General features: G+C 52.5%; 1 protein-coding gene across 2 annotated transcripts; it reads left to right on the top strand.

The window, feature by feature from the left end:
• Positions 1-14232: 14232 nt before the first annotated feature.
• On the top strand, positions 14233-68173 carry znf384b (zinc finger protein 384 b). 2 transcript variants are annotated; one of them, XM_034904194.2, is made up of 11 exons: positions 14233-14611; positions 20676-20737; positions 21172-21430; positions 21786-21872; positions 22835-22996; positions 24121-24350; positions 30053-30132; positions 36138-36362; positions 36641-36719; positions 36816-36974; positions 65217-68173. In XM_034904194.2, exons 2-11 carry the CDS (start codon positions 20681-20683, stop codon positions 65532-65534), a joined length of 1656 nt encoding a protein of 551 aa, XP_034760085.2. In that variant the 5' UTR covers positions 14233-14611; positions 20676-20680; the 3' UTR covers positions 65535-68173. The 2 variants fall into 2 exon arrangements, with proteins under 2 accessions (XP_034760085.2, XP_034760086.2); XM_034904195.2 differs by lacking the exon at positions 21786-21872 and having other exon boundaries at positions 14237-14611.
• The last annotated feature ends 3011 nt before the right edge of the window (positions 68174-71184 follow it).

Here is a 71184-nt window from a genome sequence, read left to right as displayed (position 1 = left end):
TGAAGGGGTCACGTGTACCAATTGGTATCAAAAGAATTGGGACAAACTAACGGACCAGTTAGTACAATCTGTGTATAACTTAACTGTGGGGCGGTGGGGCTGTAATTTGGGGAACACCAGTGGGCGGAAATGTGTAAATATTACAAGCAAAAGGGTAATTACTGCATGCAGTCGCACGTAGGAAACCCATGGGTACATAGGGGGCATGAAGTTACAGCTCCACACTACTCAATGTCCTCCCTTATCCCCTCTCCACCAGGCGGATTGGTGCCAGTAGGCAGGGTGAAACCTCTCTTTACTGGGATTAACTGGCTCCAAACATTAGTTAGAGTAAGTATCAGCAGTGTAGTAAAACAATATGTTGATAGATTTTGATAGGAATTTAACCCATTAGTTGAAATATTGAATAAAACCATAACACAGGAGAGAAAGAATTATCAGCGCAATGCCGGTAGGAAACAGAAGAGGGAGTTCTTTGATGACATAATGGGGTGGTTCAGAGCTATAAATTCAGGTTTGAACTCTGTAAATAGTATTGAACAGCAATGGGAGAACCATGGGCAGTTTTTGAAGATGGGAGATGCCATTCAAAAGCTGGCCATGGTGGAGCAGATGACAGGGGAAGCTGTTGATATTACTGTCAATGTGTTACGTGTTATAATACACGCTATATCTGAAGATTTGAATCTAACAAGTGAAGAGCGATGTTATAGAATGCAAGCAGCACTAACCAGAGATATTATAATAGCTATTAGAGATTTGCACAATGGGATGTTAGGGGGAGCATGGAAACGGGAGATGATACAGAAATTGGCACAAATGGAATACCCTGTACGTCGCCAATTCCAAGATAATATGGTTATTTGGACAGAACGTTGTAATAATGATATATGTTTTATTTTAGTTGTTCCATACACCGCCAGTCAGAACCAGCACAGCACCGGTATGAGAGTAAGTAGTATTGGGGTAGTAATTGGAGCGCGGGTTATTGTCACGTAAATTACCTGGGTGGGCCAGACTGCCGCTAACGCCACGCTGTATCTGAGGTCAGCTGAATGTATTGAATTCGGGGACGCCATATTATGTGACCATGCCGTTAGCACAGACCTGTCAGCACAGATGATGGATGCCACGGTACACCTGAAGCTGGGGTACGAGCATGGTGCACAGATGCAGAATGGAGTGTCACAACCTCAGTGGCATGTATGACAGTGGGCAGTGGCGGCCAGGTATGCCCGATGCCCCCTACCGTGTGTTTTGACCCACGTGGGGTGGTCACTGTGGGCCACCTGAGCCTGCACCCGACCCCTCCGATAAATATCTCTGCAACTCTACAGGAGATAGAAGACTATATGAAGACGATCAACCATACAGGTGTGCTGCTGGCATTGGGGCGCGTTGAGGCTCAGTTGGCAGATATTAGCTCCTGAGTGATTGTGGCCAGGATCAAGTTTACAAACGAGAGGAGGCCATTCACGTACCACACCGTTGTAACGGTCACCCTGCACAACAGAAAGGCAGTTACGAACATAAGAAAGTTTACAAACGAGAGGAGGCCATTCAGCCCATCTTGCTCGTTTGGTTGTTAGTAGCTTATTGATCCCAGAATCTCATCAAGCAGCTTCTTGAAGGATCCCAGGGTGTCAGCTTCAACAACATTACTGGGGAGTTGGTTCCAGACCCTCACAATTCTCTATGTAAAAAAGTGCCTCCTATTTTCTGTTCTGAATGCCCCTTTATCTAATCTCCATTTGTGACCCCTGGTCCTTGTTTCTTTTTTCAGGTCAAAGAAGTCCCCTGGGTCGACATTGTCTATACCTTTTAGGATTTTGAATGTTTGAATCAGATCGCCGCGTAGTCTTCTTTGTTCAAGACTGAATAGATTCAATTCTTTTAGCCTGTCTGCATATGACATGCCTTTTAAACCCGGGATAATTCTGGTTGCTCTTCTTTGCACTCTTTCTAGAGCAGCAATATCCTTTTTGTAACGAGGTGACCAGAACTGAACACAATATTCTAGGTGAGGTCTTACTACTGCATTGTAGAGTTTTAACATTACTTCCCTTGATTTAAATTCAACACTTCTCACAATATATCCAAACATCTTGTTAGCCTTTTTTATAGCTTTCCCACATTGTCTAGATGAAGACATTTCTGAGTCAACATAAACTCCTAGGTCTTTTTCATAGTTCCCTTCTTCAATTTCACTATCTCCCATATAATATTTATAATGCACATTTTTAATGCCTGCATGCAATACTTTACACTTTTCTCTATTAAATTTAATTTGCCATGTGTCTGCCCAATTCTGAATGCTGTCTAGATCATTTTGAATGACCTTTGCTGCTTCAACAGTGTTTGCCACTCCTCCTATTTTTGTGTCGTCTGCAAATTTAACGAGTTTGCTTACTATACCAGAATCTAAATCATTAATGTAGATTAGGAATAGCAAAGGACTTGTCCACAACTGTACTTCTCCCACGATGTTGCTTCCACACGCTGTCGCTTCCAGATAGGCAGAAGCAGGGAAAAAAAGAAACTTCGTCAAACACAACCACCAGAAATCCAGACATCCAACAAATTTGAGCCACTTCAACATTTAGATGACCAAAACCAACATCAAGAGAATGAAAGAAACAACACCCCAGACCCTATAAACAGTGCTGACCAGGCAGCAAAAAGAAGGGAGGTCATGATTGTTGGGGACACCATATTGAGAAACACAGCAAGTTCAGTTTGCAGTTTGGACCCCCTTACTACAACAGTGTGCTGCCTTCCAGGAGCCTCAGTCAAGCACATCACTGAGAATGTGGACAGGCTCCTAGAACGAACAGGAGACGATCCGGTAGTAGTCGTCCACATGGGTACAAACAACATTGGAAGAGACAGGCCAAGATCCCTGCAAAACAAATTCAGAGAGCTAGGAAGGAAATTAAAAGACAAGACCAAAACTGTGGTATTTTCTGGGATACTGCCGGCGCCTTGCAAAGGACCATATGGACAGCTGGAAATACAAAATCAAAATGCATGGCTGAAATCGTGGTGCACACAGGAAGGCTTCACCTTTCTTGAACATTGGAGCACATTCTACAACAAGGACTATCTATACAGGTGGGACGGACTGCACTTAAACAGAAAGGGAACCAATCTACTCGGAGAAAGGATCCTTCAGGAGGTCCAGAAGCATTTAAACTAGAAAGGAAGGGGGGAAAAAACAAAAAAACAGAAGGGAGACGACATCAAAACAAGGGCAACAACTCAGGTAAGAACACTATTAATTGTATTTATCTTAATGCTAGAAGTCTCAGAAACAAAATGTTAGAACTTGAAGCTGCTGCACTAACAAGTAACTACGATGTGATAGGTGTTACAGAAACTTGGTTGTCTGAGAGTGATGGAGACGAATATAATATTAGTGGGTACACACTATATAGGAAAGACAGGCAGGACAGAAGAGGCGGAGGGGTAGCGCTATACATAAGAAATAGTCTTGAAGCCCAGGTGTTAAATCTGGACAAAGAAAACAACGCTGAATCAATATGGGTCAGAATAATGGACAAAAATTCAAAGGGCATAATAATAGGAGCATGCTATAGACCGCCAAATTCAGACGATGAGCAAAATAATCTTTTATACAATGACATTCGAAATGTGTGTAGAAAAGGAGAAGCCATACTAATGGGGGATTTCAACTTCCCCTGTATAAAATGGGAAAACCCGATGGGGGGCACGACGGATGAAATTGCAATGGTGGAAATGACAAATGACTGCTTCCTAACGCAATTTGTCAAGGCACCGACTAGAGGGGAGGCATGCCTTAATTTAGTCTTTTCAAATAATGAAGACAGAATAACTAAAACAGAGGTCAGAGAGCCATTGGCAAACTCAGACCACAACATGGTCTCATTTGAAATATTTTTAAAAACCCCAAAAGTAATGACTAAAGCTAAGGTTTACAATTTTAGAAAAGCAAACTATGAAGGTATGAAACAGAGACTAATAGAAGTAGATTGGAGTAAAATAGAGAAAACATCCACAGAAAAAGGGTGGCTGTTTTTTAAAAATGTAGTACTAGAGGCGCAAAACAATTACATCCCAAAAGTAGACAAATCTAAATCTAAAACAAAATGGCTAAAATGGTTTAATAGATCAATTTAAAAAAATATTCAGCGAAAAAAGGCACTTACAGAGCGTTTAAAAGGGACCAAAAACAAAGTACACAGAAAGAGTACTTGGAACTGCAAACACAAGTCAAAAAGGAAGTTAGAAAGGCCGAGAGAGATAGAAATCAATATTGCAAGACAACATTCAAAGGAGGTTAAATGTCTAAGAGACACAAATGGCAAAATCATAGACGAAGAAACTTTTCACAAGTTTTTACAAAGGAGGACACGGACAACATGCCCCACATGTCGACCTGTTCCTATTCAGTTTTAAATAACTTTAGCATAACAGAGGCAGAAGTGTTAAAGGGACTAGGAGCTCTTAAAATAAACAAATCACCTGGGCCAGATGAGATCCTCCCAATAGTACTCAAAGAAATGAAAGAAGTTATTTACAAACCGCTAACCAAGATCATGCAACAGTCTCTTGACACAGGGGTTGTACAGACAGACTGGAGAATTGCAAACGTAATACCGATCCACAAAAAGGGAGACAAAACCAAACCAGGTAACTACAGACCAATAAGCCTGACTTCTATTATATGTGAACTTATGGAAACTATAATAAGATCCAAAATGGAAAATTACCTATATGGTAACAATATCCTGGGAGACAGTCAGCATGGTTTTAGGAAAGGGAGATTGTGTCTAACTAACCTACTTGACTTTTTTGAGGATGCAACATTGAAAATGGATAACTGCAAAGCATACGACATGGTCTATTTATATTTCCAGAAAGCTTCTGACAAAGTCCTGCATAAAAGATTAATTCTCAAACTGAACGCAGTAGGGATTCAAGAAAATGCATGCACATGGATTAGGGAGTGGTTAACAGGTAGAAAACAGAAAGTACTGATTAGAGGAGAAACCTCAAAATGGAGTGAGGTAACCAGTGGTGTACCACAGGGATCAGTATTAGGTTCTCTGCTATTCCTAATCTACATTAATGATTTAAATTCTGGTATAGTAAGCAAACTCGTTAAATTTGCAGATGACACAAAAATAGGAGTGGCAAACACTGTTGAAGCAGCAAAGGTCATTCAAAATGATCTAGACAGCATTCAAAATTGGGCAGACACATGGCAAATTAAATTTAATAGAGAAAAGTGTAAAGTATTGCATGCGGGCAATAAAAATGTGCATTATAAATATTATATGGGAGATAGTGAAATTGAAGAAGGGAACTATGAAAAAGACCTAGGAGTTTATGTTGACTCAGAAATGTCTTCATCTAGACAATGTGGGGAAGCTATAAAAAAGGCTAACAAGATGCTTGGATATATTGTGAGAAGTGTTGAATTTAAATCAAGGGAAGTAATGTTAAAACTCTACAATGCATTAGTAAGACCTCACCTAGAATATTGTGTTCAGTTCTGGTCACCTCGTTACAAAAACGATATTGCTGCTCTAGAAAGAGTGCAAAGAAGAGCAACCAGAATTATCCCGGGTTTAAAAGGCATGTCATATGCAGACAGGCTAAAAGAATTGAATCTATTCAGTCTTGAACAAAGAAGACTACGCGGCGATCTGATTCAAACATTCAAAATCCTAAAAGGTATAGACAATGTCAACCCAGGGGACTTCTTTGACCTGAAAAAAGAAACAAGGACCAGGGGTCATAAATGGAGATTAGATAAAGGGGCATTCAGAACAGAAAATAGGAAGCACTTTTTTACACAGAGAATTGTGAGGGTCTGGAACCAACTCCCCAGTAATGTTGTTGAAGCTGACACCCTGGGATCCTTCAAGAAGCTGCTTGATGAGATTCTGGGATCAATAAGCTACTAACAACCAAACGAGCAAGATGGGCTGAATGGCCTCCTCTCGTTTGTAAACTTTCTTATCTTCTTATGTTCTTAGGACTGTGTGTCGCTCCCACCTCCACCAGCAGAGGTAGAGTACCTGCTGGTTCCGCCTCCATTGCCACCACCAGCAGAGGGAGCATGTCTGCTGGTTCCCTCACTGCAGCCAGAAGGGGAGGAGCCCCTGCCGCCTTCGCAGCCAGAAGGGGAGGAGCCCCTGCCGCCTTCGCAGCCAGAAGGGGAGGAGCCCCTGCCACCTCGCAGCCAGAAGGGGAGGAGCCCCTGCCGCCTTCGCAGCCAGAAGGGGAGGAGCCCCTGCCGCCTTTGCAGCCAGAAGGGGAGGAGTTCCTGCCGCCTTCGCAGCCAGAAGGGGAGGAGCAGGAGCTGCCTCTGCCTCCACCACCACCACCTGAGGGAGAGGAGCAGGAGATGCCTCTCCCTTCACGACAGGATGGACCGGAACAGAAGGCTGACGGTCCGCAGCTGCCCTTGCATAGGCTGCTGCGCAGAGCAAGGGGGAAAACTGCTGGGTAACCACAGCTGAGAAGAGGGCCAATCCCAGCACCACCGCTGGTCCTGGCTCCCCTCCTGCAATCGCCTCCCGAGGGTCCGCTGCCGCCGTCGCCTCCTGAGGGACCGCTGCATGACAGGGCAGCATCGCCCGGGGATGCCAGCCTCGCACTGCCCAAGGATGCCTGCCTCGCACCGCCCAAGGATGTCACATCCGCATCGCCTGGGGCTGCCTGCTGCTCCGCATCGCCTGGGGCTGCCTGCTGCTCTGCATCGCCTGGGGCTGCCTGCTGTTCTGCCCCAGTTACAGGGTACGAGGGAGAAGTGGCGCTCCCGCTGCTGCCTCCATGGCCAGGGGCTCCCCTCCCGAGTTCGCCTCCCGAGGGTCCACCGCTGCTGCCGTCGCCTCCCGAGGGTCCACCGCTGCTGCCGTCGCCTGGGGTCGTCGCCAGCTCTGCTGCTTCTAGGGTTGCTGCCTGTCCTGCTTTGCCTGGGGTCGCCGGGGGTCCTGCTTCGCCTGGGGTCGTCGCCGGGGGCTCTGCTTCGCCTGGGGTCGCTGCCGGTCCTGCCATGCAGCAGGAGAAACTGTGGTCGGAGCCCAGCAAAGGGGAGCTGCCGGCCACGAAGAAGGGGGGGAGGTCAGGAGACCAGCTTCCCCAGCCGCACTTTCGCGGCCGGAGATCGTGTGGTCGGAGCCCCACGGAGGGGAGCTGCCGGCCACGGAGAAGGGGTGGGAGGTCAGGAGACCAGCTCCCCTCACAGCAGTTTCGCTGCTGGAAATTGGGTGGCCGGAGCCCCATGGAAGGGAACTGCTGGCCATGAAGAAGGGGGGAGGTCAGGAGACCAGCTCCCCCAGCTGCACTTTCGCGGCAGGAGATAGTGTGGCTGAAGCCCCGGAAGAGGGAGCTCTTAGCCACAAATAAGTGGGGGGTGAAGGACATTCCACCATGGCCACCCCCTGAAACACCTTGCTTCCCACTCTTCCGGGACTTTGAGACTGAGGGGGGAGGTGGCCGTGGGGGCCATGTGTGCGATGCACAAGGGGGTGGTAGAGAGCCCTGTACATAGATTTATTTGTTTATTTTAGAACGGGGTTTCCCCCTCCGTCCCTGTGTTATTTTGTATTTGTTTTATTATTATTGTCGTTATGATGTGTGTAAATGACGGCGAGCGCCGTGTGTGTGTTATTGTTTTTGTATTTATTATTATTATTATTATGTATAGATGACGCCGTAGTCGATTTGTTATTATTTAGTAGCGTGGATGGGAAGCCCCATCCACACAGTAATTTAGAAAACTCGTGCAGATTGTGGCCGAGGGGTAATAGAATAATTGCTAGCTAGTTAAACCCCTCGGCCACGGTATAAAAAGTCTGCAGCTCTCCAGCTCGAGGTGGGGAGTTCAGAGGAGCGAGAGTAGAGAGTGAAGAGAGAAGAGAGAAAAACGAAACTTAAAAATATATATATATACACAGGAACAGTGACAGCGACTGCCCAGCCTGACCTGTATATTTTGTGTTCGAGATTTGTTTTGTTTACACCTTTTATTTTGCTCTGTGAGCAGTATTTTTGTTAAAACGTTTTATTTATTTTTGTATTTAAATAAACGGCAAACGCCGCCTTTAACTGCAGTACTTGGTGTGTGTTTACCTTCCTGCTTCTGTCTGACGTCACCGCCCAGCCATCCTGTCACAAAAACACATTAAGGAAGAGTGATAAGTGTCCAGAGGGAAAAGAGGAGTTCTACAGGTGCTGTCTGAAGAGGTGAGTCTTGAGGAAGCGCCGGAAGATGGTCAGGGACTGGGCAGTCCTGACATCTGTAGGAAGGTCATTCCACCACTGCGGGGCGAGGGTGGAGAAGGAGCGGGCTCGGGAGGCAGGGGAGCGTAGCGGAGGTAGAGCTAGTCTTCTAGTGCAGGAGGAGTGGAGAGGTCGAGTGGGGGTGTAGGGAGAGATTCTGGAGGTAGCTGGGTGCAGTCTGGTCAAGGCATCTGTAGGCGAGTACAAGAGTCTTGAACTGGATGCGAGCAGTGATCGGGAGCCAGTGGAGTGAGCGGAGCAGTGGTGTTGCGTCGGAGAAGCGAGGCAGAGAGAACACCAGGCGAGCAGCGGAGTTCTGGATGAGCTGGAGTGGACGGGTGGCGGATGCAGGGAGGCCAGCCAGGAGGGAGTTGCAGTAGTCTAGGCGGGAGAGTACCAAGGCCTGGACCAGGAGCTGGGTAGCATAGTTGGTGAGGAAGGGTCGGATTCTTCGGATGTTGCTCAGGAAGAATCGGCAATGTGTGCCAGAGTGGAGATGCTGGGAATAAGACAGCCAGGGGTCCAGGGTGACTCCAAGGTTCTTAGCTGAGGAGGAGGGAGAGAGTGTGGTAGATTCCAGAGGAATGGAGATAGAGAGATCAGAGGAGGGGGAGGAGGAGGAGGGAAAGAAAATGAAGTCAGATTTAGAGAGGTTGAGTTTGAGGTGATGCGAGTGCATCCAGGAGGAGATAGCAAAGAGACAGGTAGAGATACGGGAGGGGATGGTGGAGTCAGAGGTAGGGAAGGAGAGGAAAATCTGAGCATCATCAGCATAGAAATTGTATGAGAAACCATAGGATGCGATGAGGGGGCCCGGGGAGCGGGTGTAGAGAGAGAACAGGAGAGGACCCAAGACTGACCCTTGGGGGACTCCTGTTGAGATAGGGCAAGGTGTGGCGGTTGCTCCACGCCAGGTTACCTGGTAAGTGCGGTTGGAGAGGTAGGAGGAGAACCAGGTCAGAGCAGTGCCAGAGATTCCCAGGTCAGCGAGACAGGATAGTAGAATAGAGTGATCAACAGTGTCAAAGGCAGCAGAGAGGTCGAGGAGAATTAGGACAGAGGAGAGAGAGGCAGCTCGGGCACACTTAAGTGAGTTGGTGACAGACAGGAGGGCGGTTTCGGTGGAGTGAGCAGAGCCGAAGCCAGATTGGAGAGGGTCAAGCAGAGAGTGGTTGGACAGGAAAGCAGTGAGCTGGCGGTGTACAGTCCGCTCGAGGGTTTTGGAGAGGAAGGGTAGGAGGGAGACAGGACGGTAGCTCTGGAGGGAGGTGGGGTCGAGGGTAGGTTTTTTGAGGAGGGGAGTGATAGAGGCTTTTTTGAAGGCAGAGGGAAAGATGCCAGAAAGTACAGAGGTGTTGAGGAGTGAGGAGATGAAGGGGAGTAGAGCAGGAGCAGCAGCTTGAAAGAAGTGAGTGGGGAGGGGGTCCAAGGCACACGTGGTGGGTTTGTGACCCTGGAGCAGGGAGGAGAGGTCAGAGTCTGAGAGGGGCAAGAAGGTGGGGAAGGAGGGCGAGTTAGTAGGGGATGTAGTGGGTGTAGGGGTTGGAGCAGGAGAGGGTGCGGGGGAGGGAGAGGTGTTAAAGAGTTTGCGGATATCTGAGATTTTAGAAGAGAAGAAGGAGGCAAAGTCGTCAGGGGAGATAGAGGAGGGAGGACGAGGGGGGGAGGGTTTAGGAGGGAGGAGAAGGTAGAGAATAGTTTACGTGGGTTGTTAGTGGAGGCTTCAATTACAGATTGGAAATAAGCACATTTAGCAGAGGAGAGAGTAGAGGAGAAGGAGGAGAGGAGAGTGCGGTAAAGGTCTAGGGCAGCAGGGAGTTTGGTTCTCTTCCATTTCTTTTCAGCAGATCGCAGTGTGATTCTTGCCGAGCGGAGCGCAGAGGAGAGCTGGGGATGGGGAGGGGAGGGGCGAGCAGGTCGGGAGGTGAGGGGACAGAGGGAGTCGAGGGAGGAGGTGAGGGAGGAGAAGAGGGTGGAGGTAGCAGAGTCTACGGAGAGTTGTGAAAAGGAGTCGATAGGAGGGAGGTGACAGAGAGCAGTCGAGGCAAGGACAGAGGGGGAGAGAGAGCGGAGGTTACGGCGAGAGGTGACAGTGGGGGTACGAGGAGCAGGAAGAGGGGGGAGAGACAGAGAAAAAGAGATGAAATAGTGATCAGAGAGGTCCAGGGGGGTGACTGAGAGGGTGGAGGGGCAGCAGGCCCTGGAGAAGGTGAGGTCCAGTTGACGGCCAGCTTTGTGGGTAGGAGGGGACGGAGAGAGACAGAAGTCGAGGGAGTGAAGGAGAGGGAGGAATCCAGCAGAGTGGCTCGGGTTGGAGAGATGGATGTTGAAGTCACCCAACAGGACAGTCAGGGTAGACAGAGAGGGGAGGGAGGAGAGTAGATAGTCGAGTTCATCCAGAAAGTGAGTGAGAGGCCCAGGGGGGCGGTACAGAACAATGAGCAGGAGTTGACAGGGAGAGGTTAGTTGGACTGCATGAAATTCAAAGGTACTGACAGAGAGGGAGGTGAGATCGGAGGGGACAGAAAAGAGTAAGGAGGGAGAGAGGAGAAGACCCGTCCCACCTCCACGTCCAGTGAGACGCGGGGTATGGGACAGGACGTAGAGAGAGGACAGGGCAGCAGGAGTAACAGTGTTATCAGGGGACAGCCAGGTTTCAGTAAGAGCAAGGAAATCGAGCGAGAGGTGGGAGGCAAAGGCAGAGATGAAATCAGCTTTGTTAGCAGAAGAGTGACAGTTCCAGAGTGCACCAGAGAGTGTGCGGGAGGGGGGGAGAGGCAGAGAAATGAGGTTAGAGGGGTTGGAGGAGCAGCAGCGGAGGGAGGGCAGAGGACGAGGACGGGGGGACAGAACAGGGATGTGAGAGACAGTCATAGCAGGACAAGCAAGACAAAAGGCACAGTAGGAGCAGTGGGGTGGAGGATACAGACCTGACTAGTAGATAGCTTCTTCCAGAGCGCTGTTAGGTTCGGATCTATTCGACCAGTGTCTTAGCGCAGGCCTCCTCTTGCTGGACTCCCACAGCTAGACTCCCGGCTCTTTTGTTGAGGCTCTTCGGTTTGCTGGCGCTTCTTGCTGGCGCTAAAATAGCTGCTTGAATAAATGTTACACCTGCTTGGCAAAAGAACCAACTAAACTGTGTGGAAACCAATCAAATAGCAAAATCAACTGCTAATCAATTTAGCCACTCACCTGGTACTAATCACACACTAACTCAGCCAATTCAGCACCACCTTACAATGTCACCAAATGTAGTTAGTTACAATTACTAAAAGCAGGAACTTATCTATATGCCTCTGTCCCTGGTTACCTGTAGACTGTACCATGTACCATTTACATGTATATGTACCATGATTACACACAACATCACATGTATACCATCACAGGTGTACATGATTACAAACACCATCACAGGTGTACATGATTACACACACCATCACAGGTGTACATGACTACACACAACATCACAGGTGTACCATGATTACAAACACCATCACAGGTGTACATGATTACACACACCATCACAGGTGTACCATGATTACACACACCATCACAGGTGTACATGACTACACACAACATCACAGGTGTACCATCACAGGTGTACCATGATTACACACAACATCACATGTATACCATCACAGGTGTACATGATTACACACACCACACAGGTGTACCATGATTACACACACCATCACAGGTGTACCATGATTACACACACCATCACAGGTGTACATGATTACACACACCATCACAGGTGTACATGATTACACACACCATCACAGGTGTACCATCATAAGAACATAAGAAGACTGAGAAAGTTTACAAACGAGAGGAGGCCATTCAGCCCATCTTGCTCGTTTGGTTGTTAGTAGCTTATTGATCCCAGAATCTCATCAAGCAGCTTCTTGAAGGATCCCAGGGTGTCAGCTTCAACAACATTACTGGGGAGTTGGTTCCAGACCCTCACAATTCTCTGTGTAAAAAGTGCCTCCTATTTTCTGTTCTGAATGCCCCTTTATCTAATCTCCATTTGTGACCCCTGGTCCTTGTTTCTTTTTTCAGGTCAAAGAAGTCCCCTGGGTTGACATTGTCTATACCTTTTAGGATTTTGAATGTTTGAATCAGATCGGGACAATTCTGGTTGCTCTTCTTTGCACTCTTTCTAGAGCAGCAATATCCATTTTGTAACAAGGTGACCAGAACTGAACACAATAGTCTAGGTGAGGTCTTACTAATGCATTGTAGAGTTTTAACATTACTTCCCTTGATTTAAATTCAACACTTCTCACAATATATCCGAGCATCTTGTTGGCCTTTTTTATAGCTTCCCCACATTGTCTAGATGAAGACATTTCTGAGTCAACATAAACTCCTAGGTCTTTTTCATAGTTCCCTTCTTCAATTTCACTATCTCCCATATGATATTTATAATGCACATTTTTATTGCCCGCATGCAGTACCTTACACTTTTCTCTATTAAATTTCATTTGCCATGTGTCTGCCCAGTTCTGAATGCTGTCTAGATCATTTTGAATGACCTTTGCTGCTTCAACAGTGTCTGCCACTCCTCCTATTTTTGTGTCGTCTGCAAATTTAACGAGTTTGCTTACTATACCAGAATCTAAATCATTAATGTAGATTAGGAATAGCAGACATGTACAATATCATTGTAGATGTTACACACACCATCACAGGTGTACATGATTACACACACCATCACAGGTGTACCATCATTGTACATGTTACACAAACATCACAGCAGCTATATGGCATATTTACTGTGCACAATAAATAGCACTTTTTTCCCCGAATTCAATGTGTTTATATTTGGATAGTTATTATAAATCTGCCAGACGCATACATATTATAACAATCCCTCTGTTCCCGCAGGCAGGCCCATCACACAGAGCAAGGCAACCCACACACAGGCGGAGGGCGGGCACGAACCCGGGACCTCTCGCACTAAAGCATAGCGCCAATATCGCTGTACAAAACAGCCAGCTCCTTTGCGAGGAGCGTATATCGGGCTCATGTCTTCGTGTGTGATTAGGTCACCTACCAGCCCTGTTGCTGCCTTCCCCCGTGCATGCTACACTACATTCAGATCCTCGATATTGGATATAATAGGACAGATGGCACACAACAACATTATGAATAAATGCATTGCCATTTTTTCTTGTTTATGACGATATAATTGTTTTCTCCTGACCATTCATAAGCTAACCCCTCCTTCGCAGCACAAACTGATTCCCTCTGCGCAGCACAAACTGATTCCCTCTGCGCAGCACAAACTGCTTCCCTCTGCGCAGCACGAACTGATTCCCTCTGCGCAGCACAAACTGATTCCCTCTGCGGAGCACGAACTGCTTCCCTCTGCGCAGCACGAACTGATTCCCTCTGCGCAGCACGAACTGATTCCCTCTGCGCAGCACAAACTGCTTCCCTCTGCGCAGCACAAACTGCTTCCCTCTGCGCAGCACAAACTGCTTCCCTCTGCGCAGCACGAACTGATTCCCTCTGCGCAGCCCTCAGCGCTGTATGTGACAGACTTTTGTCCGAAACGCGCCTCACGGTGTACAGGAGGGTGCAGCTTTGTTATCGCTCGTTTTTTGTTATACTGATGTCATTATGGGGGCAAAAGTATTTTTAACCCCATGTATCTCTGCACCATTAAAAACATACTAGCACAGCATGCATTTTAAAACGAATTGGACGTACACTTCCGTTTTACATGAGCCTCACCTCCCGGAAATAGTGGCTGGTTAAGGAATTTTGACCTCATCTACCGGAAATGTGTTAGATAAATGTTGGTTCTATAATAACAATATGACACATTTACAAATATATAATCAAACAAATGTTTTCTGCAGGATACTATGGATTGTCTTTATTTAAATTCACGAATTGGTTATGTTATCAAAGGAATTTGGCCTCATGGCCGGAGGTGGAATTGCGCCCATACCATCCATACCAGTGTTGGGGAATGTTGACCTCACCTTCCGGAAGTGTGGCAGAAAACCCTCCAATTTGCATTTCCATGTTGACAATTTGACCCTCTTTTGGATTGTTTAAACTACTGTTTTTCTTTTTTATTGATTATTGATTAAATCTTTATTTCCTTATTTTATTATTTCAATCTTATTTTTTGACCCACGGTTGTCTCCCGGATCCGGAAGGGACCTCTTCTAGCTGGCCGAGTGACTCGCTCTATTCGGTGTTTGGAATTTTTTTTTTTCAGAGCTGAATTTTTTTCACTTTTTTTCTTTTTTTTTTTTTTTTTTTTATTTCAGAGAGAAGATATAAACCCGGAAGTTTTCCTCGGTCGTTTGCAAACGGGGTGAGTAAGTGAACGCGTGAGGTTTACTGGGCGAACGCAGTTGGTATTTTCACAGGATAAATAATGTCGATAATAACATATTCACAACTAAAGCGGGTATTTACTGAACACGATTTACGGGCGAGCTTGGTGATTGATTTACATTTTCATTACAGAATATGAATTCAGGCACCGATTAATAACAATACACAGCCGTTAACACTTTGTTTTTAAAGATATTGACGCTGTTGTATTTTAATAACCCTGATGGTGCTTTTCTTACAATAATGTACTCATAAAATCCACTCCTGGCGCCTTTGTCCATGTATGTATGTATGTATGTATGTATGTATGTATGTATGTATGTATGTGTGTGTGGCAATTATAGCATACGCCACAAATGTATTGAAATATGCAGCGAAATATCGGTACACTTACCGATAGATAAAGACAATGTAACACAATAATGTGAACATGTGAAGATACTGACGCACGTCTGGTACAGAAAATAATATTCATCTAGCCATAATAAAATCTCCTCGCGATGCGGATGAGTGAAACATACTCGATTCCCGCCAGGTAATACATTACTTTGTAACCGTTCAAACCTTTTGTGTACATACAAACAACACAATATATATATATATATATATATATATATATATATATATATATATATATATATATATATATGAAATCTATTATATCCGGTTGTTTTGGATTAAGGACTTGTAGTCCAAAACGTCCTGATATAATTACTTTTTTTTTTATTAATTATTCACTTTTTTGTGTGCCTTTATTAGCTTTTTCTTTTTGATGTTGCTCCTTTTGATACACAGCACTTTTACTTTATAGAATTATATATATATATATATATATAAAATATACAATTACACACTTTTCTTTTTTAAACAGCTGAAGGGCTTTTGTCGGAAACGTCCTGAAAATAAAATATTTTTTAATCTTTTAAACTTTTTGTGTACGTTTTTTAAAAACCTTTTCTTTCATATGCCTTCAAAAAAAACAAACTTTGGAAATTCAGTAACAAAACCTTTGTTAAAATAACGTTAAGCTTGCAGTTCAAAATCAAAAGTCAGGAAATGGGACGTTAAGGCTGCACGCAACCCCTATCAGCCTATGCATCGCATTGGTGGAGCATTTGTCATGTGATTAGTCATTCGTGATGACATTGCTTATATCATGTATAACGTCATATCTGATGCAATGCATAGGCTAATAGGGGTGAGTTAAGGTTGCGTGCAGCCTTAACGGCCCAGTTCCTGACTTTTGATTTTTAACTGCAACCGTAACGTTATTTTAACAAAGGTTTTGTTACTGAATTTCCAAAGTTTTCTTTTTTTTTTTTTTTTTTTAACTTGAGTCTACTACAGTATCAATTTCTAAAGTCCTACACACTTGGAAGGAAATATGTTGTACAGCAACCCATGAAGTGGAGAGCACATAAATAAAGGCAGCCAGTCTGGTATAATGCAGGTGAAACAGGACATTTCTAAGAGATCCAAGTAAAACACTGCCTCCCAACACATTGTTTTGTTTTACACCCAGGATTAGGGTCATAAAAATGTGAGCTCAGCTACTGAAATGTGTCAACTGACTTATTACTGTCTTTATGAATACATTTGTCCCCACGCACATGACTTTATCATACACCACAGCAATCCAGTAAGGAGATCAGCTTTGTTTTTGTATACAAAATTTTCTAACTGCAAAAACATGCTAGTTATTATCTATTAGTGAAACGTATGTAATGCTTCATACAGCATACCGTGTACACAGTATCATGAACATGAGACATAAATGTAGCCTATAGTATAAATATTACAACTGAGTGCAAATGTTAACTTGTTTAAGCATTTGAACCCAAAGGATCGCCATTAGAATATGGATCTGTTAAAAAATAATAATATCATGATTTTATGAAGAACTAGTTTGTGTTGCTAAGCGTTTACCTCAGTATTCCATGAGTAATGCGGTTTTCTCAGAAAGCATCTGTGGTGTGTTCAGGTTCTTTCTACTTCCAGTTGTGTGTAAATAGCAACTTCATATAGTACCATATTTAATTAAAATATTCTATTGACATGCAGCGGTTCTTACCTGTTTTGTGAAGGCTTTGTTATCGGTAACTTTTTTTTTAAATAGGGTTGAGTGCATATTTGTGCAGCCAGCTAAATTTCAGTGTTAGGCTACTTTAACCCAATGCAATTCCATATTTCTGTTTTTGTAGAAGGGACGCTATTTATTCTTTTCAATGGGTGAACTCAGTGTTGATAGGCATTGTATAAGTGTGTTTAATGTATCAAATTATGAATTAAAAACTCTTTACAGATGTTATAGAAAATGCTAAACTTACTCACACACCCAGAAAAAAGTTTTAGAAAGGCCTCCCGTGCTTTCCAATTGCATGAACAGTCCTAAACATTATTTGCAGCTTTTAAAAATTAGCTGCTTTGAGCGAAGCTAAAGCCTTCTGTGCTTGTAGAGGCTATGTGCAGGGCGCGAAATAACTGGCGGCAATTACCGCAATGCCACTTGCCGCAATGCCTCTCAAATTAAAAATAACTTAAGGCAAAAGTTTCTTGTATGCCTGCCCGTCATTGCTGCCAGTGTCTGTCAGCACCAGCACATCCCATCTACAACCCATTCACAAACCTGCTCAGCGTCAGCTGGCCCGTTCTGTCACAATTCAGTTGAATTCTGTCTAATCTCGTCCTGCGAGAAAATAACTCATTATCAATGTATTATTGATGCCATTCTTTTTACTGTGCACCTCCCAACACTAAGCCCTGAGAGAGACATAGTGTAGCATTGGTTAAACAGAGGGAGGGACACTGTTAGACGGAGCGTCACTGTGCAATTTTTCCGTATGTGAGCTCCATGCTAACTCAAAGAAGTTTAAAAAGAAAGAAGGAAGAATAGCTGTCTAAACAGCAAAGTGTTGTAGGATTAAGAACATAAGAAGAGCATAAGAGCATAAGAAAGTTTACAAACGAGAGGAGGCCATTCAGCCCATCTTGCTCGTTTGGTTGTTAGTAGCTTATTGATCCCAGAATCTCATCAAGCAGCTTCTTGAATGATCTCAGGGTGTCAGCTTCAACAACATTACTGGGGAGTTGGTTCTAGACCCTCACAATTCTCTGGGTAAAAAAAGTGCCTCCTATTTTCTGTTCTGAATGCCCCTTTATCTAATCTCCATTTGTGACCCCTGGTCCTTGTTTCTTTTTTCAGATCAAAGAAGTCCCCTGGGTCGACATTGTCTATACCTTTTAGGATTTTGAATGCTTGAATCAGATCACCGAGTAGTCTTCTTTGTTCAAGACTGAACAGATTCAGTTCTTTTAGCCTGTCTGCATACGACATGCCTTTTAAACCCGGGATAATTCTGGTCGCTCTTCTTTGCACTCTTTCTAGAGCAGCAATATCCTTTTTGTAACGAGGTGACCAGAACTGAACACAATATTCTAGATGAGGTCTTATTGATGCATTGTGAAGTTTTAACATTATTTCCCTTGATATAAATTCAACACTTTTCACAATATATCCTAGCATCGCGAATGCAATACATTCAGCTAGATCACCCTTTTTCTCTAACCTTGTTAAGAACAGTTCCACCAACCCCAGGCACCTTTCTTCTACAATAAACTGCATGCGGCAACCAATTGCGTGTCTACACCCTCTGGTTCCAAAGAGCAATATGATACATTTCTAACTAAAATTGAAACCATTAGGCATCAGTTGTTATCTTCTGCTTCAAACAGTGTTCTGCCACCTGTTCCATCTGGATTTCTAGGAACCTACTTGTTTGACTTTGCTAAGGTTACTCCGCCTAGCCTGGCTGAAATGGTTACTAAAATGAAGTTCCTTAGATCCGGTGCCTACATCACTCATTGTGTCAAACGTTTTAGTCCTTAGTCCTTTAATGACTAGTATTATTAATGAATCTCTGAGCTCCAGAGTAGTTCCCTCTGCATTTAAATATGCTGTTGTGACTCCCCTGTTAAAAAACAACCTTAGATCCAGATGCTCTTTGTAATTATAGGCCTATTTCAAATCTGCCATTTTTGGCAGAAATCGTGGAACGTGTGGTGGCTCATCAATCACAGAACTATCTCTGAATGTGGCATCTGTGAACCATGTGAGTCAGGATTTAGACCGCTGCACAGTGCTGAAACAGCCCTTGTTAAGGTTGTAACGATGTGTTTATGGCAGCTGACTCAGGTGTGCTTTCCATTGTGGTTCTGACCTCGGTGCTGCATGTGACTCTGTTAATCACACTATTCCTGTTTGGAATCGTGTGTGCATCTCTGGCACTGCTCTCCAGTGGTTTAGATGTTGTCCAAGGAACAAAAGGCTAGAAAAATCTACTTGCCTCCTCCCCGTCACACACAACACACACAAAAAAGTCAAATATAACTTGTAGTATTTTGATTTTATTTAGTGAACACAATCAATCAATTAGTGAGTAACAGGAGCGGGTCTAGCCTTGTAGCTGGACTGGTTCACTAAATTCTTCAAGATACACAAAAGGTTCCCTGTGACCCCACCTCACCTCAACAAAAGTATAACATACTTTAAGGAAATGTTCCTTTCAGTGCAGTTTGGAACACATTAGTAAATTTAAGTAACATATTAAGAGTACAGCTATAATAAGCAATACTTGGGAGTTATTCAGATATAAAAATAGCTTCTGCCTGTTTTTTTTCCACTTTCTCTATAAGCTGAATCCAGCTCCTTACGTACAGGTGTTTTAGTTTGTTGCATCACAGATATGAAATCATTGCCAACTATTACTGCTGCTTTGTGGAATTCAGATTTTTCTTGACGTTCTTTCAGTTTTGTATCTGCTGAACCCCAGCTTTTTAAAGGACTTGTTTATAACCTGTCAAGTTTCTCTGCATTTTTTTACTGTTTTTCTACCAAAGTGGACGCAATATTTACAGTAGGCTCCATCAAATTCTGCAAAGACAATATCGTTTTTTTTCTTTTGTTTATTTCTAGGATATATAAATGTCTGCTAGTACTGTACTGTGTGACAGCTCATCTCTGTTTATAATTCACCTGTCTGCTAGTACTGTCCTGTGTTAAACACTCATCTCTGTTTCCTGCGCATGCGCCATCTCTGGTCCTGCGTTCAAAGGGAGTTTTTCATAGATTACGGTATGTCATCATTACCATAGGTTATGTTTTTTGTAGAGTCATCCTGGGTAAGAGTAAAATAGGAAAGGGTATATTGCAACAGTATCAGTCTTGTACTGGTGTTAAAAAAAGTGAGTGAGGACAGAAAGTGTTATCGTATCGGTATATTCTAAATCTAAACTATTTTTTACCAGTATCGTTCTGATGCTAGTGTGAACAGGGCGCTAGCTTTTTTTTGTCAACTTGTCCTTTCCTAGCATACACTTTTACACTTCATTGAGTGCAAAGTTAGGCTGTTTCCCCTCCATAGACCCTAATGTTAAAGCCAGGCTGTTTCCCTCATAGACCCCAACGTTAAAGCCAGACTGTTTCCCCTCATAGACCCCAATGTTAAAGCCAGGCTGTTTTCCCCTCATAGACCCCAATGTTAAAGCCAGGCTGCCCAATAAGCACGTTTCAAATACAATTCCACAGGAAAGACCCGCAAACAAGTATCAGATGATTACATTTTAATCTGAAAGACATGTCTTTAAAGCTGTAATTCTACTGTATTAAACCCTGTACAGAACTACAGCAGCTGCCCAACATGGTGTCTGTATAAAGTTGTAATCTAGTGTGTTGGCATTGCATGCTGTGTGCTGGGCAGAGCCTCGCTGTGCTGTACTGTACATAGGGCAATGCTGGCAGGACCACACTAAATAACACTGATATAAAAGCCTGTACAGAACTACAGCAGCTACCCCACACCTCTATAGGTTGTCTTCACCAGTGATATTGAGGAAATTATAAGTCCAGTACAATCAGTAAAGCAAACACAAGCACTTGTACAGCTTCATGCTGTGCACAGAACACAGTGAAAATGTAGCGGACAGTTGAGTGTGATTGTTCGTGTTTGTGCTGGAGGGTTTGATTTCTCTCTCTCTTTTTTCAGGAGCGATGGAAGACTCTCATTTTAATTCTTCGTATTTCTGGTCTCCGGTCTCCACGGGGCAGGTAGGACACAGTCGTCGTCTCCGATGCTCTGAAATGTTTCTCACGCTTGTTCACATGAGGAGAGTCTAATGAGAAGTCCCCAGATTCTGTATTTTAAAACTCTTAATATATTATTATTATTATTATTATTATTTGTTTATTTAGCAGACACCTTTATCCAAGGCGACTAACAGAGACTAGGGTGTGTGAACTGTGCATCAGCTGCAGAGTCACTTACAATTACGTCTCACCTGAAAGACGGAGCACAAGGAGGTTAAATGACTTGCTCAGGGTCACACAATGAGTCAGTGGCTGAGGTGGGATTTGAACCGGGGACCTCCTGGTTATAAGCCTGTTTCTTTAACCACTGGACCACACTGCCTCCTTTAAATATAAACTTATAGAACCATTCAGTCACCTCAGCGACTGTCTTTAACAGCGTTGTTTCCCCTCAGATTGAGAACACCATGTTTATCAATAAGATGAAGGACCAGCTTGTCTCGGTAGACAAGGCTGGCAGCTTCGCTCCCCCTGGCAGCACCTCTCACTACCCCACAGCCGTGCTCACCATGCCAGGCGCCGCGGTTACTATGGAGACGGGCCGAGGAGGGGGGAAGCCTCAGGAGGCGGGGGGGCACCTCCACCCCCCCCACACCTCCCAGCAGAACATCACTGTGGTCCCAGTACCATCCACTGGGATCATGACTGCTGCTGGTGAGTTTTATAGTTCGGTGACACACACTAGTTTTGAAGCCAATAATATAAAACCAGAACTGCTGCTTGTATCCTGCAGCAAAGGGGATTATTTTGAAAATGTGGTTTTATTGTCAGTTTACTAACTTCTCTTTCTCCATAGTCCAAACCTGCTGTGCTTTTGTACTTCAGCTGTGTTGCTAAGTGCAGTTGTGCACTCGATGTGATTCCCCTTGTAGCTCCACAGTGCCAGGGTTTGTTACCAGGCTTTGAGGCGCCCCTGGCACTGTGACCCTGTGTTTGATTGACTGCTCTGTTACCTCTTTGATAACTTCCTGTTTTATGAAAAGGCTCCATTGTGTCTCCCACTCGCTAGATTACCCAGAATACATCACTTCCCCTGCCGTGCAGTGCCTGTCCGCACGAGTACACAATACAACTGTACAATACTACACAACCACAGGTACAACTACACAGTACAACACACAACTACTTAATACCACTGCACAACACATACAGACACACTCTGCAGAGCTGCAGTACTGACAAGCTGGTGCTGTGTCTCTGTGTTGCTGTGAGAGTCTGTCAGCATGGATCTCGTCTCTCTGTGTTGCTTTGTCTCTGTTGCTGTGAGTGTCTGTCTGCAGGGAGCTTGTCTCTCTGTGTTGCTGTGAGTGTCTGGCTGCATGGAGCTCGTCTCTCTGTGTTTCTGTGAGTGTCTGTCTGCAGGGAGCTCGTCTCTCTGTGTCGCTGTGAGTGTCTGTCTGCAGGAAGCTTGTCTCTGTGTTGCTGAGAGTGTCTGTCTGCAGGGAGCTTGTCTCTCTGTGTCGAGTGGCTGCAGGGAGCTCGTCTCTCTGTGTCTCTGAGTGTCTGTCTGCAGGGAGCTTGTCGCTGTGTTTCTGTGAGTGTGTCTGCAGGGAGCTCGTCTCTGTGTCTCTGTGTCGCTGTGAGTGTCTGTCTGCAGGGAGCTCATCTCACTGTGTTTTTGTGTCTCTGTTGCTGTGAGTGTCTGGCTGCAGGGAGCTTGTCTCTCTGTCTGCGAGTGTCTGGCTGCAGGGAGCTTGTCTCACTGTGTTTCTGTGTCTCTGTGTTGCTGTGAGAGTCTGTCAGCATGGATCTCGTCTCTCTGTGTTGCTTTGTCTCTGTTGCTGTGAGTGTGTCTGCAGGGAGCTTGTCTCTCTGTGTCGCTGTGAGTGTCTGTCTGCAGGGAACTCGTCTCTCTGTGTTTCTGTATCTCTGTGTTTCTGCGAGTGTCTGTCTCCAGGGAGCTCGTCTCTCTGTGTTTCTGTGAGTGTCTTCCTGCAGGGAGCTCGTCTCTCTGTGTTGCTGTGAGTGTCTGGCTGCAGGGAGCTCGTCTCTCTGTGTTTCTGTGAGTGTCTGTCTGCAGGGAGCTCGTCTCAGTGTTTCTGTGTCTCTGTGTTGCAGGTCTGGTGATCACCACTCCCCAGGGAGCGCTCGTCTCCTCTGCCCCGCCAGGCTCAGTAGCCGGTCAGTCCTTCTCAGTGGCCGGAGTCACTGGTCATCCTTCAGCTGCCACCATGATAGTGTCCACGCTGCACCCCTCCCCTGGCACAGCGCCACCTGCAGGTGAAAGGGATATCGGCACAGCATCACGGAATTACCAGTGCTATAACTAGACTTGATGGAATTAGCCGTGCTATAGCTAGACTTGATGGAATTAGCCGTGCTATAACTAGACTTGATGGAATTAGCAGTGCTATAACTAGGCTTGCTACTATTTGATTTTAATTTTTTTTGCCAAATCGACAATTAATATCAACGTTTATTTTAGAAATAATTTTAAGTTTTTATTTTTCAGTTCAAGTAGAAAATGTGTGAAATCGACCATTTTGCTTTTAAAAAAAAAAAACATACTTTTTGTGGCATTGAGAAATGTCTCATGTAGAGAAACCCCTGTATCATATTCAACATGCAACAAAACCATGGTATACCAACATTCTAATTGAAATAACGTTTTGTCACAGCGGAGCTATACCTTGTAAAGATAAAGATCCTACACAAACCGCAGAAAATAATATGCACAGAACAAAACCTTAGATAGTTGAACAGAACTAACTTGCACTTATTATTTGGAGTCTGAGCTCCACCCATCTCCTGCTTCAGCATTGGAGGCAAGGCAGACGGGCCCACTTCCTGCCGCGGAGACTTCAGCTCTTGGTCAGGGTATTGTGCACAATATTCATTAAGTGTAAGCAAAAGCTTAACCCGTGCTTAGAATGACAGGCTCTGTAGCTGGCAAATGAAAGTGCACAGTTGGTGCAGGTCTTGATGATTGACAGTCATTTAAACGAATAAGAGCATTCTAGCATTGCTTCAGTCAGCAAGATCTGTCAGGACAGGATGAAGTGACTGACAGTGAAACTACACTAGCCTATTAAGGGACCACTGAGATGACTGACAGCGACCCCTGGCCATTCAGAGCGGAACGGAGATGGGACAGACAGCAAGTATAAAAACTACACAAACTAGAGATGATTTCAAATTGATTATATTTGGTAAGAATATAAAAAACAGTGAGTGGTTTTGCCGACGCTTATCCGATATAAATTTATTTCAGTCGAGCTCATATTTTTGGGGAATTTGACGTTTACCGATTACAATTGAAAAGCAGCAAGCCTAACTATAATACACTGATATATACTTGTCATAATTAGGGTTTTTATTGTAATAATCCCGTTTCCTCTCCCCAGGTGAGAAGCCCAAACCCCCCCCATCCTCCTCGGAGCCCCCCCCTCACCCCTCTCCCTCCTCCTCTCACACCCACCCAGCGCCCCCACCTCTCCACACCCCGGGCAAGCGCGGGCGCAAGAAGAAGCAGCCAGGAGGGGGCGGAATCAACAGAGCCATCATGACAGCACACTCCGCCATCACTGGCGGCAACCAGGCCATGATACTGGCACACCTAGCAGCAGGGGGGCAGGTGAGAGAGAGAGACTTTTGACTTTTAAACACTCCTTTATTAACAAATCACTTCTAACAAGTCACAAGTTTAAAAATAAAAAACACAAAAAAAGAGAGACTCCTTTTACAGCCTTAGCCTCCCCAGCGTGTCAGCACTAAAACCCTAAAAAACAAACAATTTAAACAATTAAATCATTATCATCATTTAGTTCACACAAAGCATTATCCACACACCATAAAACTTCAAATATTATTCATCATTTTATAGAAACCGTGTTCCAATTTTATCCATGTGGCCAATAGTATATTAAAAATAGTGAGCAGATTGATGTTTTCGTTACCAGCCATTTCCCACTTTCTGCTCTTTAAAATTGATAATTTAGTCCCAGAACACAATTTGCCACCTGACATCTAAGTCTCCTGTTCTTTTTATATTGAACTCCCATAATAAAAACGTATTTACTAAAAATCAAAGAGAGTCTTTGGAATAAAAAGCTCAGATGTCTAGAAAGATTGCAGTCGGGTGCAGGTCATGAAAGCGTGAAACACAGTTTCCCTCTCGGCACAAAAAGGACAACAATCTGTAGTTTCTGGATTAATTACAGAAATGAATAAATTGACGACAATGATGGTGTGTATAATTCTCCATTGCAAATCTCCAGATCTCTTAAGAATAGGGGGCTATCCAGTAAAAAGCACTCGCTAGAGTGCAGGATGCGCTCTATAGCCTGGACGTCGCCGGTTCGAGTCCAGGCTATTCCACAGCCGACCGTGGACGGGAGCTTCCAGGGGGCGGCGCTCAATTGGCTGAGCGTCGTCCGGGGGGAGGGAGGGTTAGGTCGGCCAGGGTGTCCTCGGCTCACCGCGCACCAGCGACCCCTGTAGTCTGGCCGGGTGCCTGCGGGCTTGCCTGTAAGCTGCCCAGAGCTGCGTTGTCCTCCGACGCTGTAGCTCTGAGGCGGCTGCACGGTGAGTCTGCAGAGTGTAAAGAAGCGGGCGGGTGACGGCACACGCTTCGGAGGACAGCGTGTGTTCATCTTCGCCCCTCCCGAGTCAGCGCAGGGGTGGTAGCGGTGAGCTGAGCCTAAAAATAATTAGGCATTTCAAATTGGGGAGAAAATAATAATAAAAAAAAAACACAACTAATTGGCAACAACTAAATTAAAAAAAAAAAAAAAAAAAGAATAGGGGGCTTGTACAGAGCCCTCCATGCCAGCCGCACATTCTCCCCCACCCCAAGCTGCTCCCTCCAGTGTGTATCCAGGATCCCCTGCAGGGCCGGAACACGCCTTTTCACAGGATTTTCTTCGCAGCCATAGAGAAGGAGAATCTGCTGAGCCTGGCAGGGTCCAGAAGCACCCCTGGTCTGGGCTGAGTATCTAATGTGGGAGTCGCCATCAGCGAGGGAAAAGGTTCCTCTGAATCAGTGAAGCACAAGACCCTGTCCAGAGTACGCACAGCTTAGGCTGACAGTGCTGAGCTGAGGTGATACAGGAACACTCTCACCGAGCGCAGCCCCAGCCGAGCCGCTGCGTTCTCAGTGCAGCCCCAGCCGAGCCGCTGCGTTCTCAGTGCAGCCCCAGCCGAGCCGCTGCGTTCTCAGTGCAGCCCCAGCCGAGCCGCCGCGTTCCCAGGGCTGCTCCAGCCGAGCCGCCGCGTTCTCGGTGCAGCCCCAGCCGAGCCGCCGCGTTCCCAGGGCTGCTCCAGCCGAGCCGCCGCGTTCTCAGGGCTGCTCCAGCCGAGCTGCCGCGTTTTCAGTGCAGCCCCAGCCGAGCCGCCGCGTTCTCAGGGCTGCTCCAGCCGAGCCGCCGCGTTCTCAGTGCAGCCCCAGCCGAGCCGTCGCGTTCTCAGTGCAGCCCCAGCCGAGCCGCCGCGTTCTCAGGGCTGCTCCAGCCGAGCCGTCGCGTTCTCAGGGCTGCTCCAGCCGAGCCGCCGCGTTCTCAGGGCTGCTCCAGCCGAGCCGTCGCGTTCTCAGGGCTGCTCTAGCCGAGCCGCCGCGTTCTCAGGGCTGCTCCAGCCGAGCCGCCGCGTTCTCAGTGCAGCCCCAGCCGAGCCGTCGCGTTCTCAGGGCTGCTCCAGCCGAGCCGCCGCGTTCTCAGGGCTGCTCCAGCCGAGCCGCCGCGTTTTCAGTGCAGCCCCAGCCGAGCCGCCGCGTTCTCAGGGCTGCTCCAGCCGAGCCGCCGCGTTTTCAGTGCAGCCCCAGCCGAGCCGCCGCGTTTTCAGTGCAGCCCCAGCCGAGCCGTCGCGTTCTCAGGGCTGCTCCAGCCGAGCCGCCGCGTTCTCAGGGCTGCTCCAGCCGAGCCGCCGCGTTCTCAGGGCTGCTCCAGCCGAGCCGCCGCGTTTTCAGTGCAGCCCCAGCCGAGCCGCCGCGTTCTCAGGGCTGCTCCAGCCGAGCCGCCGCGTTCTCAGTGCAGCCCCAGCCGAGCCGTCGCGTTCTCAGTGCAGCCCCAGCCGAGCCGCCGCGTTCTCAGGGCTGCTCCAGCCGAGCCGTTGCGTTCTCAGGGCTGCTCCAGCCGAGCCGCCGCGTTCTCAGGGCTGCTCCAGCCGAGCCGTCGCGTTCTCAGGGCTGCTCTAGCCGAGCCGCCGCGTTCTCAGGGCTGCTCCAGCCGAGCCGCCGCGTTCTCAGTGCAGCCCCAGCCGAGCCGCCACGTTCTCGCTAAGGGACAGATCCCCCTCTAACACTGTCCTCCAGCACCTGCAGGAGATCTTCACACAACTCTCCAAGAAGCTTTGAAGAATTCCATAGGCAGGCCGGCAATGCCTGGAGCTTTCCGATGTGACGGGACGGCTGAGGGCCCTCTTGTCCCGCTCAGGGACCTGCGGGACCCCCTGGAAGAGCAGCTGTTCCTCCCTGTCCTGTGAGATGGCCTCTGCAGTGTACAGTCCAGAATAAAAGTCCAAAGTACAGCGCTGAATAGCTGCCGGCTGCCACAGTTCTTCCCCTGAATTCATCCTTAAACAGTGAATTTGCTTGCGCTCTGCTGCCCTCTTCTCCAGGCTGAAGAAGTACTGTGAGGGGGCAGAGAGCTCCCCATATCCAGACCCTACAGTGCGTCTATGACAGCGAACCCATCACCGCGTGACCCAGTACAGCGCAACCCCACCACCGCGTGACCCAATACAATACATCGCAACCCCATCAACGCGTGACCCAGTACAGCACAACCCCATCAACGCGTGTCCCAGTACATCGCAACCCCATCAACGCGTGACCCAGTACATCACAACCCCATCACCGCATGACCCAGTACATCGTAGCCCTATCCCTGTGTGACCCATTACAGCACAACCCCATCACCGCTTGACCCAGTACAGCACAACCCCATCACCGCGGGACCCAATACATTGCAACCCCATCACCGCTTGACCCAGTACAGCACAACCCCATCACCGCGGGACCCAATACATCGCAACCCCATCACCGCGGGACCCAGTACAGCACAACCCCATCACCGCCGGACACATTTATAGCAACAGACCACCCGCGAGCCCTGTTACAGCGCATCACCGTGCACAACTTTGTAGCTATACTGCTGCCTGCCCGAGATGCATTCAGGGTCTGAAGTTATTGTGAAGTAGCTGTATGGTTTGTTTACTATCTTTAAATCGCTCTCAAACGTAATTATTTACTATATATATATATTTTTATTTCTCTTATTTGAATTTGCTCTTATTTACTACTGACGTTAGTATTTTATAACTGCTCTTATCTGTAATGTGATATTTTGTAATGTGGATAAGGGTGTCTGCTAAATAGATAATAATAATAATAGAGGGAAAGTTTCTGTTCCGGGAAATATGATGTAATATTTAGCTGCCTCTTACCTTTAGTTTTGTCAAGAAACTTGCTGATCTCCTGAACAGTGTAAAGTTTTGTTTTGGTTTGGCTGACCTGGGATGTCAAGCTCCTCCTCTCCTCGTACACAGGCATGTCCCCCTAATACACAGGCATGTCCTCCTCATACACAGACATGTCCTCCTCTCCTTGTACACACATGTCCCCCTAATACACAGGCATGTCCTCCTCTCCTTGTACACAGGCATGTCCCCCTCATACACAGACATGTCCTCCTCTCCTCGTACACAGGCATGTCCCCCTAATACATAGGCATGTCCTCCTCATACACAGACATGTCCTCCTCTCCTTGTACACAGACATATCCCCCTAATACACAGGCATGTCCTCCTCTCCTTGTACACAGGCATGTCCCTCTCATACACAGACATGTCCTCCTCTCCTCGGCAACAGGCATGTCCCCCTCATACACAGACATGTCCCTCTCATACACAGACATGTCCTCTCCTTGTACACAGACATGTCCCCCTAATACATAGACATGTCCTCCTCTCCTCGTACACAGGCATGCCCCCCTAATACACAGGCATGTCCTCCTCTCCTCGTACACAGGCATGTCCTCTTCTCCTCGTACACAGCCCTGTCCCCCTCATACACAGACATATCCTCCTCTCCTCGTACACAGGCATGTCCCCCTCATACACAGGCATGTCCTCCTCTCCTCGTACACAGGCATGTCCTCCTCTCCTCGTACACAGACATGTCCCCCTCATACACAGGCATGTCCTCCCCTCCTCGTTCACAGACATGTCCACCTCTCCTCGTACACAGATATGTCTCCCTCATACACAGGCATGTCCTCCTCTCCTCGTACACAGACATGTCCCCCTCTTGATTGATGGAGAGGGTATTGATTTGCTCTTGATTGATGGAGAGGGTATTGATTTGCTCTTGATTGATGGAGAGGGTATTGATTTGCTCTTGATTGATGGAGAAGGTATTGATTTGTTTTCTTGATTGATGGAGAAGGTATTGATTTGTTTTCTTGATTGATGGAGAGGGTATTGATTTGTTTTCTTGATTGATGGAGAGGGTATTGATTTGCTCTTGATTGATGGAGAGGGTATTGGTTTGCTCTTGATTGATGGAGAGGGTATTGGTTTGCTCTTGATTGATGGAGAGGGTATTGATTTGTTTTCTTGATTGATGGAGAAGGTATTGATTTGCTCTTGATTGATGGAGAGGGTATTGATTTGCTCTTGATTGATGGAGAGGGTATTGATTTGCTCTTGATTGATGGAGAAGGTATTGATTTGTTTTCTTGATTGATGGAGAGGGTATTGATTTGCTCTTGATTGATGGAGAGGGTATTGATTTGCTCTTGATTGATGGAGAGGGTATTGATTTGCTGTTGATTGATGGAGAAGGTATTGATTTGTTTTCTTGATTGATGGAGAGGGTATTGATTTGCTCTTGATTGATGGAGAGGGTATTGATTTGCTCTTGATTGATGGAGAGGGTATTGATTTGCACTTGATTGATGGAGAGGGTATTGATTTGCTCTTGATTGATGGAGAAGGTATTGATTTGTTTTCTTGATTGATGGAGAGGGTATTGATTTGCTCTTGATTGATGGAGAAGGTATTGATTTGTTTTCTTGATTGATGGAGAGGGTATTGATTTGCTCTTGATTGATGGAGAGGGTATTGATTTGCTCTTGATTGATGGAGAGGGTATTGATTTGCTCTTGATTGATGGAGAAGGTATTGATTTGTTTTCTTGATTGATGGAGAGGGTATTGATTTGCTCTTGATTGATGGAGAGGGTATTGATTTGCTCTTGATTGATGGAGAGGGTATTGATTTGCTCTTGATTGATGGAGAGGGTATTGATTTGCTCTTGATTTGTTTTCTTGGTTTTTCCAGCACCACAGCTCTGACCCCTATGACCTTGGCAATGAAGATGAAGAGACAATCACAGCGAAGGACGGCAGCAGGTCCTATCGGTGAGATCTCTCATTCATATAATTTTATTTGTATTTTTAGTTTAACCCTGTTTTGATGCTCAATTCGAATGTCGTCTCACCGCTCCAACCCACACTGATCAGGGGTCTGAAGATGTAAAGCCAGTCTCCACTCACGCCCTGTCTGTCTGCCTGACACAGCTGGAAAGTCTCTTCCATTATTAGTGTCATTGTTATTCCTATTTCTTATGTGTTGCACATGCTTCGGTGCACCGTGTAATGCTTACCCCCCCAGTCAGCCCCGAGCTGTTCCTCAGAAGTAAATATTTAACGTACATTGCACTGAAACATGCCTTGATTTAGTCAGAGAACCATTGGCAAACTCAGACCACAACGTTATCACATTTGAAGTGCTAGTTAAAACCCTAAACAATTACATCCCAAAAGTACACAAATCTAAATCTAAAACAAAATGGACAAAATGGTTTAATAGATCAATTAAAAAAATATTCAGAGAAAAAAAGCACTTTACAGAGCGTTTAAAAGGGACCAAAAACAAAGTACACAGAAAGAGTGCTTGGAACTGCAAACGCAAGTCAAAAAGGAAGTTAGAAATCAATATTGCTAAGGGGGCTAAAACCAATTCCAAAAAGTTATTCCAATATTATAACAGTAAGAGAACATTCAAAGAGGAGGTTAAATGTCTAAGAGACACAAATGGCAAAATCATAGATGAACAGAAAAAAATAGCAAATATACTAAATGATTACTTTTCACAAGTTTTTACAAAGGAGAATACGGACAACATGCCCGACATGTCGACCTGTTCCTATCCAATTTTAAATAACTTTAGCATAACAGAGGCAGAAGTGTTAAAGGGACTAGGAGCTCTTAAAATAAACAAATCCCCTGGGCCGGATGAGATCCTCCCAATAGTACTCAAAGAAATGAAAAGTTATTTACAAACCGCTACCCAAGATCATGCAACAGTCTCTTGACACAGGGGTTGTACCGGCAGACTGGAAAATTGCAAATGTAATACCGATCCACAAAAAGGGAGACAAAACCGAACCAGGTAACTACAGACCAATAAGCCTGACTTCTATTATATGGAAACTTATGGAAATTCTAGTAAGATCCAAAATGGAAAATTACCTATATAGTACCAATATCCTGGGAGACAGTCAGCATTGTTTTAGGGAAGGCAGATCGTGTCTAACTAACCTGCTTGATTTTTTTGAGGATGCAACACCGACAGTGGATAATTGCAAAGCATATGGCATGGTTTATTTAGATTTCCAGAAAGCTTTTGACAAAGTCCCGCATAAAAGATTAAATCCTCAAACTGAACGCAGTAGGGATTCAAGGAAATGCATGCACATGGATTAGGGAGTGGTTAACATGTAGAAAACAGAAAGTACTGATTAGAGGAGAAACCTCAAAATGGAGCGAGGTAACCAGTGGAGTACCACAGGGATCAGTATTAGGTCCTCTGCTATTCCTCTACATTAGTGACTTAGATTCTGGTATAGTTAGCAAGCGTGTTAAATTTGCAGTCAAAAATAGGAGGCGTGGCAAACACTGTTGCAGCAGCAAAGGTCATTCATAATGATCTAGACAGCATTCAGAACTGGGCAGACACATGGCAAATGACATTTAATATAGAAAAGTGTAAGGTACTGCACGCAGGTAATAAAAATGTGCATTATAAATACCATATGGGAGATACAGAAATTGAAGAAGGAACCTGTGAGAAATAGCTAGGCGTTCATGTTGACTCAGAAATGTCTTCATCTAGACAATGTGGGGAAGCTATAAAAAAGGCCAACAAAATGCTCGGATATATTGTGAAAAGTGTTGAATTTAAATCAAGGGTAGTGATGTTAAAACTTTACAATGTATTAGTAAGACCTCATCTAGAATATTGTGTTCATTTCTGGTCACTTTGTTACAAAAGGATATTGCTGCTCTAGAAAGAGTGCAAAGAAGAGCAACCAGAATTATCCCGGGTTTAAAAGGCATGTCTTATGCAGACAGGCAAAAAGAATTGAATCTGTTCAGTCTTGAACAAAGAAGACTACGCGGCGATCTGATTCAAATATTCAAAATCCTAAAAGGTATAGACAATGTTGACCCAGGGGACTTTTTTGACCTGAAAAAAAGAAACAAGGACCAGGGGACACAAATGGAGATTAGATAAAGGGGCTGTGACAGGATTGACCGAGGTTTGAGACTCAGAGACAGTTTTAAGTTCAAAAATAAAGTTTTTAATAAACAAAAATACAAAATAAACCGGCACAAAGGCCAAACAAAAAGGTTTCAAACACAAAATAAACACAACAAAACTTACAAATAAAGCTTCCAGGCTGGGCGTTGCCTTCACTGGATTAAAACAGAAAAACACAGCACAAACAAAACACTCCTTCTCTTCTATAACTCTCCTCCTTAGCCAGGGCCTCTCCCCTGGCTTTTATCCCCTGTGGCTGGAGCCCAATTAATCAATAATTGCTAAGTATTCAATTAGGGCTCCAGCCACATTCTCACATGTTTTCCTGGCAGGGAGGAATTTTAACCCCCTCCCTGCCAGTCCCAACCATGTTCATAAAGACGGGGCAGTCCCCCGTCACATATCCCCCACCTTGTGCCAAGCACAACATGGCCTAAATGGCCACCTCCCCCCTCAGTCTCAGTCCCGGAAGAGGGGGAAGCACAGTGTCCATGGGGGTGGCCATGGTGGGACGTCCGGCACCACCCAATTCTTCATGGCCGGCAGCTCCCTCTTCCGGGGCTCCGGCCACACACTATCTTGCCGCGAAAGTGCCGCTGGGGGAGCTGGTCTCCTGACCTCCCTCCCCCTCTTCATGGCCGGCAACTCCCCTCCGTGGGGCTCCGGCCATAGTGTAGCGACCCCAGGCGAAGCAGGATCCCTTGCAACCACAGGCGAAGCAGGATTCCCGAAGACCCCAAGCGACGGCAGCAGCAGCGGACCCTCGGGAGGCGACGGCAGCAGCAGCGGACCCTCAGGAGGCGACGGCAGCAGCAGCAGCAGACCCTCGGGAGGCGACGGCAGCAGCAGCGGACCCTCAGGAGGCGACGGCAGCAGCAGCAGCAGACCCTCGGGAGGCGACGGCAGCAGCAGCGGACCCTCGGGAGGCGACGGCAGCAGCAGCGGACCCTCAGGAGGCGACGGCAGCAGCAGCAGCGGACCCTCGGGAGGCGACGGCAGCAGCAGCAGCGGACCCTCGGGAGGCGACGGCAGCAGCAGCAGCGGACCCTCGGGAGGCGACGGCAGCAGCAGCAGCGGACACTCGGGAGGCGGAGACGGGAACGGCGGCCCGGCTCCCTCTGGTGGCGGAGACGGGAACGGCGGCCCGGCTCCCTCTGGTGGCGGAGACGGGAACGGCGGCCCGGCTCCCTCTGGTGGCGGAGGCGGGAACGGCGGCCCGGCTCCCTCTGGTGGCGGAGGCGGGAACAACGGCTCGGCTCCCTCTGCTGCCGGAGGCGGGAACAGCAACTCGTCTCCCTCTGCTGCCGGAGGCGGGAACAGCAGCTCGTCTCCCTCTGCTGGCGGAGGCGGGAACAGCAGCTCGTCTCCCTCTGCTGGCGGAGGCGGGAACAGCAGCTCGTCTCCCTCTGCTGGCGGAGGCGGGAACAGCAGCTCGTCTCCCTCTGCTGGCGGAGGCGGGAACAGCAGCTCGTCTCCCTCTGCTGGCGGAGGCGAGAACAGCAGCTCGTCTCCCTCTGCTGGCGGAGGCGGGAACAGCAGCTCGTCTCCCTCTGGGACAACAGGTGGAGACGATGGACCCTCAGGAACAACAGGCGGAGACAACGGCCACTCCGGCAACGGCAGTTCCAGCTCCTCCAGCGGCAACGGTTCCAGACACTCTGGCATTGGCGGTGGTGGCTGTGGCCATTCTAGCGGCCTCTGAAGTCGGGCCGGCACCTCCTGCCGTCGCAGTCTGGTGCGCCTCCCCTGAACTCCACTCAGCAGCATGTGTAAAGGCAGATGAGGGGCTTCAGCCTTCTCCCCTTCTGGCTCTCGGGTCCGTGGCTCCTCCCCTTCTGGCTCTCGGGTCTGTGGCTCTACCCCCTCTGGCTCTCGGGACAGCAGCTCCACCCCCTCTGGCTCTCGGGACGGCAGCTCCACCCCCTCTGGCTCTCGGGACGGCAGCTCCACCCCCTCTGGCTCTCGGGACGGCAGCTCCACCCCCTCTGGCTCTCGGGACGGCAGCTCCACCTCTTCTGGCTCTCGGGACGGCAGCAGCAGGGGAACCAGCAGGCATGCTCCTTCTGCTGGTGACGGTGATGGAGGCAAAACCAGCAGGAATTCTCCCTCTGCTGGTGGACACCTGGACTGTGGACGTTGGGCCTTCCCCCTCTTGGGCTCTGGACGCACCGACTCCCCCCTCTTGGGCTCTGGACGCACCGACTCCCCCCTCTTGGGCGCTGGACGTTCGGGCTCCTCCCACTCCAGGTCTGTGTCCAGTAACACCTCCGGGCAGTGGTGCTCCTCATGCCCGTACTGCATGCACTGGGTGCACCACTCCTCTTCCTCCCATGTCTTCCTTCCTCTCTGCCTCCTTCTTCTCCCCTCTGTTTGCGTGGGGCAGATGGCCACTGTGTGCCCATATGCCCCACAGCCAGTGCACAACTCTGCCGCGAGACTTTTTAAAAACAACTCTCCGTCGTCATCTGCCTCCTCCTGGGCCAGGGCGTAGGGGCATCCTGCCCAGTTGTGGCCGTAGACTTCACAGCGCCCACACCAGTCCGCTGGTGGCACTTCTGGGCAGGATCTCCATCGATGGTCCAGCATCCCGCACCATGAGCACCAGGGGAAAAGGCTGGCTGGGTCCTCCAGCTGGGGTGGCTGTTGTTGCAGCAGCCTACATTTCTTCGGCTGCATCTCCTGCCTTTGCCGCTGTCTGCTCTTCTTCCCCATTTAAATAAAGTTTCCAAAAAAAAAAAAAACTCCCAAAAAAGAAAAAAAAAAAAGAAATTACTGCTCTGAGCCTCCAGGTGGCGCTATCCCACTTCTGAGCACCAGCTGTGACAGGATTGACCGAGGTTTGAGACTCAGAGACAGTTTTAAGTTCAAAAATAAAGTTTTTAATAAACAAAAATACAAAATAAACCGGCACAAGGGCCAAACAAAAAGGTTTCAAACACAAAATAAACACAACAAAACTTACAAATAAAGCTTCCAGGCTGGGCGTTGCCTTCACTGGATTAAAACAGAAAAACACAGCACAAACAAAACACTCCTTCTCTTCTATAACTCTCCTCCTTAGCCAGGGCCTCTCCCCTGGCTTTTATCCCCTGTGGCTGGAGCCCAATTAATCAATAATTGCTAAGTATTCAATTAGGGCTCCAGCCACATTCTCACATGTTTTCCTGGCAGGGAGGAATTTTAACCCTCTCCCTGCCAGTCCCAACCATGTTCATAAAGACGGGGCAGTCCCCCGTCACAGGGGCATTCAGAACAGAAAATAGAAGGCACTTTTTTACACAGAGAATTGTGAGGGTCTGGAACCAACTCCCCAGTAATGTTGTTGAAGCCGACACCCTGGGATCCTTCAAGAAGCTGCTTGATGAGATTCTGGGATCAATAAGCTACTAACAACCAAACGAGCAAGATGGGCTGAATGGCCTCCTCTCGTTTGTAAACTTTCTTATGTTCTTTCTTAAGTCTGCAAAGTAGAAGTTGCTGTGATCAATTTTACTACCAAATGGCTGAAAATTTGCCAAAACGCGCCCCAAACATCAAACTGATTCTGTTCTCAAACCGTGTAAACGACTAACTCTTAACTTGGTAGGCATCATCTTGGGGAATTCAAATGTGGCAAAATGGTGTTCTTTTGTAAAACAAGATGGTCGCCAGACCTACATTTTCTTCTTCAATTTAAAACCGCTACAGTTGAAAAACAGAAAAATTCAGAAAATGTAAACTTAGTTATGTTCTTAAATGTAGATGGTGTAAATAATCCCTTTCATACTGAAATATATTAAAATGGAAGCTTCTGTTTTATCTGTTGTTTTTCGCCCCCTAGCTGTCGTATGTGTGCCGTGACTTTCTTCTCCAAGTCTGAGATGCAGCTCCATTCTAAAACTCACACTGAGAACAAGCCCCACAAATGCCCGCACTGCTCCAAGACCTTCGCCAACTCCAGCTACCTGGCGCAGCACATCCGCATCCACTCAGGGGCCAAGCCCTACACCTGCTCCTACTGCCAGAAGGCATTCAGGCAGCTGTCCCATCTGCAGCAGCACACCAGGTAGCAACGTGGGAAGCCCCATGAAGCCAGGAGGGATGGGGCGAGTGCTCCATTACTCTTTTAAGTATTTGTGAATTCTTTCATTTAGTTAAGCTGACAAGAATGTCTAATTATAATAATTATAGCTAAGAAATCTTGGGAAAAAAACTAAAACCTGGTGGTACCTCGTGAGAGATAGAACCTTGTATTGAAACATGAGGTATCTTTCATTTAGTGTCATTGTTATTCATTATCTCCTAATTATTTCTTTTTGTGTTGCTGTGTTGTTTTTTATTCAGAATCCACACTGGAGATAGACCCTATAAATGTGCACATCCCGGTTGTGAGAAAGCCTTCACCCAGCTCTCGAACCTGCAGGTAAGACTCTTCTCAGTCTGCTCACAAACTCCGACAGAAACTATAGGGTGACTGGAGCCGAGATGGCTCATACTTTCTCTTGTGCTTTTTCTGCAGTCCCACAGAAGGCAGCACAATAAAGACAAGCCCTACAAGTGCCATCACTGCCACCGCGCGTACACGGACTCTGCCTCGCTGGAGGTGCATCTCAGCACTCACACGGTTAAACATGCCAAGGTGTACTCCTGCGGTATGTGCAACCGCGCCTACACCTCGGTGAGTCTGTGTGTGCATCAGGCAGCCTTTATCAACCCAGGGCAAAGAGCTCTTATTAATACGGTGATGCTGTAAGCCTCACTTGGGAGCTCATATAGTAATGCTTCAGCAGTCTGAAGGTCTGCAATCGGTTCCTTTGAGGAGCAGCTCAGGCAGCAGTAAGGGGCAGAGACAGGGGTGAGAGACTGGGGCAGAGACAGGGGTGAGAGACGGGTTAGAGATGGGTGAGAGACTGCTGAGAGACAGGGGTGAGACTGGGGCAGAGACGGGTGAGAGACGGGTTAGAGATGGGTGAGAGACTGTGCTGAGAGACAGGGGTGAGAGACGGGTGAGAGACTGGGTTGAGAGACAGGGGTGAGAGACTGGGTTGAGAGACAGGGGTGAGAGACAGGGGTGAGAGACTGGGGCAGAGACGGGTGAGAGACTGCGGTGAGAGACTGGGGTGAGAGACAGGGGTGAGAGACGGGTGAGAGACTGGGACAGAGACAGGGGTGAGAGACTGGGGCAGAGACGGGTGAGAGACTGGGGCAGAGACAGGGGTGAGAGACTGGGGCAGAGACGGGTGAGAGACTGGGTCAGAGACAGGGGTGACAGACGGGTTAGACGGGTGAGAGACTGGGGCAGAGACTGGGGTGAGAGACTGGGGCAGAGACTGGGGCAGAGACTGGGGTGAGAGACTGGGGTGAGAGACTGGGGCAGAGACTGGGGTGAGAGACGGGGGTGAGAGACTGGGGCAGAGACAGGGGTGAGAGACAGGGGCAGAGACGGGTGAGAGACTGGGGCAGAGACTGGGGCAGAGACAGGGGAGAGAGACTGGGGCAGAGACAGGGGTGAGAGACTGGGGTGAGAGACTGGGGCAGAGACTGGGGCAGAGACTGGGGTGAGAGACTGGGGCAGAGACTGGGGCAGAGACAGGGGCAGAGACAGGGGTGAGAGACGGGTGAGACGGGTGAGAGACAGGGGCAGAGACAGGGGTGAGAGACAGGGGCAGAGACAGGGGTGAGAGACGGGTGAGACGGGTGAGAGACAGGGGCAGAGACAGGGGTGAGAGACAGGGGCAGAGACAGGGGTGAGAGACGGGTGAGACGGGTGAGAGACAGGGGCAGAGACGGGTGAGAGACAGGGGCAGAGACGGGTGAGAGACTGGGGCAGAGACTGGGGCAGAGACTGGGGCAGAGACAGGGGTGAGAGACTGGGGCAGAGACAGGGGTGAGAGACTGGGGCAGAGACGGGTGAGAGACTGGGGCAGAGACTGGGGCAGAGACAGGGGTGAGAGACGGGTGAGACGGGTGAGAGACAGGGGCAGAGACGGGTGAGAGACAGGGGCAGAGACAGGGGTGAGAGACGGGTGAGACGGGTGAGAGACAGGGGCAGAGACGGGTGAGAGACAGGGGCAGAGACGGGTGAGAGACTGGGGCAGAGACTGGGGCAGAGACAGGGGTGAGAGACTGGGGCAGAGACAGGGGTGAGAGACTGGGGCAGAGACGGGTGAGAGACTGGGGCAGAGACTGGGGCAGAGACAGGGGTGAGAGACTGGGGCAGAGACAGGGGTGAGAGACTGGGGCAGAGACGGGTGAGAGACTGGGGCAGAGACTGGGGCAGAGACAGGGGTGAGAGACTGGGGCAGAGACAGGGGTGAGAGTTTGGGGCAGAGACAGGGGTTAGAGACTGGGGCAGAGACTGGGGCAGAGACAGGGGTGAGAGACTGGGGCAGAGACTGGGGCAGAGACAGGGGTGAGAGACTGGGGCAGAGACAGGGGTGAGAGACTGGGGCAGAGACAGGGGTGAGAGACTGGGGCAGAGACAGGGGTGAGAGACTGGGGCAGAGACTGGGGCAGAGACAGGGGTGAGAGACTGGGGCAGAGACAGGGGTGAGAGACTGGGGCAGAGACAGGGGTGAGAGACTGGGGCAGAGACAGGGGCAGAGACAGGGGTGAGACAGGGGCAGAGACAGGGGTGAGAGACAGGGGCAGAGACAGGGGTGAGAGACGGGTGAGACGGGTGAGAGACAGGGGCAGAGACGGGTGAGAGACTGGGGCAGAGACGGGTGAGAGACTGGGGCAGAGACTGGGGCAGAGACAGGGGTGAGAGACTGGGGCAGAGACTGGGGCAGAGACTGGGGTGAGAGACTGGGGCAGAGACAGGGGTTAGAGACTGGGGCAGAGACTGGGGCAGAGACTGGGGCAGAGACAGGGGCAGAGACTGGGGCAGAGACTGGGGCAGAGACAGGGGCAGAGACTGGGGCGAGAGACTGGGGCAGAGACAGGGGCAGAGACTGGGGTGAGAGACTGGGGCAGAGACAGGGGTTAGAGACTGGGGCAGAGACTGGGGCAGAGACTGGGGCAGAGACAGGGGCAGAGACTGGGGCAGAGACTGGGGCAGAGACAGGGGCAGAGACTGGGGCAGAGACAGGGGCAGAGACTGGGGCAGAGACTGGGGCGAGAGACTGGGGCAGAGACAGGGGCAGAGACTGGGGTGAGAGACTGGGGCAGAGACAGGGGTTAGAGACTGGGGCAGAGACTGGGGCAGAGACTGGGGCAGAGACAGGGGCAGAGACAGGGGTGAGAGACTGGGGCAGAGACAGGGGCAGAGACAGGGGCAGAGACTGGGGCAGAGACAGGGGTGAGAGACTGGGGCAGAGACTGGGGCAGAGACTGGGGTGAGAGACTGGGGCAGAGACAGGGGTTAGAGACTGGGGCAGAGACTGGGGCAGAGACTGGGGCAGAGACAGGGGCAGAGACTGGGGCAGAGACAGGGGCAGAGACTGGGGCAGAGACAGGGGTGAGAGACTGGGGCAGAGACAGGGGCAGAGACAGGGGCAGAGACTGGGGCAGAGACAGGGGTGAGAGACTGGGGCAGAGACAGGGGTGAGAGACTGGGGCAGAGACAGGGGTTAGAGACTGGGGCAGAGACAGGGGTGAGAGACAGGGGTGAGAGACAGGGGTGAGAGACAGGGGCAGAGACAGGGGTGAGAGACTGGGGCAGAGACAGGGGTGAGAGACTGGGGTGAGAGACAGGGGTGAGAGACTGGGGCGAGAGACTGGGGCAGAGACAGGGGTTAGAGACTGGGGCAGAGACAGGGGTTAGAGACTGGGGCAGAGACAGGGGTGAGAGACGGGTGAGAGACTTGGGCAGAGACAGGGGTGAGAGACTGGGGCAGAGACAGGGGTGAGAGACTGGGGCAGAGACAGGGGTTAGAGACTGGGGCAGAGACAGGGGTGAGAGACAGGGGCAGAGACTGGGGCAGAGACAGGGGCAGAGACTGGGGCAGAGACAGGGGTGAGAGACTGGGGCAGAGACAGGGGCAGAGACAGGGGCAGAGACAGGGGCAGAGACTGGGGCAGAGACTGGGGCAGAGACAGGGGTGAGAGACTGGGGCAGAGACAGGGGTTAGAGACTGGGGCAGAGACAGGGGTGAGAGACAGGGGCAGAGACTGGGGCAGAGACAGGGGCAGAGACTGGGGCAGAGACAGGGGTGAGAGACTGGGGCAGAGACAGGGGCAGAGACAGGGGCAGAGACAGGGGCAGAGACTGGGGCAGAGACTGGGGCAGAGACTGGGGCAGAGACAGGGGTGAGAGACAGGGGCAGAGACTGGGGCAGAGACAGGGGCAGAGACTGGGGCAGAGACAGGGGTGAGAGACTGGGGCAGAGACAGGGGCAGAGACAGGGGCAGAGACAGGGGCAGAGACTGGGGCAGAGACTGGGGCAGAGACAGGGGTGAGAGACTGGGGCAGAGACAGGGGTGAGAGACTGGGGCAGAGACAGGGGTTAGAGACTGGGGCAGAGACAGGGGTTAGAGACTGGGGCAGAGACAGGGGTTAGAGACTGGGGCAGAGACAGGGGTGAGAGACGGGTGAGAGACTGGGGCAGAGACAGGGGTGAGAGACTGGGGCAGAGACAGGGGTTAGAGACAGGGGTGAGAGACAGGGGTGAGAGACAGGGGTGAGAGACTGGGGCAGAGACAGGGGTTAGAGACTGGGGCAGAGACAGGGGTGAGAGACTGGGGCAGAGACAGGGGTGAGAGACTGGGGCAGAGACAGGGGTTAGAGACTGGGGCAGAGACAGGGGTGAGAGACTGGGGCAGAGACAGGGGTGAGAGAGTGGGGCAGAGACAGGGGTGAGAGAGTGGGGCAGAGACAGGGGTTAGAGACTGGGGCAGAGACAGGGGTGAGAGACTGGGGCAGAGACAGGGGTGAGAGACGGGTGAGACGGGTGAGAGACAGGGGCAGAGACGGGTGAGAGACTGGGGCAGAGACAGGGGTGAGAGACTGGGGCAGAGACTGGGGCAGAGACAGGGGTGAGAGACAGGGGCAGAGACAGGGGTGAGAGACTGGGGTGAGAGACTGGGGCAGAGACAGGGGTTAGAGACTGGGGCAGAGACAGGGGTGAGAGACAGGGGCAGAGACTGGGGCAGAGACTGGGGCAGAGACAGGGGTGAGAGACTGGGGCAGAGACTGGGGCAGAGACAGGGGTGAGAGACAGGGGCAGAGACAGGGGTGAGAGACAGGGGTGAGAGACTGGGGCAGAGACAGGGGTTAGAGACTGGGGCAGAGACAGGGGTGAGAGACAGGGGCAGAGACAGGGGTGAGAGACGGGTGAGACGGGTGAGAGACAGGGGCAGAGACGGGTGAGAGACTGGGGCAGAGACGGGTGAGAGACTGGGGCAGAGACTGGGGCAGAGACAGGGGTGAGAGACTGGGGCAGAGACTGGGGCAGAGACAGGGGTTAGAGACTGGGGCAGAGACAGGGGTGAGAGACTGGGGCAGAGACTGGGGCAGAGACTGGGGCAGAGACAGGGGTGAGAGACTGGGGCAGAGACTGGGGTGAGAGACTGGGGCAGAGACAGGGGTGAGAGACTGGGGCAGAGACAGGGGTTAGAGACAGGGGTTAGAGACAGGGGTGAGAGACAGGGGTGAGAGACAGGGGTGTGAGACTGGGGCAGAGACAGGGGTGAGAGACTGGGGCAGAGACAGGGGTTAGAGACAGGGGTGAGAGACAGGGGTGAGAGACAGGGGTGTGAGACTGGGGCAGAGACAGGGGTTAGAGACTGGGGCAGAGACAGGGGTGAGAGACGGGCAGAGACGGGTGAGAGACTTGGGCAGAGACAGGGGTGAGAGACCGGGGCAGAGACAGGGGTGAGAGACAGGGGTTAGAGACAGGGGTGAGAGACAGGGGTGAGAGACTGGGGCAGAGACAGGGGTTAGAGACTGGGGCAGAGACTGGGGCAGAGACAGGGGTGAGAGACTAGGGCAGAGACAGGGGTGAGAGACTGGGGCAGAGACAGGGGTGAGAGACGGGCAGAGACAGGGGTGAGAGACTGGGGCAGAGACTGGGGCAGAGACAGGGGTGAGAGACTGGGGCAGAGACAGGGGTGAGAGACTGGGGCAGAGACAGGGGTTAGAGACTGGGGCAGAGACAAGGGTGAGAGACTAGGGCAGAGACAGGGGTTAGAGACTGGGGCAGAGACAGGGGTGAGAGACGGGCAGAGACGGGTGAGAGACTTGGGCAGAGACAGGGGTGAGAGACGGGCAGAGACGGGTGAGAGACAGGGGCAGAGACGGGTGAGAGACTGGGGCAGAGACAGGGGTGAGAGACTGGGGCAGAGACTGGGGCAGAGACAGGGGTGAGAGACAGGGGCAGAGACAGGGGTGAGAGACAGGGGCAGAGACAGGGGTGAGAGACAGGGGCAGAGACAGGGGTGAGAGACAGGGGTGAGAGACAGGGGTGAGAGACTGGGGCAGAGACAAGGGTGAGAGACAGGGGTGAGAGACTGGGGCAGAGACAAGGGTGAGAGACAGGGGTGAGAGACTGGGGCAGAGATAGGGGTGAGAGACAGGGGTGAGAGACTGGGGCAGAGACAAGGGTGAGAGACAGGGGTGAGAGACTGGGGCAGAGACAAGGGTGAGAGACAGGGGTGAGAGACTGGGGCAGAGATAGGGGTGAGAGACAGGGGTGAGAGACAGGGGTGAGAGACTGGGGCAGAGACAAGGGTGAGAGACAGGGGTGAGAGACTGGGGCAGAGACAAGGGTGAGAGACAAGGGTGAGAGACAGGGGTGAGAGACTGGGGCAGAGACAAGGGTGAGAGACAAGGGTGAGAGACAGGGGTGAGAGACTGGGGCAGAGACAAGGGTGAGAGACAGGGGTGAGAGACTGGGGCAGAGACAAGGGTGAGAGACAAGGGTGAGAGACAAGGGTGAGAGACAGGGGTGAGAGACTGGGGCAGAGACAGGGGTGAGAGACTGGGGCAGAGACAGGGGTGAGAGACTGGGGCAGAGACAGGGGTGAGAGACTGGGGCAGAGACAGGGGTGAGAGACTGGGGCAGAGACAGGGGTTAGAGACTGGGGCAGAGACAGGGGTGAGAGACTGGGGCAGAGACGGGTGAGAGACTGGGGCAGAGACGGGTGAGAGACAGGGCCAGAGACGGGTGAGAGACTGGGGCAGAGACAGGGGTGAGATACTGAGGCAGAGACAGGGGTGAGAGACAGGGGTGAGAGACGGGCAGAGACGGGTGAGAGACTGGGGCAGAGACTGGGGCAGAGACAGGGGTGAGAGACGGGCAGAGACAGGGGTGAGAGACAGGGGCAGAGACGGGTGAGAGACTGGGGCAGAGACAGGGGTGAGAGACAGGGGCAGAGACGGGTGAGAGACTGGGGCAGAGACAGGGGTGAGAGACAGGGGCAGAGACAGGTGAGAGACTGGGGCAGAGACAGGGGTGAGAGACTGGGGCAGAGACTGGGGCAGAGACGGGTGAGAGACTGGGGCAGAGACAGGGGTGAGAGACAGAGGCAGAGACGGGTGAGAGACTGGGGCAGAGACAGGGGTGAGAGACTGGGGCAGAGACTGGGGCAGAGACTGGGGCAGAGACAGGGGTGAGAGACTGGGGCAGAGATAGGGGTGAGAGACTGGGGCAGAGACTCGGGCAGAGACTGGGGCAGAGACGGGTGAGAGACTGGGGCAGTGACAGGGGTGAGAGACAGGGGCAGAGACGGGTGAGAGACTGGGGCAGAGACAGGGGTGAGAGACTGGGGCAGAGACTGGGGCAGAGACAGGGGTGAGAGACTGGGGCAGAGACTGGGGCAGAGATAGGGGTGAGAGACTGGGGCAGAGACAGGTTAGAGACTGGGGCAGAGACAGGGGTGAGAGACGGGCAGAGACAGGGGTGAGAGACAGGGGCAGAGACGGGTGAGAGACTGGGGCAGAGACAGGGGTGAGAGACTGGGGCAGAGACTGGGGCAGAGACGGGTGAGAGACTGGGGCAGAGACAGGGGTGAGAGACAGGGTTGAGAGACGGGTGAGAGACTGGGGCAGAGACGGGTGAGAGACTGGGGCAGAGACAGGGGTGAGAGACAGGGGTGAGAGACTGGGGCAGAGATAGGGGTGAGAGACAGGGGTGAGAGACTGGGGCAGAGACAGGGGTGACAGACGGGTTAGACGGGTGAGAGACTGGGGCAGAGACTGGGGTGAGAGACTGGGGCAGAGACTGGGGCAGAGACTGGGGTGAGAGACTGGGGTGAGAGACTGGGGCAGAGACTGGGGTGAGAGACGGGGGTGAGAGACTGGGGCAGAGACAGGGGTGAGAGACAGGGGCAGAGACGGGTGAGAGACTGGGGCAGAGACTGGGGCAGAGACAGGGGAGAGAGACTGGGGCAGAGACAGGGGTGAGAGACTGGGGTGAGAGACTGGGGCAGAGACTGGGGCAGAGACTGGGGTGAGAGACTGGGGCAGAGACTGGGGCAGAGACAGGGGCAGAGACAGGGGTGAGAGACGGGTGAGACGGGTGAGAGACAGGGGCAGAGACAGGGGTGAGAGACAGGGGCAGAGACAGGGGTGAGAGACGGGTGAGACGGGTGAGAGACAGGGGCAGAGACAGGGGTGAGAGACAGGGGCAGAGACAGGGGTGAGAGACGGGTGAGACGGGTGAGAGACAGGGGCAGAGACGGGTGAGAGACAGGGGCAGAGACGGGTGAGAGACTGGGGCAGAGACTGGGGCAGAGACTGGGGCAGAGACAGGGGTGAGAGACTGGGGCAGAGACAGGGGTGAGAGACTGGGGCAGAGACGGGTGAGAGACTGGGGCAGAGACTGGGGCAGAGACAGGGGTGAGAGACGGGTGAGACGGGTGAGAGACAGGGGCAGAGACGGGTGAGAGACAGGGGCAGAGACAGGGGTGAGAGACGGGTGAGACGGGTGAGAGACAGGGGCAGAGACGGGTGAGAGACAGGGGCAGAGACGGGTGAGAGACTGGGGCAGAGACTGGGGCAGAGACAGGGGTGAGAGACTGGGGCAGAGACAGGGGTGAGAGACTGGGGCAGAGACGGGTGAGAGACTGGGGCAGAGACTGGGGCAGAGACAGGGGTGAGAGACTGGGGCAGAGACAGGGGTGAGAGACTGGGGCAGAGACGGGTGAGAGACTGGGGCAGAGACTGGGGCAGAGACAGGGGTGAGAGACTGGGGCAGAGACAGGGGTGAGAGTTTGGGGCAGAGACAGGGGTTAGAGACTGGGGCAGAGACTGGGGCAGAGACAGGGGTGAGAGACTGGGGCAGAGACTGGGGCAGAGACAGGGGTGAGAGACTGGGGCAGAGACAGGGGTGAGAGACTGGGGCAGAGACAGGGGTGAGAGACTGGGGCAGAGACAGGGGTGAGAGACTGGGGCAGAGACTGGGGCAGAGACAGGGGTGAGAGACTGGGGCAGAGACAGGGGTGAGAGACTGGGGCAGAGACAGGGGTGAGAGACTGGGGCAGAGACAGGGGCAGAGACAGGGGTGAGACAGGGGCAGAGACAGGGGTGAGAGACAGGGGCAGAGACAGGGGTGAGAGACGGGTGAGACGGGTGAGAGACAGGGGCAGAGACGGGTGAGAGACTGGGGCAGAGACGGGTGAGAGACTGGGGCAGAGACTGGGGCAGAGACAGGGGTGAGAGACTGGGGCAGAGACTGGGGCAGAGACTGGGGTGAGAGACTGGGGCAGAGACAGGGGTTAGAGACTGGGGCAGAGACTGGGGCAGAGACTGGGGCAGAGACAGGGGCAGAGACTGGGGCAGAGACTGGGGCAGAGACAGGGGCAGAGACTGGGGCGAGAGACTGGGGCAGAGACAGGGGCAGAGACTGGGGTGAGAGACTGGGGCAGAGACAGGGGTTAGAGACTGGGGCAGAGACTGGGGCAGAGACTGGGGCAGAGACAGGGGCAGAGACTGGGGCAGAGACTGGGGCAGAGACAGGGGCAGAGACTGGGGCAGAGACAGGGGCAGAGACTGGGGCAGAGACTGGGGCGAGAGACTGGGGCAGAGACAGGGGCAGAGACTGGGGTGAGAGACTGGGGCAGAGACAGGGGTTAGAGACTGGGGCAGAGACTGGGGCAGAGACTGGGGCAGAGACAGGGGCAGAGACAGGGGTGAGAGACTGGGGCAGAGACAGGGGCAGAGACAGGGGCAGAGACTGGGGCAGAGACAGGGGTGAGAGACTGGGGCAGAGACTGGGGCAGAGACTGGGGTGAGAGACTGGGGCAGAGACAGGGGTTAGAGACTGGGGCAGAGACTGGGGCAGAGACTGGGGCAGAGACAGGGGCAGAGACTGGGGCAGAGACAGGGGCAGAGACTGGGGCAGAGACAGGGGTGAGAGACTGGGGCAGAGACAGGGGCAGAGACAGGGGCAGAGACTGGGGCAGAGACAGGGGTGAGAGACTGGGGCAGAGACAGGGGTGAGAGACTGGGGCAGAGACAGGGGTTAGAGACTGGGGCAGAGACAGGGGTGAGAGACAGGGGTGAGAGACAGGGGTGAGAGACAGGGGCAGAGACAGGGGTGAGAGACTGGGGCAGAGACAGGGGTGAGAGACTGGGGTGAGAGACAGGGGTGAGAGACTGGGGCGAGAGACTGGGGCAGAGACAGGGGTTAGAGACTGGGGCAGAGACAGGGGTTAGAGACTGGGGCAGAGACAGGGGTGAGAGACGGGTGAGAGACTTGGGCAGAGACAGGGGTGAGAGACTGGGGCAGAGACAGGGGTGAGAGACTGGGGCAGAGACAGGGGTTAGAGACTGGGGCAGAGACAGGGGTGAGAGACAGGGGCAGAGACTGGGGCAGAGACAGGGGCAGAGACTGGGGCAGAGACAGGGGTGAGAGACTGGGGCAGAGACAGGGGCAGAGACAGGGGCAGAGACAGGGGCAGAGACTGGGGCAGAGACTGGGGCAGAGACAGGGGTGAGAGACTGGGGCAGAGACAGGGGTTAGAGACTGGGGCAGAGACAGGGGTGAGAGACAGGGGCAGAGACTGGGGCAGAGACAGGGGCAGAGACTGGGGCAGAGACAGGGGTGAGAGACTGGGGCAGAGACAGGGGCAGAGACAGGGGCAGAGACAGGGGCAGAGACTGGGGCAGAGACTGGGGCAGAGACAGGGGTGAGAGACTGGGGCAGAGACAGGGGTGAGAGACTGGGGCAGAGACAGGGGTTAGAGACTGGGGCAGAGACAGGGGTTAGAGACTGGGGCAGAGACAGGGGTTAGAGACTGGGGCAGAGACAGGGGTGAGAGACGGGTGAGAGACTGGGGCAGAGACAGGGGTGAGAGACTGGGGCAGAGACAGGGGTTAGAGACAGGGGTGAGAGACAGGGGTGAGAGACAGGGGTGAGAGACTGGGGCAGAGACAGGGGTTAGAGACTGGGGCAGAGACAGGGGTGAGAGACTGGGGCAGAGACAGGGGTGAGAGACTGGGGCAGAGACAGGGGTTAGAGACTGGGGCAGAGACAGGGGTGAGAGACTGGGGCAGAGACAGGGGTGAGAGAGTGGGGCAGAGACAGGGGTGAGAGAGTGGGGCAGAGACAGGGGTTAGAGACTGGGGCAGAGACAGGGGTGAGAGACTGGGGCAGAGACAGGGGTGAGAGACGGGTGAGACGGGTGAGAGACAGGGGCAGAGACGGGTGAGAGACAGGGGCAGAGACGGGTGAGAGACTGGGGCAGAGACAGGGGTGAGAGACTGGGGCAGAGACTGGGGCAGAGACAGGGGTGAGAGACAGGGGCAGAGACAGGGGTGAGAGACTGGGGTGAGAGACTGGGGCAGAGACAGGGGTTAGAGACTGGGGCAGAGACAGGGGTGAGAGACAGGGGCAGAGACTGGGGCAGAGACTGGGGCAGAGACAGGGGTGAGAGACTGGGGCAGAGACTGGGGCAGAGACAGGGGTGAGAGACAGGGGCAGAGACAGGGGTGAGAGACAGGGGTGAGAGACTGGGGCAGAGACAGGGGTTAGAGACTGGGGCAGAGACAGGGGTGAGAGACAGGGGCAGAGACAGGGGTGAGAGACGGGTGAGACGGGTGAGAGACAGGGGCAGAGACGGGTGAGAGACTGGGGCAGAGACGGGTGAGAGACTGGGGCAGAGACTGGGGCAGAGACAGGGGTGAGAGACTGGGGCAGAGACTGGGGCAGAGACAGGGGTTAGAGACTGGGGCAGAGACAGGGGTGAGAGACTGGGGCAGAGACTGGGGCAGAGACTGGGGCAGAGACAGGGGTGAGAGACTGGGGCAGAGACTGGGGTGAGAGACTGGGGCAGAGACAGGGGTGAGAGACTGGGGCAGAGACAGGGGTTAGAGACAGGGGTTAGAGACAGGGGTGAGAGACAGGGGTGAGAGACAGGGGTGTGAGACTGGGGCAGAGACAGGGGTGAGAGACTGGGGCAGAGACAGGGGTTAGAGACAGGGGTGAGAGACAGGGGTGAGAGACAGGGGTGTGAGACTGGGGCAGAGACAGGGGTTAGAGACTGGGGCAGAGACAGGGGTGAGAGACGGGCAGAGACGGGTGAGAGACTTGGGCAGAGACAGGGGTGAGAGACCGGGGCAGAGACAGGGGTGAGAGACAGGGGTTAGAGACAGGGGTGAGAGACAGGGGTGAGAGACTGGGGCAGAGACAGGGGTTAGAGACTGGGGCAGAGACTGGGGCAGAGACAGGGGTGAGAGACTAGGGCAGAGACAGGGGTGAGAGACTGGGGCAGAGACAGGGGTGAGAGACGGGCAGAGACAGGGGTGAGAGACTGGGGCAGAGACTGGGGCAGAGACAGGGGTGAGAGACTGGGGCAGAGACAGGGGTGAGAGACTGGGGCAGAGACAGGGGTTAGAGACTGGGGCAGAGACAAGGGTGAGAGACTAGGGCAGAGACAGGGGTTAGAGACTGGGGCAGAGACAGGGGTGAGAGACGGGCAGAGACGGGTGAGAGACTTGGGCAGAGACAGGGGTGAGAGACGGGCAGAGACGGGTGAGAGACAGGGGCAGAGACGGGTGAGAGACTGGGGCAGAGACAGGGGTGAGAGACTGGGGCAGAGACTGGGGCAGAGACAGGGGTGAGAGACAGGGGCAGAGACAGGGGTGAGAGACAGGGGCAGAGACAGGGGTGAGAGACAGGGGCAGAGACAGGGGTGAGAGACAGGGGTGAGAGACAGGGGTGAGAGACTGGGGCAGAGACAAGGGTGAGAGACAGGGGTGAGAGACTGGGGCAGAGACAAGGGTGAGAGACAGGGGTGAGAGACTGGGGCAGAGATAGGGGTGAGAGACAGGGGTGAGAGACTGGGGCAGAGACAAGGGTGAGAGACAGGGGTGAGAGACTGGGGCAGAGACAAGGGTGAGAGACAGGGGTGAGAGACTGGGGCAGAGATAGGGGTGAGAGACAGGGGTGAGAGACAGGGGTGAGAGACTGGGGCAGAGACAAGGGTGAGAGACAGGGGTGAGAGACTGGGGCAGAGACAAGGGTGAGAGACAAGGGTGAGAGACAGGGGTGAGAGACTGGGGCAGAGACAAGGGTGAGAGACAAGGGTGAGAGACAGGGGTGAGAGACTGGGGCAGAGACAAGGGTGAGAGACAGGGGTGAGAGACTGGGGCAGAGACAAGGGTGAGAGACAAGGGTGAGAGACAAGGGTGAGAGACAGGGGTGAGAGACTGGGGCAGAGACAGGGGTGAGAGACTGGGGCAGAGACAGGGGTGAGAGACTGGGGCAGAGACAGGGGTGAGAGACTGGGGCAGAGACAGGGGTGAGAGACTGGGGCAGAGACAGGGGTTAGAGACTGGGGCAGAGACAGGGGTGAGAGACTGGGGCAGAGACGGGTGAGAGACTGGGGCAGAGACGGGTGAGAGACAGGGCCAGAGACGGGTGAGAGACTGGGGCAGAGACAGGGGTGAGATACTGAGGCAGAGACAGGGGTGAGAGACAGGGGTGAGAGACGGGCAGAGACGGGTGAGAGACTGGGGCAGAGACTGGGGCAGAGACAGGGGTGAGAGACGGGCAGAGACAGGGGTGAGAGACAGGGGCAGAGACGGGTGAGAGACTGGGGCAGAGACAGGGGTGAGAGACAGGGGCAGAGACGGGTGAGAGACTGGGGCAGAGACAGGGGTGAGAGACAGGGGCAGAGACAGGTGAGAGACTGGGGCAGAGACAGGGGTGAGAGACTGGGGCAGAGACTGGGGCAGAGACGGGTGAGAGACTGGGGCAGAGACAGGGGTGAGAGACAGAGGCAGAGACGGGTGAGAGACTGGGGCAGAGACAGGGGTGAGAGACTGGGGCAGAGACTGGGGCAGAGACTGGGGCAGAGACAGGGGTGAGAGACTGGGGCAGAGATAGGGGTGAGAGACTGGGGCAGAGACTCGGGCAGAGACTGGGGCAGAGACGGGTGAGAGACTGGGGCAGTGACAGGGGTGAGAGACAGGGGCAGAGACGGGTGAGAGACTGGGGCAGAGACAGGGGTGAGAGACTGGGGCAGAGACTGGGGCAGAGACAGGGGTGAGAGACTGGGGCAGAGACTGGGGCAGAGATAGGGGTGAGAGACTGGGGCAGAGACAGGTTAGAGACTGGGGCAGAGACAGGGGTGAGAGACGGGCAGAGACAGGGGTGAGAGACAGGGGCAGAGACGGGTGAGAGACTGGGGCAGAGACAGGGGTGAGAGACTGGGGCAGAGACTGGGGCAGAGACGGGTGAGAGACTGGGGCAGAGACAGGGGTGAGAGACAGGGTTGAGAGACGGGTGAGAGACTGGGGCAGAGACGGGTGAGAGACTGGGGCAGAGACAGGGGCAGAGACAGGGGTGAGAGACGGGCAGAGACGGGTGAGAGACTGGGTCAGAGACAGGGGTGACAGACGGGTTAGACGGGTGAGAGACTGGGTCAGAGACAGGGGTGAGAGACAGGGTTGAGAGACGGGTGAGAGACTGGGGCAGAGACGGGTGAGAGACTGGGGCAGAGACAGGGGCAGAGACAGGGGTGAGAGACGGGCAGAGACGGGTGAGAGACTGGGGCAGAGACTGGGGCAGAGACAGGGGTCAGAGACGGGCAGAGACAGGGGTGAGAGACAGGGGCAGAGACGGGTGAGAGACTGTGGCAGACAGGGGTGAGAGACTGGGGCAGAGACTGGGGCAGAGACTGGGGCAGAGACGGGTGAGAGACTGGGGCAGAGACGGGTGAGAGACTGGGGCAGAGACAGGGGTGAGAGACAGAGGCAGAGACGGGTGAGAGACTGGGGCAGAGACTGGGGCAGAGACAGGGGTGAGAGACTGGGGCAGAGACTGGGGCAGAGATAGGGGTGAGAGACTGGGGCAGAGACAGGTTAGAGACTGGGGCAGAGACAGGGGTGAGAGACGGGCAGAGACAGGGGTGAGAGACAGGGCAGAGACAGGGGTGAGAGACGGGCAGAGACAGGGGTGAGAGACTGGGGCAGAGACTGGGGCAGAGACTGGGGCAGAGACGGGTGAGAGACTGGGGCAGTGACAGGGGTGAGAGACAGGGGCAGAGACGGGTGAGAGACTGGGGCAGAGACTGGGGCAGTGACGGGTGAGAGACAGGGGCAGAGACGGGTGAGAGACTGGGGCAGAGACAGGGGCAGAGACGGGTGAGAGACTGTGGCAGAGACAGGGTTGAGAGACAGGGGTGAGAGACGGGCAGAGACGGGTGAGAGACAGGGTTGAGAGACGGGTGAGACAGGGTTGAGAGACGGGTGAGAGACAGGGGTGAGAGACTGGGGCAGAGACGGGTGAGACAGGGGTGAGACAGGGGTGAGAGACAGGGGTGAGAGACGGGTGAGAGACTTGGGCAGAGACAGGGGTGAGAGACAGGGGTGAGAGACGGGTGATATACAGGGTTGAGAGACAGGGGCAAAGACAGGGGTGAGAGACTGGGGCAGAGACAGGGATGAGAGACAGGGGTGAGAGACAGGGGCAGAGACCGGCGAGAGACAGGGGTGAGAGACAGGGGTGAGAGACAGGGTTGAGAGATGGGTGAGAGACAGGGTTGAGAGACGGGTGAGAGACTGGGGCAGAGACAGGGATGAGAGACAGGGGTGAGAGACAGGGGCAGAGACTGGGGCAGAGACAGGGCTGAGACGGGTGAGAGACAGGGGTGAGAGACGGGTGAGAGACTGGGGCAGAGACAGGGGTGAGAGACAGGGGTGAGAGATGGGTGAGAGACTGGGGCAGAGACGGGTGAGAGACAGGGGCAGAGATAGGGGTGAGAGAATGGGGCATAGACAGGTTTGAGAGACGGGTGAGACAGGGGCAGAGACAGGGGTGAGAGACTGGGGCAGAGACAGGGTTGAGAGACGGGTGAGAGACAGGGGTCAGAGACAGGGGTGAGAGACTGGGGCAGAGACAGGGGTGAGAGACTGGGGCAGAGACAGGGGTGAGAGACTGGGGCAGAGACAGGGTTGAGAGACGGGTGAGAGACAGGGGTGAGAGACAGGGGTGAGAGACAGGGGCAGAGACAGGCGTGAGAGACTGGGTCAGAGACAGGGGTGAGAGACGGGGTCAGAGACGGGTGAGAGACATGGTTGAGAGACGGGTGAGAGACATGGTTGAGAGACGGGTGAGATACAGGGTTGAGAGACAGGGGCAGAGACGGGTGAGAGACTGGGGCAGAGACAGGGATGAGAGACAGGGGTGAGAGACAGGGGCAGAGACCGGTGAGAGACAGGGGTGAGAGACAGGGGTGAGAGACAGGGTTGAGAGATGGGTGAGAGACAGGGTTGAGAGACTGGGGCAGAGACAGGGATGAGAGACAGGGGTGAGAGACAGGGGCAGAGACGGGTGAGAGACAGGGGTGAGACGGGTGAGAGACTGGGGCAGAGACAGGGGTGAGAGATGGGTGAGAGACTGGGGCAGAGACAGGGGTGAGAGACTGGGGCATAGACAGGTTTGAGAGATGGGTGATAGACAGGGGCAGAGACAGGGGTGAGAGACTGGGGCAGAGACAGGGGTGAGAGACTGGGGCAGAGACAGGGTTGAGAGACGGGTGAGAGACAGGGGTGAGAGACAGGGGTGAGAGACAGGGGCAGAGACAGGCGTGAGAGAATGGGTCAGAGACAGGGGTGAGAGACAGGGGTGAGAGACAGGGGCAGAGACAGGGTTGAGAGACGGGTGAGAGACAGGGGCAGAGACAGGGGCAGAGACAGGGGTGAGAGACAGGGGCAGAGACGGGTGAGAGACAGGGGCAGAGTCAGGGGCAGAGACAGGGGTGAGAGACTGGGTCAGAGACGGGTGAGAGACAGGGGCAGAGACGGGTGAGAGACAGGGGTGAGAGACAGGGGTGAGAGACAGGGTTGAGAGATGGGTGAGAGACAAGGTTGAGAGACTGGGGCAGAGACAGGGATGAGAGACAGGGGTGAGAGACAGGGGCAGAGACAGGGGTGAGAGACTGGGGCAGAGACAGGGGTGAGAGACTGGGGCAGAGACAGGGTTGAGAGACGGGTGAGAGACAGGGGTGAGAGACAGGGGTGAGAGACAGGGGCAGAGACAGGCGTGAGAGACTAGGTCAGAGACAGGGGTGAGAGACGGGGTCAGAGACGGGTGAGAGACATGGTTGAGAGACGGGTGAGAGACATGGTTGAGAGACGGGTGAGATACAGGGTTGAGAGACAGGGGCAGAGACGGGTGAGAGACTGGGGCAGAGACAGGGATGAGAGACAGGGGTGAGAGACAGGGGCAGAGACCGGTGAGAGACAGGGGTGAGAGACAGGGGTGAGAGACAGGGTTGAGAGATGGGTGAGAGACAGGGTTGAGAGACTGGGGCAGAGACAGGGATGAGAGACAGGGGTGAGAGACAGGGGTGAGAGACAGGGGTGAGAGACAGGGGTGAGAGACAGGGTTGAGAGATGGGTGAGAGACAGGGTTGAGAGACTGGGGCAGAGACAGGGATGAGAGACAGGGGTGAGAGACAGGGGCAGAGACGGGTGAGAGACAGGGGCAGAGACAGGGGTGAGAGACAGGGGTGAGACGGGTGAGAGACTGGGGCAGAGACAGGGGTGAGAGATGGGTGAGAGACTGGGGCAGAGACGGGTGAGAGACAGGGGCAGAGATAGGGGTGAGAGACTGGGGCATAGACAGGTTTGAGAGATGGGTGATAGACAGGGGCAGAGACAGGGGTGAGAGACTGGGGCAGAGACAGGGGTGAGAGACTGGGGCAGAGACAGGGTTGAGAGACGGGTGAGAGACAGGGGTGAGAGACAGGGGCAGAGACAGGCGTGAGAGAATGGGTCAGAGACAGGGGTGAGAGACAGGGGCAGAGACAGGGTTGAGAGACGGGTGAGAGACAGGGGCAGAGACAGGGGTGAGAGACAGGGGCAGAGACGGGTGAGAGACAGGGGCAGAGACAGGGGCAGAGACAGGGGTGAGAGACTGGGTCAGAGACGGGTGAGAGACAGGGGCAGAGACGGGTGAGAGACAGGGGCAGAGACGGGTCAGAGACAGGGTTGAGAGACAGGGGCAGAGACGGGTGAGAGACGGGCAGAGACAGGGGTTAGAGACAGGGGTGAGAGACAGGGTTGAGTGACGGGTGAGAGACTGGGGCAGAGACAGGGGTGAGAGACAGGGGTGAGAGACAGGGTTGAGAGACAGGGGTGAGAGACAGGGGCAGAGACGGGTGAGAGACTGGAGCAGAGACAGGGGTGAGAGACTGGAGCAGAGACAGGGGTGAGAGACGGGTGAGAGACAGGGGCAGAGACAGGGGTGAGACAGGGGCAGAGACAGGGGTGAGAGACTGGGGCAGAGACAGGGGTGAGAGACTGGGGCAGAGACAGGGGTGAGAGACTGGGGTGAGAGACTGGGGCAGAGACGGGTGAGAGACTGGGGCAGAGACGGGTGAGAGACTGGGGCAGAGACAGGGGTGAGAGACGGGTTAGAGATGGGTGAGAGACTGGTGAGAGACTGGTGCAGAGACGGGTGAGAGACTGGGGCAGAGACGGGTGAGAGACTGGGGCAGAGACGGGTGAGAGACTGGGGCAGAGACAGGGCTGAGAGACGGGTTAGAGACAGGGGTGAGAGACTGGGGCAGAGACGGATGAGAGACTGGGGCAGAGACGGGTGAGAGACTGGGGCAGAGACAGGGGTGAGAGACTAGGGTGAGGGACTGGGGCAGAGAGGGGTGAGAGACTGGCAGAGACGGCTGAGAGACAGGGGTGAGAGACTGGGGCAGAGACAGGGGTGAGAGACAGGGGTGAGAGACGGGTGAGAGACTGGGGCAGAGACAGTGGTGAGAGACAGGGGTGAGAGACTGGGGCAGAGACAGGTGAGAGGCTGGGGCAGAGACAGGGGTGAGAGACTGGGGTGAAAGACAGGGGTGAGAGACAGGGGTGAGAGACTGGGGCAGAGACGAGTGAGAGATTGTGGCAGAGACAGGGGTCAGAGACATCGGTGAGAGACAGGGGTGAGAGACTGGGGCAGAGACACGGGTGAGATGGGTAGAGACAGGGGTGAGAGACGGGCAGAGACAGGGGTGAGAGACTGGGGCAGAGACAGGGGTGAGATACTTGTGCAGAGACGGGGTGAGAGATGGTTGATAGACTGTGGCAGAGACAGGTGAGAGACTTGGGCAGAGACAAGGGTGAGAGACAGGGGTGAGAGACTGGTCTGAGAGACTGGGGTGAGAGTCGGGCAGAGAGGAGTGAGAGACTGGGGCAGAGACAGGGGTGAGAGTATGGGGCAGAGACTGGTTAGAGATGGGTTAGATGGGTGAGAGACGGGTGAGAGACTGGGGCAGATACAGGGGTGAGAGACGGGGTGAGAGACAGGGGTGAGAGACGGGTGAGAGACTGGGGCAGAGAGGGGTAAGAGACGGGTGAGCGACTGGGGCAGTGAGGGGTGAGAGACGGGTGAGAGACAGGGGTGAGAGACTGGGGCAGAGACAGGGGTGAGAGACGGGTGAGAGACTGGGGCGAGAGACGGGTGAGAGACGGGCAGAGACAGGGGTGAGAGACGGGCAGAGACGGGTGAGAGACTGGGTGAGAGACAGGGGCAGAGACAGGGGTGAGAGACTGGGGTGAAAGACAGGGGTGAGAGACAGGGGTGAGAGACTGGGGCAGAGACGAGTGAGAGATTGTGGCAGAGACAGGGGTCAGAGACATCGGTGAGAGACAGGGGTGAGAGACTGGGGCAGAGACACGGGTGAGATGGGCAGAGACAGGGGTGAGAGACGGGCAGAGACAGGGGTGAGAGACTGGGGCAGAGACAGGGGTGAGATACTTGTGCAGAGACGGGGTGAGAGATGGTTGATAGACTGTGGCAGAGACGGGTGAGAGACTTGGGCAGAGACAAGGGTGAGAGACAGGGGTGAGAGACTGGTCTGAGAGACTGGGGTGAGAGTCGGGCAGAGAGGAGTGAGAGACTGGGGCAGAGACAGGGGTGAGAGTATGGGGCAGAGACTGGTTAGAGATGGGTTAGATGGGTGAGAGACGGGTGAGAAACTGGGGCAGATACAGGGGTGAGAGACGGGGTGAGAGACGGGTGAGAGACTGGGGCAGAGAGGGGTAAGAGACGGGTGAGCGACTGGGGCAGTGAGGGGTGAGAGACGGGTGAGAGACTGGGGCAGAGACTGGGGCAGAGACAGGGGTGAGAGACGGGCAGAGACGGGTGAGAGACAGGGGTGAGAGACTGGGGCAGAGACAGGGGTGAGAGACAGGGGCAGAGACGGGTGAGAGACGGGCAGAGACAGGGGTGAGAGACAGGGGTGAGACAGGGTTGAGAGACGGGTGAGAGACTGGGGCAGAGACAGGGGTGAGAGACAGGGGTGAGAGACAGGGTTGAGAGACAGGGGTGAGAGACAGGGGCAGAGACGGGTGAGAGACTGGAGCAGAGACAGGGGTGAGAGACTGGAGCAGAGACAGGGGTGAGAGACGGGTGAGAGACAGGGGTGAGAGACGGGCAGAGACAGGGGTGAGAGACAGGGGCAGAGATAGGGGTGAGAGACTGGGGCAGAGACAGGGGTGAGAGACTGGGGCAGAGACAGGGGTGAGAGACTGGGGCAGAGACAGGGGTGAGAGACTGGGGTGAGAGACAGGGTCAGAGACGGGTGAGAGACTGGGGCAGAGACGGGTGAGAGACTGGGGCAGAGACAGGGGTGAGAGACGGGTTAGACGGGTGAGAGACTGGTGAGAGACTGGTGAGAGACTGGGGCAGAGACGGGTGAGAGACTGGGGCAGAGACGGGTGAGAGACTGGGGCAGAGACGGGTGAGAGACGGGTTAGAGACAGGGGTGAGAGACTGGGGCAGAGATGGGTGAGAGACTGGGGCAGAGACAGGGGTGAGAGACGGGTTAGACGGGTTAGAGATGGGTGAGAGACTGGTGAGAGACTGGGGCAGAGACGGGTGAGAGACTGGGGCAGAGACGGGTGAGAGACGGGTTAGAGACAGGGATGAGAGACTGGGGCAGAGACGGGTGAGAGACTGGGGCAGAGACGGGTGAGAGACGGGTTAGAGACAGGGATGAGAGACTGGGGCAGAGACGGGTGAGAGACTGGGGCAGAGACAGGGGTGAGAGACTAGGGTGAGGGACTGGGGCAGAGAGGGGTGAGAGACTGGCAGAGACGGCTGAGAGACAGGGGTGAGAGACTGGGGCAGAGACAGGGGTGAGAGACGGGTGAGAGACTGGGGCAGAGACAGTGGTGAGAGACAGGGGTGAGAGACTGGGGCAGTGAGGGGTGAGAGACGGGTGAGAGACAGGGGTGAGAGACTGGGGCAGAGACAGGGGTGAGAGACGGGTGAGAGACTGGGGCGAGAGACGGGTGAGAGACGGGCAGAGACAGGGGTGAGAGACGGGCAGAGACGGGTGAGAGACTGGGTGAGAGACAGGGGCAGAGACAGGGGTGAGAGACTGGGGTGAAAGACAGGGGTGAGAGACAGGGGTGAGAGACTGGGGCAGAGACGAGTGAGAGATTGTGGCAGAGACAGGGGTCAGAGACATCGGTGAGAGACAGGGGTGAGAGACTGGGGCAGAGACACGGGTGAGATGGGCAGAGACAGGGGTGAGAGACGGGCAGAGACAGGGGTGAGAGACTGGGGCAGAGACAGGGGTGAGATACTTGTGCAGAGACGGGGTGAGAGATGGTTGATAGACTGTGGCAGAGACGGGTGAGAGACTTGGGCAGAGACAAGGGTGAGAGACAGGGGTGAGAGACTGGTCTGAGAGACTGGGGTGAGAGTCGGGCAGAGAGGAGTGAGAGACTGGGGCAGAGACAGGGGTGAGAGTATGGGGCAGAGACTGGTTAGAGATGGGTTAGATGGGTGAGAGACGGGTGAGAAACTGGGGCAGATACAGGGGTGAGAGACGGGGTGAGAGACGGGTGAGAGACTGGGGCAGAGAGGGGTAAGAGACGGGTGAGCGACTGGGGCAGTGAGGGGTGAGAGACGGGTGAGAGACTGGGGCAGAGACTGGGGCAGAGACAGGGGTGAGAGACGGGCAGAGACGGGTGAGAGACAGGGGTGAGAGACTGGGGCAGAGACAGGGGTGAGAGACAGGGGCAGAGACGGGTGAGAGACGGGCAGAGACAGGGGTGAGAGACAGGGGTGAGACAGGGTTGAGAGACGGGTGAGAGACTGGGGCAGAGACAGGGGTGAGAGACAGGGGTGAGAGACAGGGTTGAGAGACAGGGGTGAGAGACAGGGGCAGAGACGGGTGAGAGACTGGAGCAGAGACAGGGGTGAGAGACTGGAGCAGAGACAGGGGTGAGAGACGGGTGAGAGACAGGGGTGAGAGACGGGCAGAGACAGGGGTGAGAGACGGGCAGAGATAGGGGTGAGAGACTGGGGCAGAGACAGGGGTGAGAGACTGGGGCAGAGACAGGGGTGAGAGACTGGGGCAGAGACAGGGGTGAGAGACTGGGGTGAGAGACAGGGTCAGAGACGGGTGAGAGACTGGGGCAGAGACGGGTGAGAGACTGGGGCAGAGACAGGGGTGAGAGACGGGTTAGACGGGTGAGAGACTGGTGAGAGACTGTGGCAGAGACTGGTGAGAGACTGGGGCAGAGACGGGTGAGAGACTGGGGCAGAGACGGGTGAGAGACTGGGGCAGAGACGGGTGAGAGACGGGTTAGAGACAGGGGTGAGAGACTGGGGCAGAGATGGGTGAGAGACTGGGGCAGAGACAGGGGTGAGAGACTGGGGCAGAGATGGGTGAGAGACTGGGGCAGAGACAGGGGTGAGAGACGGGTTAGACGGGTTAGAGATGGGTGAGAGACTGGTGAGAGACTGGGGCAGAGACGGGTGAGAGACTGGGGCAGAGACGGGTGAGAGACGGGTTAGAGACAGGGATGAGAGACTGGGGCAGAGACGGGTGAGAGACTGGGGCAGAGACGGGTGAGAGACGGGTTAGAGACAGGGATGAGAGACTGGGGCAGAGACGGGTGAGAGACTGGGGCAGAGACAGGGGTGAGAGACTAGGGTGAGGGACTGGGGCAGAGAGGGGTGAGAGACTGGCAGAGACGGCTGAGAGACAGGGGTGAGAGACTGGGGCAGAGACAGGGGTGAGAGACGGGTGAGAGACTGGGGCAGAGACAGTGGTGAGAGACAGGGGTGAGAGACTGGGGCAGAGACAGGTGAGAGGCTGGGGCAGAGACATTGGTGAGAGATTGGGGCAGAGACGGGTGAGAGACAGGGGTGAGAGACTGGGGCAGAGACTGGGGTGAGAGACGGGCAGAGACAGGTCAGAGACTGGGTGAGAGACAGGGGTGAGAGACTGGGGCAGAGACAGGGGTGAGAGACTGGGGTGAGAGACGGGTGAGAGACTGGGGCAGAGATGGGTGAGAGACTGCGGCAGAGAGGAGTGAGAGATTGTGGCAGAGACAGGGGTCAGAGACATCGGTGAGAGACAGGGGTGAGAGACTGGGGCAGAGACACGGGTGAGATGGGCAGAGACAGGGGTGAGAGACGGGCAGAGACAGGGGTGAGAGACTGGGGCAGAGACAGGGGTGAGATACTTGTGCAGAGACGGGGTGAGAGATGGTTGATAGACTGTGGCAGAGACGGGTGAGAGACTTGGGCAGAGACAAGGGTGAGAGACAGGGGTGAGAGACTGGTCTGAGAGACTGGGGTGAGAGTCAGGCAGAGAGGAGTGAGAGACTGGGGCAGAGACAGGGGTGAGAGTATGGGGCAGAGACTGATTAGAGATGGGTTAGATGGGTGAGAGACGGGTGAGAGACTGGGGCAGATACAGGGGTGAGAGACGGGGTGAGAGACAGGGGTGAGAGACGGGTGAGAGACTGGGGCAGAGAGGGGTAAGAGACGGGTGAGAGACTGGGGCAGTGAGGGGTGAGAGACGGGTGAGAGACAGGGGTGAGAGACTGGGGCAGAGACAGGGGTGAGAGACAGGTGAGAGACTGGGGCAGAGAGGGGTGAGAGACTGGGGCGAGAGACGGGTGAGAGACGGGCAGAGACAGGGGTGAGAGACGGGCAGAGACGGGTGAGAGACTGGGTGAGAGACGGGTGAGAGACGGGTGAGAGACTGGGGCAGAGACAGGGGTGAGAGACGGGTGAGAGACAGGGGTGAGAGACTGGGGCAGAGACAGGGGTGAGAGACTGGGGCAGAGACAGGGGTGAGAGATGGGTGAGAGACGGGTGAGAGACTGGGGCAGAGATAGGGGTGAGAGACAGGGGTGAGAGACGGGCAGAGACGGGTGAGAGACAGGGGCAGAGACAGGGGTGAGAGACAGGGGTGAGAGACGGGTGAGAGACGGGTGAGAGACAGGGGTGAGAGACATCGGTGAGAGATGGGTGAGAGACTGCGGCAGAGACGAGTGAGAGATTGTGGCAGAGACAGGGGTCAGACACATCGGTGAGAGACGGGTGAGAGACTGTGGCAGAGACACGGGTGATAGACTGGGGCCGAGACAGGGTTGAGATACTTGGGCAGAGACAGGGTGAGAAATGGGTGATAGACTGGGGCAGAGATGGGTGAGAGACTGGGGCAGAGACAAGGGTGAGAGACAGGGGTGAGGGACTGGGGTGAGAGTCGGGCAGAGAGGAGTGAGAGACTGGGGCAGAGACAGGGGTGATAGTATGGGGCAGAGACAGGGGTTAGAGACGGGTTAGATGGGTGAGAGACTGGGGTGAGAGACTGGGGCAGAGACACGGGTGAGAGGCTGGGGCAGAGACAGGGGTGAGAGACTGGGGCAGAGACGGGTGAGAGATTGGGGCAGAGACAGGGGTGAGAGACTAGGGTGAGGGACTGGGGCAGAGAGGGGTGAGAGACTGGCAGAGACGGCTGAGAGACAGGGGTGAGAGACTGGGGCAGAGACAGGGGTGAGAGACGGGTGAGAGACTGGGGCAGAGACAGGGTTGAGAGACTGGGGCAGAGACAGGTGAGAGGCTGGGGCAGAGACAGGGGTGAGAGATTGGGGCAGAGACGGGTGAGAGACAGGGGTGAGAGACTGGGGCAGAGACTGGGGTGAGAGACGGGCAGAGACCGGTCAGAGACTGGGTGAGAGACAGGGGCAGAGACAGGGATGAGAGACGGGTGAGAGACAGGGGTGAGAGACTGGGGCAGAGATGGGTGAGAGACTGCGGCAGAGACGAGTGAGAGATTGTGGCAGAGACAGGGGTCAGAGACATCGGTGAGAGACAGGGGTGAGAGACTGGGGCAGAGACTGCGGCAGAGACTGGGGTGAGAGACGGGCAGAGACGGGTCAGAGACTGGGTGAGAGACAGGGGTGAGAGATTGGGGCAGAGATGGGCGAGAGACTGCGGCAGAGACGAGTGAGAGATTGTGGCAGAGACAGGGGTCAGAGACATCGGTGAGAGACAGGGGTGAGAGACTGGGGCAGAGACACGGGTGAGAGACTGGGGCAGAGACAGGGGTGAGATACTTGGGCAGAGACGGGGTGAGAAATGGGTGATAGCCTGGGGCAGAGACGGGTGAGAGTCTGGGGCAGAGACAAGGGTGAGAGACAGGGTTGAGAGACTGGGGTGAGGGACTGGGGTGAGAGTCGGGCAGAGAGGAGTGAGAGACTGGGGCAGAGACGGGTGAGAGTATGGGGCAGAGACAGGGGTTAGAGACGGGTTAGATGGGTGAAAGACTGGGGTGAGAGACTGGGGCAGAGACACGGGTGAGAGGCTGGGGCAGAGACAGGGGTGAGAGACTGGGGCAGAGACGGGTGAGAGACGGGTGAGAGACGGGTGAGAGACGGGTGAGAGACGGGTGAGAGACTGGGGCAGAGATGGGTGAGAGACGGGCAGAGACTAGGGTGAGAGACGGGTGAGAGATGGGCAGAGACTGGCAGAGACGGCTGAGAGACAGGGGTGAGAGACTGGGGCAGAGTCAGGGGTGAGAGACGGGTGAGAGACTGGGGTGAGAGACAGGGGTGAGAGACTGGGGCAGAGACGGGTGAGAGACTGGGGCAGAGATGGGTGAGAGACTGGGGCAGAGACGGGTGAGAGACTGGGGCAGAGACAGGGGTGAGAGACTGTGGCAGAGACGGGTGAGAGACTGGGGCAGAGACAGGGGTGAGAGACGGGTTAGACGGGTTAGAGATGGGTGATAGACTGGTGAGAGACTGGGGCAGAGACGGGTGAGAGACTGGGGCAGAGACGGGTGAGAGACGGGCAGAGACGGGTGAGAGACTGGGGCAGAGACAGGGGTGAGAGACGGGTGAGAGACTGGGGCAGAGACAGGGGTGAGAGACGGGTGAGAGACTGGGGCAGAGACAGGGGTGAGAGACGGGTGAGAGACTGGGGCAGAGACAGGGGTGAGAGACGGGTGAGAGACTGGGGCAGAGACAGGGGTGAGAGACGGGTGAGAGACTGGGGCAGAGACAGGGGTGATAGACTGGTGAGAGACTGGGGCAGAGACAGGGGTGATAGACTGGTGAGAGACTGGGGCAGAGACGGGTGAGAGACTGGGGCAGAGACGGGTGAGAGACGGGCAGAGACGGGTGAGAGACTGGGGCAGAGACAGGGGTGAGAGACGGGTGAGAGACTGGGGCAGAGACAGGGGTGAGAGACGGGTTAGACGGGTTAGAGATGGGTGATAGACTGGTGAGAGACTGGGGCAGAGACGGGTGAGAGACTGGGGCAGAGACGGGTGAGAGACGGGCAGAGACGGGTGAGAGACTGGGGCAGAGACAGGGGTGAGAGACGGGTGAGAGACTGGGGCAGAGACAGGGGTGAGAGACGGGTGAGAGACTGGGGCAGAGACAGGGGTGAGAGACGGGTGAGAGACTGGGGCAGAGACAGGGGTGAGAGACGGGTGAGAGACTGGGGCAGAGACAGGGGTGAGAGACGGGTGAGAGACTGGGGCAGAGACAGGGGTGAGCGACAGGGGTGAGAGACAGGGGCAGAGACGGGTGAGAGACTGGGGCCGAGACAGGGGTGAGAGACTGGGTTGAGAGACTGGGGCAGAGACGGGTGAGAGACAGGGGTGAGAGACAGGGGTGAGAGACGGGCAGAGAAGGGGGCAGAGACGCGTGAGAGACGGGGGCAGAGACAGGGGTGAGAGACTGGGGCAGAGACGGGGCAGAGACAGGGGCAGAGACGGGGGCAGAGACGGGGCAGAGACAGGGGCAGAGACGGGTGAGAGACTGGGACAGAGACAGGGGTGAGAGACTGGGGTAGAGACGGGGCAGAGACAGGGGCAGAGACGGGGCAGAGACAGGGGCAGAGACGGGGGCAGAGACGGGGGCAGAGACGGGGTGAGAGACGGGGTGAGAGACGGGGTGAGAGACAGGGGCAGAGACGGGTGAGAGACTGGGACAGAGACAGGGGTGAGAGACTGGGGCAGAGACAGGGGCAGAGACGGGGCAGAGACGGGGCAGAGACGGGTGAGAGACTGGGACAGAGACAGGGGTGAGAGACTAGGGCAGAGACAGGGGTGAGATACAGTGGTTAGAGACGGGTGTGAGACAGGGTTTAGACACAGGTGAGAGACTGGGGCAGAGACGGGTGAGAGACAGGGGTGAGAGACGGGGGCAGAGACAGGGTGAGAGACAGGGGTGAGACGTGCAGAGGCAGGGGCAGAAACGGGTGAGAGACTGGGACAGAGACATGGGTAGAGACGGGTGAGAGACTGGGGCAGGCATTAGTGCAGGATTGTTATCGCTCTGGGATGGTGATTTAAGGATTGTTACACTGGGAGGCAGGGTTACACTGGGAGGGAGGGTCAGAGGGATTGTTACACTGGGAGGGATGGTGAGTGAGGGATTGTTACACTGGGAGGGAGGGTGAGTGAGGGATTGTTACACTGGGAGGGAGGGTTACACTCTGAGGGAGGGTGAGAGGGATTGTTACACTGGGAGGGAGGGTGAGAGGGATTGTTACACTGGGAGGGAGGGTGAGAGGGATTGTTTCACTGGGAGGGAGGGTGAGAGGGATGGTTACACTGGGAGGGATGGTGAGTTAGGGATTGTTACACTGGGAGGGAGGGTTACACTGGGCGGGAGGGTGAGTGAGGGATTGTTACACTGGGAGGGATGGTGAGTGAGGGATTCTTACACTGGGAGGGAGGGTTACACTGGGCGGGAGGGTGAGTGAGGGATTGTTACACTGGGAGGGATGGTGAGTGAGGGATTCTTACACTGGGAGGGATTGTTACACTGGGAGGGATGGTGAGTGAGGGATTCTTACACTGGGAGGGAGGGTTACACTGGGAGGGTGGGTGAGAGGGATTGTTACACTGGGAGGGAGGGTGAGAGGGATTGTTACACTGGTAGGGAGGGTTACACTGGGAGGGATGGTGAGTGAGGGATGGTTACACTGGGAGGGAGGGTTATACTGGGAGGGATGGTGAGTGAGGGATGGTTACACTGGGAGGGAGGGTTACACTGGGAGGGATGGTGAGTGAGGGATTGTTACACTGGGAGGGAGGGTTACACTGGGATGGATGGTGAGTGAGGGATTGTTACACTGGGAGGGAGGGTTACACTGGGAGGGAGGGTGAGAGGGATTGTTACACTGTCTGCCGATTGTATTTCACCTGTACTGGGGGTTCCTGGGAGTTCATTGCTATTTCTTTCTTTTGTTTTCTTTTTTTTCAGGAAACGTACCTGATGAAACACATGCGGAAGCACAACCCTGATCCCAGTAACCCAGTGCAGCAAAACCAGTCTGCCCAGTCCAGCAGCTCCCAGCAGCAGCAAGGCTCTCAGAACCAGTCAAACCAACCCCACTACACAAACCAGTCCGAGCCCAACCCAGGCCAGTGCCCCTTTGACCTGCACCAGTACAAACCAGTATCGGCTGCTGAGCTGCAGTACAAACCAGTACAGAACCAGTCAGACCACCAACAACATAAAGACCTGTGTCTGACTGTGTCCACCTCTGCTATCCAAGTGGTGGAGCATTTGAATTCATAAGAGAGGGGAGAGAGAAGAGAGATAGACAGGGAGAGGAGTGAGACGGGGAGGGGAGGAGTGCAGTGGGGAGAGGAGTGAGGAAAGGAGTGAGGTGGGGAGAGGTGGTAAGGCAGTGAACACAGAATTCCACACAAAATCATGATTTTAAAATACTCACGGCTTCAAATGCCATTGAAACAGATTTGTAATCCTTCCATTTGTTTGTAGCCATTATGGATGGTTCCAGTGGGTGTGCTCTAATATTAAGGTATGTTATCATTAGTCAATTGGATAACAAAAAAAGATTTTAAAATGTCAGTATCGCAGCAACTGAATTGGGATTCATTCATAATGTGTGCAAACATGCTAAGCGGTGAGGGAGGGGCTCACAGCACACTTCATACAGCAGAGCGAGCGGTGAGGGAGGGGCTCACAGCACACTTCATACAGCAGAGCGAGCGGTGAGGGAGGGGCTCACAGCACACTTCATACAGCAGAGCGAGCGGTGAGGGAGGGGCTCACAGCACACTTCATACAGCAGAGCGAGCGGTGAGGGAGGGGCTCACAGCACACTTCATACAGCAGAGCGAGCGGTGAGGGAGGGGCTCACAGCACACTTCATACAGCAGAGCGAGCGGTGAGGGAGGGGCTCACAGCACACTTCATACAGCAGAGCGAGCGGTGAGGGAGGGGCTCACAGCACACTTCATACAGCAGAGAGGCTGGGCAGAGGCATGGCATTGGTTTGAAAGGGTGTGTGAGTTGGTATTTACTGAGTCCTTTACTGATCTTTTTCATTGTTATTAGCTGTATATAATATTAGAGCTACTTATTATAACCTCATCACTCTCAACCACAGGGGGTGCCATTTTCTGTGTAATAATTTGTAACCCATTGTATATCATTTGTATAACCTGCTCATTCAAAAGTGATGAGAGGACAGTCTAATATATAGATATCTATTGATTACAGTATGTATGTATGTATGTGTGCATATATATATATATATATATATATATATATATATATATATATATATATATATATATATATATTATATACATGCAGTCACACAGGGGCTTCTCTGTCCAGTGTAGAGTGCTGAATACTGGCACAGAACAAGCAGTGTGGGGCACAATGAAGCAATTAGTTAATAAAAAGCCCTGCCCTAGGGGGCTGTTGACATGGAAGGTGACCATATATACATATATGTCTATATTTGTTTTTATATTGATATTTTTTTAATTGCTTTATTGTGCTCCACATTGCGTGTTCTGTGCTAGTAACCCAGGAGCAGCAATGAAAAGCCTTCAAACTGCAGTCACATCCTTCCTGCCCCTTTACCTTTCTGTGATGTTCCTACTCGGGTAGAGGAGAGCAGCTTCACACACAGTAACACACAGCACCGGAGTCACTGCTGTTAGACCTGTTAGAATGATTGCAGACATGTGAAACGAGCTCCTGGTCCCAGTGCACAGGTGTTAGGCCTCTCAGAATGATTGCAGACATGTGAAACAAGCTCCTGGTCCCAGTGCACAGGTGTTACATCACTGCTGTTGGATCTCTCAGAATGATTGCAGACATGTGAAACAAGCTCCTGGTCCCATTGCACAGGTGTTAGGCCTCTCAGAATGATTGCAGACATGTGAAACAAGCTCCTGGTCCCAGTGCACTGCTGTTAGGCCTCTCAGAATGATTGCAGACATGTGAAACGAGCTCCTGGTCCCAGTGCACAGGCCTTACATCACTGCTGTTAAACATCTCAGAATGATTGCAGACATGTGAAACAAGCTCCTGGTCCCAGTGCACTGCTGTTAGGCCTCTCAGAATGATTGCAGACATGTGAAACAAGCTCCTGGTCCCAGTGCACTGCTGTTAGGCCTCTCAGAATGATTGCAGACATGTGAAACGAGCTCCTGGTCCCAGTGCACAGGCCTTACATCACTGCTGTTAGACCTCAGAATGATTGCAGACATGTGAAACGAGCTCCTGGTCCCAGTGCAAAGGCATTGCATCACTGCTGTTAGACCTCTCAGAATGATTGCAGACATGTGAAACGAGCTCCTGGTCCCAGTGCACAGGTGTTACATCACTGCTGTCTGTACAGGAAGCGCAATAAGTTGTTTGTAAGGAAGGAGTCCGCTTTTTAAACACGGCTCACTGTCACTGGGGAAGAAAAAACAAAAAGGCTTGTTATATATTTTAATTGTTTAAGGATTTCCATCAATTTTTTAAAAAATTTGTTTTATTTGTATAGTGTAATGTGTGTTTTTTTTTTTGCCTTCATAAATGCAACCACCAGTTGCTTAATAATAATAATAATAATAATAATAATAATAATAATAATAATAATAATAATAATAATAATATTTTTCTCTTGTAAAATACAATAAATAAAATTATAATAAAAGTTTACAATTTATAAAACAAAAGGGAATTCATTTCTAGCCTGGACACAAATCAACAGCATGTTTATTATTATTATTATTATTATTATTATTGTTTCATCATCATTGCTATTGTTCTATCTACTGTCTATAGAGTTGATTGTTAAGCTATCCTGCATAGACTTTTCAAAATTAAATACAGAAAAATTAAATACAGAAAAAATAACAGTGTTCTTGTTTAAAAAAATACATAATAAACAATTAAAAAGCAAATCTGTGTTAGATTGTGTTGTGTTATTTCTGTCAGTTTGATTTGGGAGGTAAGTAAATGATAATGTATTGTACCATAAACCTTAAAAGGGACATTAAAGTAATAACAATAATATTAATGTATGAAATGTAACCATTACTGCATGGGTGTTTACCTCCTAAAGATACCCAAACCTGAATAGATACGCTGCTGGGCAAAAGTCTTAGACATGTTGCATTTTTCTACTCTGATGCACTATGAGCATCACAGTTTAATCAAAGCCTCCACTAGTGTTTTCTACTATTATAACAACCTTGACTTGCATAAAGAAGGAAAAACATTGAGTGAAATAGCTTGCATCACTCGATTTTCAAGGTGTGGTATCCAAAGCATAATCAACAAGGACACAGAAACATCATTTGTAATTGACAAACCCAGGACTGGAAGACCCAAAAAGCTGTCTAACAGGGATGAGCAATACTTGAAGATAATATCCTTAAGGAATAGAAAGAAGACAAGCGTTGAATCTGATTCAAGCATTCAAAATCCTAAAAGGTATAGACAATGTTGACCCAGGGGACTTTTTTTGACCTGAAAAAAGAAACAAGGACCAGTGGTCACAAATGGAGATTAGGGGGCTCCCGAGTGGCGCATCCAGTAAAAGCACTCGCTAGAGTGCAGGATGCGCTCTATAGCCTGGACATCGCGAGTTCGAGTCCAGGCTATTCCACAGCCGACCGTGGACGGGAGTTCCCAGAGGGCGGCGCTCAATTGGCCGAGCGTCGCCCGGGGGGAGGGAGGGTTAGGTCGGCCAGGGTGTCCTCGGCTCACCGCGTACCAGCGACCCCTGTAGTCTGGCCGGGCGCCTGCGGGCTTGCCTGTAAGCTGCCCAGAGCTGCGTTGTCCTCCGACTCTGTAGCTCTGAGGCGGCTGCACGGTGAGTCTGCAGAGTGTAAAGAAGCGGGCGGCTGACGGCACACGCTTCGGAGGACAGCGTGTGTTCATCTTCGCCCCTCCCGAGTCAGCGCAGGGGTGGTAGCGGTGAGCTGAGCCTAAAAATAATTGGGCATTTCAAATTGGGGAGAAAATAATAAAAACTAATTGGCAACGACTAAATTTATATAAAAAAAACAAATGGAGATTAGATAAAGGGACATTCAGAACAGAAAATAGGAGGCACTTTTTTACACAGAGAATTGTGAGGGTCTGGAACCAACTCTCCTGTAATGTTGTTGAAGCTGACACCTTGGGATCCTTCAAGAAGCTGCTTGATGAGATTCTGGGATCAATAAGCTACTAACAACCAAACGAGCAAGATGGGCTGAATGGCCTCCTCTCGTTTGTAAACTTTCTTATGTTCTTAATTGACAAAAGGCAGAAGGCACAGGTGTCGTTGTCCATCAAATCAACAGTCCGAAGGTCACTCTTGAAATCAGGACTTAAAGGACGTGTTGCAGTAAGAATACCTCTGTTAAGAAAGGGGACTAAAAGGCTAAAATATGCACAAGAACACAGAAACTGGACTATGGAACAATGGTCGAAGGTGCTTTGGACTGTTGATAGATGGAGAAAGACACCTGTGCCTTCTGCCAGTTCTGTTGTCAATTCAACGTGTGTCTTCTTTCTATTCCTTAAGGATATTATCTTCAAGTATTGCTCATCCTTGTTAGACAGCTTTTTGGGTCTTCCAGTCCTGGGTTTGTCAATTACAGGTGATGTTTCTCTGTACTTGTTGATTATGCTTCGGATACCACACCTTGAAAATCAAGTGATGCAAGCTATTTCACTCAATGTTTTTCCTTCTTTATGCATGTCAAGGTTGTTATAATAGTAGAAAACACTAGTGGAGGCTTTGAGTAAATTGTTGACGCTCATAATGCATCAGAGTAGAAAAATTCAACATGTCTAAGACTTTTGCACAGCAGTGGATATCTTAAAAAAATAAAGAATGTTTTGAGGCAATGAGTTTTACACACCTGTATCCAAAAAAAACATGCCAGCCACAGCCCTTAATAGTACTCCATCAAGGCTGGCTTTTCGCATCCCCCCTGATAATGCCAAGTGCATCATATTGCAGGACTTATATGACATATGTCTTGGGAAAAATAATTGAGATTTTTGAACTACACAAAATGTACATCTCATTTGTGGATCATTAGTGCTGTGCGTAAACAGGACATTCTCAAAATGTTACTGCAGTCCATTGACCAGGTGACCTAAATGTTGGCAGGTTGCAATTGTTATGAGAAAATTGCATGTGATACATTTCATTGTTTTATTTTCTCTTTATAAAAAAAGGAATCTAACTTGATTCAACACACTACTAGTTCATTTTTCAATCTGGACAAAATTGTCCAGACTGGTCACTAAAACAATGCGAAGCTATACCACACAATTACTCCATCACTATAAATATTACAAAGAATAATCATTTTTATATATTTTAATCAAATCAAAATGCTGACGGACAAAGACAATCCTACCCCAACGTCTTGCAAACTATACCATGCATATATGAAAACTCATAATAATAACACTATGTAACACAATTTTTGTTCCTGGGTAGTAAGTGTTATTTCCTAATTGCTTATGCCTCAAAAGTATAGAAAATGGCTATTATTCCCCACAAACTTTGCTTTTGTGACCAGGAGTGATATTTTGAAATGTACCTATTTCCAATGAGAAAACGGGCGAATTTGTGTCTTTTCGTTCACATAAAGTCAGAAAAAAAAACAACATATGAATCCAAATTAACATGTATTTATACTAAAGTAATACAAAAATGACTACAAAAGATTTAGAAGTGAGTAGTTTTTCGAGATTTACGATTATACTGTAAATCACTTTCATGAATCAGCCCCCAAATGTAGTCTCCCATCATGTTCTCGTTATACTGTCCTTCATTGACAGCTCATCCAGGAGCCTCAAAGCCGTGCTGCTCCATAATGGTAACAAGTACCCGTCTCTTCCCCTGGCTCACTCGATGCACCTCAAAGAGGATTACAACAGCATCAAGACCTTGCTGGACGCCTTG

Source organism: Acipenser ruthenus, chromosome 20 (genome assembly GCF_902713425.1).
Source record: "Acipenser ruthenus chromosome 20, fAciRut3.2 maternal haplotype, whole genome shotgun sequence".
NCBI classification, from domain to species: domain Eukaryota; kingdom Metazoa; phylum Chordata; class Actinopteri; order Acipenseriformes; family Acipenseridae; genus Acipenser; species Acipenser ruthenus.
This window is presented reverse-complemented; position numbering and strand designations above follow the sequence as displayed.

Excerpts from the sequence above, each read along its gene's own strand:
- znf384b (XM_034904194.2), top strand. The coding sequence starts at position 20,681 with ATGGAAGACTCTCATTTTAATTCTTCGTATTTCTGGTCTCCGGTCTCC. Across the intron at positions 20,738-21,171 it reads CTCCGGTCTCCACGGGGCAG|ATTGAGAACACCATGTTTAT; the intron begins GTAGGACACAGT and ends GTTTCCCCTCAG. Across the intron at positions 21,431-21,785 it reads TGGGATCATGACTGCTGCTG|ATTACCCAGAATACATCACT; the intron begins GTGAGTTTTATA and ends CCCACTCGCTAG.